Here is a 72,089-nt window from a genome sequence, read left to right as displayed (position 1 = left end):
TATCATGCCACTCCCTTCTGGCTTGAAGAGTTTCTGCTGAGAAATCAGCTGTTAACCTGATGGGAGTTCCCTTGTATGTTATTTGTCATTTTTCCCTTGTTGCTTTTAATAACTTTTCTCTGTCTTTTATTTTTGTCAGTTTGACTACTATATGTCTTGGCATGCTTCTCCTTGGATTTATCCTGCCTGGGACTCTCTGTGCTTCCTAGACTTGGGTAGCTGTTTCCTTTCCCATGTTAGGGAAGTTTTCAACTAGAATCTCTTCCAATATTTTCTCAGGTCCTTTCTCTCTCTCTTCTCCTTCTGGGACCCCTATAATGCAAATGTTGGTGCATTTAACATTGTCCTAGAGGTCTCTTAGGCTGTCTTCAGTTCTTTTCATTCTTTTTTCTTTATTCTTTTCCACATAAGTGAGTATCACCATTCTGTCTTCCAGGTCACTTATTCGCCCTTCTGCCTCAGTTAATCTGCTATTGGTTCCTTCTAGTGTATTGTTCATTTCAGTTATTGTGTTGCATATCTCTCTTTGTTTGCTCTTTAATTCTTCTAGGTCTTTGGTAAACTTTTCAATCTTTGCATCCAGTCTTTTTTCAAAGTCCTGGATCATCTTCACCATCATTAGTCTGAATTCTATTTCTGTAAGCGTGCCTATCTCTTCTTCATTTAGTTGTTTTTCTGGGTTTTTATCCTGTCCCTTCATCTGGTACAAAGTCCTCTGCTTTTTCATTTTCTCTATCTTTCTGTGGCTGTGGTTTTCAGTTCCACAGGATGAAATACTGCTGATACTGCTTGATACTGCTGTCTGCTCTCTTGTGGAGGAAGCTATCTCAAGATTTCATTTTATGGATGAGTAATATTCCATTGTTTATATATATATACACCATATCTTCTTTATCCATTCATCTATTGATGGACAGCTTGGTCGCTTCCGTATCTTGGCCACTTTCAGTCCATGTGTGTCTTTAGATCTGAAGTTAGTCTCTTACAGGCAGAGTATATATGGGTTTTGTTTTTGTGTCCATTCAGCTACTTTATATCTTTTGAGTGAAACATTTAGTCCATTTACATTTAAAGTAATTATTGATAGGCATGTACTTATTGCCATTTTGTTAATTGTTTACTGGTTGTTTTTATACTTCATTTTTGTTTCTTTCTTCTTTTACTCTCTTCCTTTGTGATTTGATGACATCTTTAGTGTTATGTTTGGATTCCATTCTCTTTTTAGTGTATGTATCTATTATAGGTTTTGGTTTGTGGTTACCATGAAATTTATATATAATAACCCATATATATGTGATTAAGTTGATTATTTCTTAAGTTCAAATGCATTCTAATAACCATGCATTTGTACTCCCCCAGCCCCTATATCATGTTTTTGACATCATATTTTACATCTTTTTGTTTTGTGTACCTCAATGACTTATTGTAGCTATAGATGATTTTACTACTTTTGTCTTTTAACATTCCTATTAGCTTTATAATTGGTTTATCTACTAACTTTGCTGTATGCTTGCCTTTACTAATTAGATTTTTCTTTTCATATTTTTTTAAGATTTTTTTTTGATGTGGACCATTTTAAAAATCTTTATTAAATTTGTTACAATATTGCTTCTGTTTCATGTTTTGTTTTTTTGGCTCCAAGGCATGTGGGATCTTAGCTCCCTAACCAGGGATAAAATTTGCACTCCCTGCATTGGAGGGTGAAGTCTTAACCACTGGACTGCCAGGGAGGTCCCTATAATTTTTAATTTCTTGTTGTGGTCTTTTCTTTTCCACTTAGAGTAGGCCCTGTAACATTTCTAGTAAAGCCAGTTTAGTGGTGCTGAATTCTTTTAGTTTTTGCTTGTCTGTACGACTCTTTATTTCTTCTTAAAATCTGAATAATAACCTTGTTTGGTAGAGTGTTCTTGGTTGTAGGTTTTTTCTTTTCATCACTTTGAATACCTTGTGCCACTCCCTTTTGGCCTGCAAAGCTTCTTCTTAAAAGTCAGCTCATCGTCCTATGGAAGCTCCCTTGAACATAACTACTTGCTTTTCTTTTGCTGTTTTTAAGATTTTTTGCTTTCGCTCTAATTTTTGCTATTTTAATTATAATGTGTCTTGGTGTGAACCTCTTTGTGTTCATCTTGTTTGGGACTCTCAGCACTTCCGAGACCTAGATATCTGTTTCCCTTCCCCAGTTAGAAAAGATTTCAGCTATTATTTCTCAGTTTGGGATTATGCCAGCATTGAATCCACTCAGAACTTTAAGAAAAGAAAGGCTTAGACTAACAACAGGAAAGTTTTCTTTCCTGAAAACAAAACAAAACAAAATAAAAAAAAATACTATTTTTAAAAAACAAAATATTTTTTGTTTGAAAATTGATGCATCTATCTGGGCATAATTATAATCAATGACAAGAACAAATCTCAAAGACTAATTAATATATGCTCTAGGAGAAACATAGACATCATGCCCAGTTTCTATAGGAAAATGAGGAATGAATTTAATGAAAAAGATACATAAATGCTGCTGAGGGACAGATGAGGAGTGGTGGAGGAAGGAAGACATTTCCAAAGTTAAAGAGGAAAGAAGATGAGGCTTACCTGATTCAAGAAGAGAAGTGTTGGCTTTCTTTTTGACTGTGTATTGCATTAGTATTGTCAGACATATTTATTAATATGCTGAAGTACTATCAGAGTATGACTGTAAAGCAATATGTCATGTTTCATAAGAAATTGCATGGAAAATATAACTTTAGGATAAGAATCTCTGCATTCATTCAGTCACCATTATTTGTGGTTAGAAGGGAGTTATAAATAAAGTGGAAAGTTAAAAAAATCATAATATTCATTATGGGACCTCTATTTTTTAAAATCAATTTCAGATGTGTTTTCAGTCCCATTCATTCACTGTAACTCTCAAGGAGCATACATTTCTCTTATTTTGAAGAGGAAAATTAGTGTCTGAAAATTTTCTTCTGAGAGCGCATTTCGTGATGATTTTCCCAGTTCCAATGAGGACACATCTGTTTGGATTAAATAACGGTGGCTAACTTGACAATTACTTGTCATTCTGCTGAAATGAAGAACTTCTCTATAAATGGTATGATAAGGTCATGTTTCAGTGAAGACCTTGTTAAACATCCTCATGGGAAACATACATTTTGTGTGAAAAATCAACAGACATCCCCTCAAAATCGTCCTCTGGTCTCATGGAAAGATTGCCATTATGCCAATCCATACATCAGGGCAGGTGAGCACTATCAAACATTCCTACTCATCTGACCTCAAATTTTTGTTGTGGTTTTACTCAGTAGGAGGTAAACCGTGAAAACATGGAGAGACATAAGCTCTTTTGAAACACCCAGCAGAGTTTGAGATGCTGCTTGCTGAACACAACTTTTACATTTAATCTCAAATGTTTGTTTTTTGTATGTGAAGCCCCCACCCTTTCAGTGTTGATTTTGGAAGTCACGTAAATTATTCAGATTTCTCCTTGCTATTTTCAGATGTTCATTTCTGAAGTATTAATGGGGGTGTATTTCCTGTGTGTTTGTCACAGGGGTTTCTGTTTCATCTTCCTTCTTGAACTGAAATATTAGACTATGACCTCCTGTTATCTTCTTGACCAAGTCCTGCATCTCCTCTGCTGAGAATCTCCATGGACCAAAGGGCTTAGATTCCATTTGTGTATGAGCTCTGATAGGAGTTAAAAGAGAAAAATCTCTTTTTATTTGGAGGATGTCCTGTTTAATGCCCCAAAAGACACACATTGTTTCACTGTGACAAAACACACTGGTTTGTGTCAGCTCTGCTGTTAATTGCTTTGAAACAGTGAGATATTCACCAAGTATCTTTCAGCTTTTTCATCTGTAAAATGAGGTTAATTAAACTACGTTTCTGTCAGAATAAGCTTGGTTTTGCTGTACTACCAAACATGCCCCAAATGTCAGTTGCATAAAAGTGCAAAGGTTTTCACCTTGTCCATCATGGATTTGCAGGAGATCTTGGGCTTGGGTAGTCACTTAGGGATTCAGACTTAGTACCTCATCAAATGCTGCCCAAAGCAACCAACACATGCTATTACTATTCAATTTTCAAAACTCTTCCCAAGACCTTGAGTTTATTAAGTACGTTATATGCCTATGCTTTTGATTTGTTTCGGGTAAGGATTTACTAAATGTTTTGCCACGGAATAACCCTGAATGCCATTCTTTATGCCTCCACTAACAATTTCCTTGCCAGTCTACTTGGTTCCTAAACCAATGCTATATATTTTAGTTTGGTGCACTACCCTAATTATATACACTACCTATACACTAATATTATATATGCTAACTACATACACTACCCTAATTATATACGCTAATTTCTTTGTTCATCAGGCTAGCATGGCTCATGATGTGATAGCAAATAACCTCCCCAAGAGTTAATGGCTTAAGGCAACAAAAGATTAATTCTCACTCAGAACACTTTACATTGTGTCAGTTGGCTGTTTACTCATTGCAGCCCCCCAAGGATCCAAGCACAATAAAATGTAGCTACCACATCAAACATTGTTGGTTGCAGCACCAAAGAACAAAGACAACTCTGATGGTCTCACACCAGCAATTAAATACACAGCCTGAGAGCATCACACATTCCTTCTACTCAGAACTCAATAGCAAGAAAAAGTCATATATCTCCACCAAGGTGACCAGAAAATGGCAACTCACAAATATTTGATGAAAAGCACCAATGACTATTACAAGCTATTCCCTTCCAATCATAAAATTACATGATGATATTATTCTTACTATGGTTCAAAGAAATCTTTGGGTGCCAACCCTTGGCCCACAGAGAGAGAGTCATTATTCATGCATAAAACAATTTATCAGTAACACTTAAAGAAATATTCCTGGATCTGTAGAGGCTGTGAGATTTCAGCACCTGTGAATGAAAATATCTAATCATGACTCTAGGAGAAAGTGGACTAACTGTATTTAGCCCACACGTCCCTAGCTACTCCTCTGTGCCTTGGTTTCTCTGGGACAAATGCAGTCAATTCCAGTGAAGGCTGAAATCAAGGCTGGAAAAAGGCGTAGCACTCTCCTCTGGTTTTTGTCCAGTGAGTTAACTGGCATTGACAGCAACGAATTTGTCAGCAACGAATTTGTCAGCAGCCAGTTTTCCACCTACATCCATTTCCAGCAGTTCTGAGGGGATTGCTGAGCCAGCAGTCAAGAACAGAGGTGTCTTTATTTGGTGATGGTGTGAGGTATTTTAAGCACACTGATGTTCAACCTGCAAAACACTGTAGCTTTATTGTGCAAATGTTTCCAAGCCCATATACTGGAGCAAAAGGTGGCTAGTACAGTGGGTAGCCTTTTAAGGATATGCTCCAGTTCTGTCATCCCTTGGTGCTTGCATAGCAAGGGGATGGACATGAGCAGGAAATGAGAGAAAATAAAGGTCACGCTTTCTGGTTAAGTGTGCAAATGGGTTATAATTATGAGACTTCAGGTAAAAAAAGAAAGTTTCTTCCCCAATATGTGGTCCACAAGCCTGAAGACTGAGTAATGCAGATAATCATTTTCAACAGGACAAAGTGTGCCTCCGAGTTTTGAGAAAGGAGTGACTGGACTGTGACAGAAGAGGGCTTGAAGGCTGCTAGCTGTGACCCTTTTTGGGGTCTTCAAGTTCCTGAAGTTAGCAAGCTCCTGACTTGTGATTGTATGTTACAGAAGTTTAGTCTTCTAGAAGATCGAGAGTCATCTTTGACAGCCTGGCTCTGCAGCCTTTTAGCTGTAGGACACGCGGCAACTATTTAATCCCTCTGTGCCTTAGTTTCCTCGTAAATAAATGTGTTACTACACGCAAAGTTAGTCCATCGAAAAGTACCTAAACTTCATTATCTTATGGGTTCAGAAATCATCAGTTTCTGAGGAATGTCCATGGCAATATTACTTCTTTTTTTTTAATAAAAAGGTTTTTTTTTTTCATTGAAGTAGAGTTGGTTTACAATGTTGGGTTAGTTTCTGGTGTACAGCAGAGTAATTCAGTTATACATATGTATACATATTTTTTTCAGATTCTTTTCCATTATGTTTTTATTACAGAATATTGAATCTAGCTCCCTGTGCTATGCAGTAGGACCTTGTTGTTTATTTTATATACAGTAGTTTGTACGTGCTAATCCCAAACTCCTAATTTATCACTCCCCACTCCCTTTCCTTTTTGGTAACCATAAGTTTGTTTTCTATGTTTGTGAGTCTGTTTCTGTTTTATAAATAAGTTCATTTGTATCATACTTTAGATTTCACATATAAGTTATATCATATGATATTGGTCTTTCTCTTTCTGACTTACTTCACTTAGTATGATAATCTATACGTCCACCCATGTTGTTGCAAATGGCATTATTTCATTCTTTTTTATGGCTGAGTAGTATTCCATTGTGTGTGTGTGTATGTGTGTATGTATATGTATGTATATATATACACCACATCTTCTTTATCTGTTTCATCTGATGATGGACATTTAGGTTGCTTCCACGTCCTAGCTATTGTAAATAGTGCTGCAATGAACATTGGGGTGAATGTACTTTAAACAAGTTTATTTTTATGCAAAAATATAAATATAGCATTCTTTTAGTGCACTTAAAGAGAATATTTATCAATTTGACCTTATAAAAAGTACGCATATATAAACTTCTAGTAATATTTTGAGATACTGTAGATAACAGAGAAATTGAGGTCATGTTTTTAAATTAAAAAAATTTATTGAAGTGTAGTTGATTTACAATATTGTGTAAGTTTCAGGTATACAGCACAGCAATTCAGTGTTTCATATATGTATATTTTTCAGATTCTTTTCCCTTATAGGACATTACATAGTATTGAGTATAGTTCCCTGTGCCATACATAACCATCCTTGTTAGTTATTTATTTTACACATAGTAGTGTGTATATGTTAAGCCAGACAGAAAGACAAATATCATACAATGTCGCTTATACATGAAATCTAAAAGAAAAAGAAGGAGAAAAAGATGGCAGCGAAGTAGAGAGACGTGGAGTGCATCCCTCTCCACAGATGCATTGGGAATGCACGGAAGGACGCAGTCATTCCCATAGAGAACCAGCTGAACACCAGCAGACGGCCTCGGGCACCAGAAAGGGCTGCGGGGAGCCCGACATAGCCGGTAGGGAGGCATCTACGAGGGCTCAAAGAGGGTGAAGCGGCGGAGCTGTGGCAGACGGGAGGGAGTGAGAAACATACGGAGGGTCCGCAGCGCAGCTCAGCGTTCCCGGACCCAGACATCGATCCGCGGCTGAACGGAGGGTCCAGGAGCGGGAGCGTGGGAACCGGATAGCTGGTTCAGGGGGAGAAACATTGTTGCCGGTAGGGTGACGGACCGAGAGGACAGGAGGGAGGAGGTCCGCGGAGAGGAGTGCCGGTCCCTGAGAGCTGCCAGGCCATGATGGCGGCTGGAGGCTGCAGGCTCCCGGGCGGGGGGGGAGGAGCCGCGCGCGTAGCCTCTCCCTCTCTTTCCGCGCCTCGGCAACAGGCAGCGGAGAGACGCCCTGCAGGCCACCTAAGGAGCTCAGGGATAACAAGCACCCTCAGGCACTCGGGCGGGGCTAGATTAAAACTCCTTGCAACACCAGCAGCAGGGAGGCTGCCGAGAAAAAAAAAAAAAAAAAAACCAGCATCAAAAAGAAAAAACCCCGAGAGAGGCCGAACTCTAAGACTTTCGGTGTACGCCTGAGCCACCAGCGTCCCGCTGCAACAGGCACCTCCAAGCCTGACTGAAACATCAGTGCGCCACTGCTCACTCCCTCCCAGGAGAAGGAGCCACTATTGTACCCTCTCCCTCCCCACACACCGAGGCTTACAGACGAACAATAAAGGAAACCCAAGGCAAGGAGAAGGACACTTACAGCTGAGACGCTAAGGAAACAGAAATAGTAGTATCAATACCTATTGAACTGGTCCATTCCGGGATCAGTTCTGGATTTTTTTTTTTTTTTTCCTTTTCTTTCTCTCTCTCTCTTTTTTTTTTTTTTTGATTTACTAAATACGATCTTAGCCCTAAGGGATCTACAAGTTTTACAACATAATTTTTTAAGGATATTTTTTATTCTTTTTTTTTTTTTTTTTTTACCTTTTTATATACTTCTATATCTAGCTAAGTTTTTGGTAGTATGGACAAAATATCTTTCATACTTTCCTTTCATCCCTTTCTTTTATATACTTCTATTCCTTTCTTTTTCTTTGCATATTTCCAACCACATTACGCTCTTCTGTTCCCCTTTCTTCCAGCCATTTTAAGTGTATTTTATATTAACACACTTATAAGCAACACTATTGGTCTGCTCAGACTCCTTGCTCTATTCTCCAGATGATGCACTGCCTTGGTATTAATATTAGGTTTTTGTCTTTATCTTAGTTCTTAGTACAGTTGTCTAATTACATTCTGAGAATCTCCATTCCCTCTGGTGGTACTCCAGCTCATTTCTATATTTGATCCTAGCTTACAAAATCTCCCTGGATTGATGTTTGTATGTGTAGGGTGTTATTTGTTGTTTGTTTGCTTTTGCTTTTGTCTCTGATTTGTTCTGTTTCAGTTGTCAATTTCTGCTGGGTTTCTCTTTGAATATCTGATAGCACACTGGGGTTCTGTCAGGTCTTTCTAGAGCCTTATGTACTAACGGATTCAGTAATTGTGTGTCTTATACATGTATGTGTTTCCTAGACAGAATATTCGTTTAATCCAATACTTGGACATTAGTCTGAGGCTTGGACAGTCTTCTATAAACACCTCTATCACCAGGACAAGCAACCCCAAAAGTTTGGACAACCATGAGGAAACAAAGAAACCCCATGCAGGCAAAGGAGCAGGAAAAAAACCCACAAGACCAAATAAATGAGGAGGAAATAGGAAAAATGCCTGAAAAAGAATTTAGAGTCATGATAGTCAAAATGATACAAAATCTCGATAACAAAATAGAGAAAGTACAAGAAACAGTTCATAAGAACTCAGAAAAACAAACAGCAATGGATAACAAAATAACTGAAATTAAAAATACTCTAGATGCTATAACCAGCAGAATGACTGAGGCAGAAGAACGAATAAGTGAGTTGGAAGATAGAATGGGAGAAATAAACACCACAGAGCAGGAAAAAGAAAAAAAAATAAAAAGACTAGAAGACAGCTTCAGAGACCTCAGTGATAACCTTAAACATACCAACATTCGAATTATAGGCATCCCAGAAGAAGAAGAAAACAAGAAAGGGTCTGAGAAAATATTTGAAGAGGTTATAGTGGAAAACTTCCCCAACATGGGAAAGGAAATAATTCACCAAGTCCAAGAAGCACAGAGAGTCCCATACAGAATAAACCCAAGGAGAAATACACCAAGACACATATTAATCAAACTAACGACAATTCAACACAAAGAAAAAATATTAAAAGCAGCAAGAGAAAAGCAACAAACAACATATAAGGGAAAACCCATCAGGATAACAGCTGACCTTTCTACAGAAACTCTGCAGGCCAGAAGGGAATGGCAGGATATACTGAAAGTCCTGAAAGAGAGAAACCTACAGCCAAGAATACTCTACCCAGCAAGAATCTCATTCAGATTTGAGGGAGAAATCCAAAGCTTTCCAGACAAGCAAAAATGAAGAGAATTCAGCACCAACAAACCAGCCTTACAACAAGTGCTAAAGGAACTTCTCTAAGTAGGAAACACAAGGAAAGGAAAACACCTACAAATACAAACCCAAAACAATTAAGAAAATGGTCATTGGAACACACATGTCAATAATCACTTTAAATGTCAATGGATTAAATGCTCCAACCAAAAGACACAGACTGGCTGAATGGATACAAAAACAAGACCCTTCTATATGCTGCCTGCAAGAAACCCACTTCAGACCAAGGGATACATATAGACTGAAAGTGAAGGGTTGGAAAAAGATATTCCATGCAAATGGAAGTCAAAAGAAAGCTGGAGTAGCAATACTCATATCAGACAAATTAGACCTGAAAGTAAAGACTATTAAAAGAGACAAGGAAGGGCACTACATAATGATCAAGGGATCCATTCAAGAAGAACATATCACAATGGTAAATATCTATGCCCCCAATATAGGAGCACCTCAATACATAAGGCAAATGCTAACAGCTATAAAAGGGGACATCGACAGTAACACAATAATAGTGGGAGACTTGAACACCCCACTTACATCAATGGACAGATCATCCAAACAGAAAATAAATAAAGACACACAAGCTTTAAATGACATATTAGAGCATCTTGACTTAATTGATGTTTATAGGACATTCCATCCAAAAACGACAGACTACACTTTCTTCTCAAGTGCACATGGAACATTTTCCAGGATAGATCACATCTTGGGTCACAAATCAAACCTCAGCAAATTCAAGAAAATTGAAATCATATCAAGCATCTTCTCAGACCACAACGCCATGAGACTAGATATCAATTACAGGAAAAAAACTGCAAAAAATACAAACACATGGAGGATAAACAGTTCACTCTTAAACAACCAAGGAATCACTACAGAAATCAAAGAGGAAATCAAAAAATATCTAGAAACAAATGACAACGAAAACACAACAACCCAAAACCTATGGGACGCAGCAAAAGCAGTTCTAAGAGGGAAGTTTATAGCAATACAGTCCTACCTTAAGAAACAAGAAAATGATCGAATAAACAACCTAACCTTGCACCTAAAACAACTAGAGAAAGAAGAACAAAGAAACCCCAAAGGGAGCAGAAGGAAAGAAATCATAAAGATTAGAGCAGAAATAAATGAAAATGAAAGGAAAGAAACCATAAGAAAAATAAATAAAACTAAAAGCTGGTTCTTTGAGAAGATTAACAAAATTGATAAACCATTAGCCAGACTCATCAAGAAAAAAAGGGAGAAGATGCAAATCAACAGAATGAGAAATGAAAAAGGAGAAGTCACAACGGACACCTCAGAAATACAAAACATCATGAGAGACTACTACAAGCAACTATATGCCAATCAATTGGATAACCTGGAAGAAATGGATACATTCTTAGAAAAATACAATCTTCCAAGACTGAACCAGGAAGAAATAGAAACCATGAACAGACCAATCACAAGTACAGAAATTGAGGCAGTGATTAAAAATCTCCCAACACACAAAAGCCCAGGACCAGATGGATTTACAGGCGAATTCTATCAATCATTTCGAGAGGAGTTAACACCTATCCTTCTCAAACTCTTCCAAAATATTGCAGAAGGCGGAGCACTCCCAAACTCATTCTACGAGGCTACCATCACCCTGATACCAAAACCAGGCAAAGATGTCACAAAGAAAGAAAACTACAGACCAATATCACTGATGAATATAGATGCAAAAATCCTCAACAAAATACTAGCTAACAGACTGCAACAGCACATTAAAAAAATCATACACCACGATCAAGTGGGGTTTATCCCTGGGATGCAAGGATTCTTCAATATACGCAAATCAATCAACGTGATACATCATATCAACAAATTGAAGGATAAAAACCATATGATCATTTCAATAGATGCAGAAAAAGCTTTTGACAAAGTTCAACATCCATTTATGATAAAAGCTCTCCAGAAAATGGGCATAGAAGGAAATTACCTCAACATAATAAAAGCCATATATGACAAACCAAAAGCCAACATTGTTCTCAATGGAGAAAAACTGGAAGAATTCCCTCTAAGAACAGGAACAAGACAAGGGTGTCCACTCTCACCACTGTTATTCAACATAGTTTTGGAAGTGTTAGCCACAGCAATCAGAGAAGAAAAAGAAATTAAAGGAATCCAAATTGGAAAAGAAGAAGTAAAATTGTCACTCTTTGCAGATGACATGATATTATATATAGAAAACCCTAAAGACTCTACCAGAAAACTGCTAGCACTCATTGATGAGTTTAGTAAAGTAGCAGGATACAAAATTAATGCACAGAAATCTCTTGCATTCCTATACACTAACAACGGAAGAGCAGAAAGAGAAATTAAGGAAACTTTCCCATTCACCATTGCAACAAAAAGAATAAAATACCTAGGAATAAACCTACCTAAGGAGGCAAAAGATCTGTATGCAGAAAACTTTAAGACATTGATGAAAGAAATCAAAGATGACACAAACAGATGGAGGGACATACCATGTTCCTGGATTGGAAGAATCAACATCGTGAAAATGACTGTACTACCCAAAGCAATGTACAGATTCAATGCAATCCCGATCAAATTACCAATGGCATTTTTCACAGAACTAGAGCAAGAAATCTTACGATTTGTATGGAAACGCAAAAGACCCCGAATAGCCAAAGCCATCTTGAGAAGGAAAAATGGAGTTGGTGGAATCAGGCTTCCTGACTTCAAACTATACTACAAGGCCATAGTGATCAAGACAGTATGGTACTGGCACAAAAATAGAAAGGAAGATCAATGGAATAGAATAGAGAACTCAGAAGTAAGCCCAAACACATATGGGCACCTTATCTTTGACAAAGGAGGCACGAGTATACAATGGACAAAAGACAGCCTCTTCAATAAGTGGTGCTGGGAAGACTGGACAGCAACATGTAAAAGAATGAAATTCGAACACTTCCTAACACCATACACAAAAATAAACTCCAAATGGATTAAAGACCTACATGTAAGGCCAGACACTATCAAACTCCTCGAGGAAAACATAGGCAGAACACTCTTTGACATACATCAAAGCAACATCCTTTTTGACCCACCTCCTAGAATCATGGAAATAAAATCAAGAATAAACGAATGGGACCTCATGAAACTTAAAAGCTTTTGCACAGCAAAAGAAACCATAAACAAGACTAAAAGGCAACCCTCAGAATGGGAAAAAATAATTGCCTATGAAACAACGGACAAAGGATTAACCTCCAAAATATACAAGCAGCTCATGCAGCTTCATACCAAAAAAGCAAATAACCCAATCCACAAATGGGCAGAAGACCTAAATAGACATTTCTCCAAAGAAGACATACAGATGGCCAACAAACACATGAAAAGATGCTCAACATCACTAATCATCAGAGAAATGCAAGTCAAAGCCACAATGAGGTATCACCTCACACCAATCAGAATGGCCATCATCACAAAGTCTGGAAACAACAAATGTTGGAGAGGGTGTGGAGAAAAGGGAACTCTCCTGCACTGTTGGTGGGACTGTAAGTTGGTACAGCCACTATGGAAAACAATTTGGAGGTTCCTTAAAAAACTACAAATAGAACTACCATATGATCCAGTCATCCCACTCCTGGGCATATACCCAAAGAAAACCATAATCCCAAAAGAAACTTGTACCATAATGTTTATTGCAGCACTCTTTACAATAGCCAGGTCATGGAAGCAACCGAAATGCCCATCAACAAATGAATGGATACAGAAGATGTGGCATATATATACAATGGAATATTACTCAGCTATAAAAAGGGATGAGATGGAGCTATATGTAATGAGGTGGATAGAACTACAATCTGTCATTCAGAGTGAAGTAAGTCAGAAAGAGAAGGACAAATATTGTATGCTAACTCACATATACGGAATCTAAAAATGGTACTGATGAACTCAGTGACAAGAACAAGGAAGCAGATACAGAGAATGGACTGGAGAACTCGAGGTATGGGAGGGGGCGGGGGATGAAGGGGAAACTGAGAAGAAGCGAGAGAGTAGCACAGACATATATATACTACCAACTGTAAAATAGTCAGTGGGAAGTTGTTGTATAACAAAGGGAGCCCAACTCAAGGATGGAAGATGCCTTAGAGGACCGGGGCAGGGAGGGTGGGGGGGACTCGAGTGGGGGGTGTCAAGGAAGAGAGGGAATATGGGGATATGTGTATAAAAACAGTTGATTGAACCTGGTGTACCCCCAAAAATAAAAAAATAAAAAATAAAAAAAAAATAAAAAAAATAAAAGAAAAAGAAAAAGACAAATGAACTTATTTCCAAAACAGAAAAAGAGTCGCAGACACAAAAAACAAACTTATGGTTACCTAAGGGAAAGGGGGGTGGGGAAGGGATTAATTAGGATGCTGGGATTAACATATACACACTACTATGTACAGAATACTATTTTTAAACTGTGAGTAAAGAAAAGGTACTTAAAGTGATTAATTAATTTAAAGTTGTTCTAAAGCATTTCCCCTGCTCCTCCAGAGCTTTCTGCAGAAGTTTGATCCAAAATCTCAAAATGCTTCTGTGCCGAAACTCAGAAAGTTTGTTCAGAGAGACTCAAGTTCAGAATTCCCTGTATGTCAGCATATTCTGGAATGTGGAAATCATGTTTGAAATACTTGTCTCAATTTATTCTTCTTAACCCTCTTTGGGAGAGAAGAATTTTCTCTTACAGAAGAGTTGCCCTCAACATTAAAACGACTCCTTATAATAAGTTTTAATCAAAATAAGTTGATGAATCTTGGAGTTGATGAATCAGAGTTTTAAAATTAGTGAAATATTCTTTAAAATCAACTGAACCATGGAGTTAGCAGTATTTTAAAAAATAGTTGACTTTTTTGTCATTGATTGTAGCAGTGGTTAAAAAGTGAATGTTTTCTTTTTCATTAACAATCTTATCCTTTGGCGAAAGGTGTCTCTTTCCATTTTTAAATCAGATTTTAGAATCAAGAAGACTGCTTATTTCTCAAATTCAGGAGATTCCTCTCAGGCCAGAATAGCCATGTTGTATAATAATATGTATGGTATAGCTAAAAGATATTTTGATGAAAAATTTGGGTGAGATTAATAGAATGATAATGAAAATGGAGCCAAGAAATCTTTAAAGCCTTGATAGTAGGACTAAACAGATAAGAAAAAATCAAACGTCCATTCATTCATTCAACGTATATTTATTGAGCACCTACTCTGTTCTGGACTGGAAGTTGTATATGCAAAGATAATAAAGGCAGAGGAGACTCCTGCCCTTGGGACTCTGCATGCTGCTGAGGCAGACGGGCAATAACTCAGTAAACAAAACATGTAAAAACAGATAATGATAAATGCCATAAAATAAATAAATGGTACATTCCAATGAAGAATAACAAAGGGACATTGACTTTCTATAAGGTGGTCCAGGAAGTCCTTTCTAAAGAATAACGTGAAGGCAGAGACCTGGAAAAGACACAAGACTTGGAAAGCAGAGGGAGAAGAGAATTCCAGATAGAAAAAGCAAAGGTCTGGGGCAGAGAATGTGTTGGCATGTGCGGCATACACAGTAAGGTTAGCAATAAGAACCAAGGTATTTGCTGCATGATTCCCTAAAAGTCTCCATGGTTGAGAATTGTTACCCAAGCTGCCTAATGTTCATTGTAGCTTCCATTATTTTTTGAACTAGTTAAATAATAGAATTTAAAAATAGACCAAGTATTGAACTTGGTGTACCCCCCCCAAAAAAAAAAAATAAATAAATAAAATTAAAAAAAAAATAGACCAAGTATTAAAATTTGGTGGCTGAAAGTGGGGAAAGCGGGAAGGTTGCGGGGGAATGAATTGGGAGATTGGAATACCAAACTGTACACTCTAAATATATGCAGTTTATCGTATGTTAACTGTATCTCAATAAAAGTTCTTAAAAAAAAATTTGGTGGCCAAGAGAGAAAATAAACACACAGAAGGCACTAGAACAACATATTTCAGAAATGTATAGAACAAATTACTGAAATGTAAAGAGCAAAAATACTAGAATGTGATTCATCTTAACCTTATTTAGGTAATTGTGTCTGTTGCCAATTTTTAACTGTCTTCCTAAAACAGATCTCACTTTAGTTTCAGGAATGTGCTGTCTCTCCCATATTTAGCTGGGGATGTGTTTACTTTATAATTGGAAGAATTACCCATTCCTAGTTCCGCTGGCTTTAAAGCAGGATTGTTTTCTCCATCTCGAGTGTAGGGCGCTTGTCCAGCTTGACTCCCCAGGGAGTCTTGCAGCGCTATATCGGGAAATCTGATCAAGTGAGCACATTGCTGGGCGTCAGCCCTTCCGTGCTTTCAATGCATCCCCTCACTTACAGAACAGATGCTTAAGATACAGTTTGGAATCTTGACCACCCCCTGTATGTGCTGACCCTTTCTTCAAATATTGAGGAAAGCATTTTGAAAATTGTATCAGGACGGTTTGCTTAATTCCCAAACTAATTCGGGAACTTCCTAAATTGCCTAGTCACCTTTCACCCAGAAACTCTTGGGAAAAAACCTTACAAGATATGGTGATGAAATTTGTTTTTTCAAAGATGCTTTAATTCTTTTGTCCTTTCATGGATCATCTGCCCAAGATGAGCATAGAATTTGAAACAAAACTCTTAGGCAAAGAGGCTACCACTTTTGGGAAAGCATTTGACCTTTCCCTGTGAGCTGCGTGCAGCTCTTACAAGGTGGGACTTGTGTGGTATGCCTGTGAAGGCCAGTGACCAGGCCTGGCGATGGCTTTGGCAGAGCGACTCTTCCTGGGAAAACTGGCTTGTCTTTTCTTAATGAAGAAATTCCAGTAAGTGAAGCTGCAAGTTTCCTGTTTTGGAAGGGTAATATATATTTGGAAAAATTTGGACAAGGGCAAGTATATATATATAAAGCAAAGGTGAATTTAGCCCAGAAAGAAATATCTTCAGAAAACATGGTGGTCATATATCTGACTGACAGATGTGAAACTGATGTGGACTGGGTGGGGTTACTGAAAATTTCCTAGAGGACTTATGGTGAGCTACAATTTGACCTGCCTGCCTTCCAGCTGGTTCCTTCTGACGTGCTTGGTGAGAATTGCTAACAGGGAAAGCACTTACACAAACACAGGTTGTTTTCCTGTGTTCCGTTGTTCGTGATTATGTTTAGCTTCTAATCAGGAAGAGGCTGAATATCTTTAAGAAAGTCTAATAGATTTGTTTATATGTCCCTGTCATCGGGGGATGAAATCTTAGACAAGGTGGCTACAAATTACATAATCAATTTTCCACCAACTTTTTTCTAGCGACTTCCACATCTACTTTATGTTCTAGATTTAGTCTCCTCTTCTGCTTTTCTGTTTTTAGTTCTTCTGTCCAATTATCATGGTGTAGTAGCAAAGGGAGCCTTAAACTTGAAGTCAGAAAACCAGTTGTGTGTGACGTGGAGTGTGTTTCTTAACATCAAACCATCATAATTTCCTAAAATCTATAAAATGAGAATCGCAGCACTTGCCTGTCTCTCAAGGATGCTGCAAGCATCAGGTGGATATGGTTATGAAAGTATTCTGTGGATTGTAAAGGCTTAAACGTGGATTGTTATTTATTTGTCTTATTTTAGCTTGAGGGAAGAGGATTGATTTTAGATTGTTAATTTCTTGGAAGATAGTGGAGATGTAGAAATGAAAGTATCAAAAGAGATTACTATCCTGAGTTCCCTTACCTGTCAGCAGCACAAAGTGTATCTTTAGGAGGATGTGTGCAGAGGAATCACCTAGAAGATCGCATTAAGCGCAGATTCTGATTCAGTAGATCTGGATGGGACCTGAGATCCTGCATTTCTAAAAGCTCTGAGGGGATACGCATATTGCTGGTGCCTAGACTGCATGTTGGGTAGCAATGGATGAAAGAAAATGAAGAAATGGGAGGAGGTAACACAGGTGAGAGGAGTGATGAAGACAGAGCCTTTCTGTCTATCATCCTTGCATCTTGGAACCATATCAGTGAAATGACTTAATGTAATAGTAACATAAGAAATCTTTCTGCTAATACTGTTAAGTGTCTGAACATGGCTTGTTGTTCTTAATTGAGCCTATTTCCTGGGAAGTAAATCTAGCGCAAGAGGTACATAGAGGAAATTGTGGTCTAACCAGGAACATGCCAGCCCTGCTCATGATCTTTTACCTACATGGTAACAAACTCGGAGAATTCAGTTTGTAAAGGAACCAGTCCACATTCTGCCAACTGGGAACTGATCCAGTGGTGATAAGATCATTAGCTCCTGTGACCTTAGCCACATTTAAGGAGTATTCTCTTAGGACCCTAATATGTCTTGATTGGACATTGTGAACTAACATCCTTGTCGTTCACATTTAGAACCAAATGACTTCCTTCTGGCATTTGCACAGTGATTTGGTAGCCTGCCATGATATTCTGCATTGTTCAGAATAATTTTCCATGTTACTAAGGTCAATTCTCCTGATTTATAGCTATTTGTAAAAGTTGACTCTCGAAAGGGGTAGAGAAGTCAAGAAGAAAATAACTTTATAATAAAGGATTCCAAACAAAGAGCAGCTGGTGAAATTCCTGAAATACTGTATTAATTCTATACAAGTATAGGCTATGGTATGTAGCTGTTGCTGAGCCAATTCAAATGCTCAACTGTTGCACTTTTTTTTTTTTTGAGACAAAGTGCTGTCTTGGCTCTGTTGGCTACCAAAATAATCACTCCTGAAAATGTGCTGTTGTGATTTATAGTAAAGATAAACCCCCGTAAATTTTGTGCAGGCACCATTCTTTAAGATTTGCTGCTTACCTAGTCACTCCACTTGGATAACTAGGATTTTGGTCAAAATTGCGTATAGGGAAACATATCGTTAAATATCTACTTATGCCAATAACTGATGGTATCCTTTAGCTTGCTATTTTATATTAAAAAAGAAAATCAGAAACAAACTCACTTTGTGAGTGAATCTCAAGTGTATAGTGAGAACTCTACCCTAGCCTTTTGTTTACTGTAAAGTTTTAAAAATAGGGACTTCCCTGGTGGCACAGTGGTAAAGAATCCGCCTGCCAATGCAGAGGACATGGGTTTGATTCCTGGCCCCAGGGGGGAATCCCACATGCCGTGGAGCAATTAAGCCCGTGCGCCACAAATACTGAGCCTGCGCTATAGGGCCCATAAGCCACAACTACTGAGCCCATGTGCCACAACTACTGAAGCCCACGGGCCTAGAGGCTGTGCTCTGCAACAAGAGAAACCATCGCAATGAGAAGCCTGCGCACCGCAATGCAACGAAGAGTAGCCCCTACTCATCATAACTAGAGAAAAGCCCACACGCAGCAACGAAGACCCAACACAACCAATAAAAAATAAATTTATAAAAATCGTTAATATGGAAAATATAAGAAAAGAAAAATACTCAATAGTTTGGGTCTATCATTCATTTTCTTTTTCCTTTAAAAAGATTCCTGAGGCCCTTAGCTGCATGTGAGATCTGTGCGATGGTGCAGTCTGTATCCAAACTGGTAGCTGTTGCTGACACCCAAATCCATTTCAGGCTCAACGTTAGGCTTTATGGCCCTAGAATGATTACTTCCTCGTACCGGGATTTTTAACATGTGGCAGATTCTCAATCTGTAATTGCTCAAAAGTCTAGTACTGAGTCTTCACCACGTATATTCCATAGCTTTTGCTATCTCTGTTCCTAACTGCACAGAACTGAAAGAGGTTCCCTAAGCCGCCAAAACATTGTGGAATGCAGGCCAACAGTTGATTTCTCCCTGCCATGGCCTCTCCCCTTCAACACTTCATCTGACCCCAGGGGCCAGTGACTTTGCTACCGCTCTGAGTGGGGTGGAAAGAGGAATTTCCAAACTGATCACAAGTTGGAAAACTGCTGTAATATACAACATCTCTGGATAAACCCATTAAACCTCTCCCTTGACCTACCTATGAAGTGCGCTTTTCATGTCATGACCATGATCATGGAGGCTGGAGGCTATGGTGTGAGACCCAGGAGAGGAAATGGGTTATTGTGATCAGTTGTCTGTTTATCATCCAGAGTGAGTAAAAGTTTCCTGTGATATCTGTGAGAATAATCGAATTAGAAGACTAATCAAATTAGACTACGAAAACTTCTCAAAATAAAAAGGTTTTTCTGAAACAGCAATAATTAATATTCATTTGGGGAGAATTAAAACACAAAAAGTATGCTTAAGTCCCACCCACCCCACCCCACCCCCACTTCCATCATCCAGAAATAAACATAGTTAACATTTTCTGTGAGCACTCATACTTTTTTTATATTCTTGGGCAAGTTATTCAGTCTTTCACTTTTCCCTCATTTATAAAATGGGAACAAAAATAGTACCTATTTGCTAGGGTTGTTTTGAGATTTACAGAAATTATGACCTATAAAACATATACCTTGGACTTCCTAGGTGGCGCAGTGGTAAAGAATCTGCCTGCCAATGCAGGGAACATAGGTTCAAGCCCTGCCCTGGGAAGATTCCACATGCCACAGAGCAACTAAGCCCATGTGCCACTACTATTGAGCCTGTGCTCTAGAGCCCATGAGCCACAACTACTGAGCCCATGTGCTGCAACTATTGAAGCCCACGCATGTAGGGCCCGTGCTCCACAACAAGAGAAGCCACTACATTGAGGAGCCCACACACCACAATGAAGAGTAGCCCCCACTCGCAGCAAATAGAGAAAGCCCATGTGCAGCAACGAAGACCCAATGCAGCCAATAAATAAACAAAATAAATAAATAAATTTATAAACAAACAAACATATACCTTAGTGCACGACAATAAACAGTTAATAGACATTTACTAATATGGTCACTATATATACATATTTACAGCTAGTATGTGTATTATTTCCAAAAATGGGATAAAACTATACATGTTATGTTGTCACCTTTCTTCATTCAGTAGTATGTTGAGGTCAACTTTCCATGTTGGTAAATGTAGACCTATGTCTATTATTTTGAAGTGCTGCATAATATTCTATTATACAGATGCACTCAAATGTTTTAAAAATCTGGTTTCTCTTCCTCACTGGCATATCTTTGCAAATTTTCTTAAACTAAGTTCCAAGAAGTGGGAAAATGTCAAATAATACACAATTTTAAAGTAAGCATTTTTAATAACTCAGCTTAAGTTATTTTAAACTCTTTTATAGCTCAACTTAGCTTAAATTGATTAAAAATGCAATTTAATAATCATATTTGGAAATGAGAGAAACCTGGTATGCGGCTGTTTTTGTGGTGGTTGTAAGCACTGACTTTGAGGAAGCTGACCTGACTCACTACTTACTACTTGCATGACCTTGAACAAGGTCTTAACCACTCTGTGCCTCAGCGGTCCCATTGTAAAGCAGGAATTCTTTAAAAGGACCTACTTTATAGGTCATCGTAAGAACAAAGTAAGACTCTGTATACAGTGCACTAAGAATAGTGCCCTAGTTCATAGCAGAAGTTCAACAAATATTATTGAATGTTTTTACATGGGCAAAGTAAAATAGGAAAGGGAATAACTATCTACTGAAATTTCTCTTTATGTAACTTAGGAGCAGTGATAGAAATTTTCACAACTTACCCCCAAATAACTACTAAAAACATCTTAATTCATTTTAAATTATTTTTTTTTCTCTCTCCTTCATTCCATATAGGTTGTTAAATTAACCGACTGAGGTGGTTCTAATGCCTTGGAAGCCCATGTAAGCAAACAAAAAGTTAAGCCTGTAAACACCTTAAGGTTAAGAAATTGGAAGCTAAGGACAACTCATCACAAACAGCCAACTGGGCTTTTTCCAAGAAGGCAAACGCTTAACCTACAGTGAATCAAGTACTTCCCTTGTTTTGCTTTCAGGTCTTCTCTCTAAGCCCCTTTTGGTGGAGGCCTCCTAACCACTTCCGGTTTGGTGCTACCCAATTTGGAATCTACTTTTGCTCAAATAAACTCTTAAAAATTTTTATATGCCTCAGTTTATCTTTTAGCAATGTTAATATAGCATCACTGGAGGAAGTGCTTTGATTTGTTTGGCAATAGGGGCCAAATCTTCTGAGTGCTCAGGACCTGCTCTTTTCACAGTGTTGTGAGTTCTGTCAAGTTATTTGTGCTCTGCTTTAAACTCTAAGGCATGAACAGAAAAACAGAAAGAAACCTTTCCTTTGCTCCAGCTGATGCTTAGCAATAGACATAAAAGAAAATAATATTTTTAAGACACTGAAAAGTGCCAGCTAAACAAACTGACTCTGCATTGTTCTTTACATAGGATTTGTTTTCATTTCTAGAAACTACCCTCTTAATATACTTAGGGTAAGCCTGCAGGTATAAGTTTTAATTAAATTTTTTTTAAAAAATTTAAACTATATCTTCAGCCTTCTTCAGACTCTTTCAGTTAATGTCTTTTACTAATGATGTAGACTATTTAAAAAGAAAAAGCAGAATTTGACTTTTGTATTTAAGTGGCTTCCCAGACCAATATAACTTGGTAAAAACAGAAAAGACCCACACTGAGTGTCATAAGGGTTTCTGCTTTACCGAAAAATGGGAACTATTTGATGTCTTCTTTCACCACAGGAAGATTTCCCTTGTACTTATACAGCCCTGCTCTTGCCAGATCTGTTTGGTTGTGATTGGCGATGAGACTGCCAGCAAAGCAGCATCTTGAAAATCTGGGGCATCCTACTCTGTGATCACAAGCCAGGCAGATAACTCACCTTGCATATTGGGCCCTGCTGAGCCACATGGCAGTCATTACCCAGCAGTTGTAGAGGAAATGTTGTTTAAGTTGTGTTGTGAATGCCCAGGCTATAGAAATGGAATGATACAACCTCTAAGGAGTCTTCTTTGCCCTTCAGGTATAATTCTTAACCAAGGAGAACAGGTGATAGAGCTGAGGACCACTCAACATTCATACATAAGAAGATCATATCAACTACCTTCTTTAGACCTGTCCTCAGAGAACAAGACAAAACTCATGAACATTTTATTTTTTCTTCTCAGTTGACTTCCCTCAACAGGTATCTGTTCTCCCCTTCTCACCCGGCTCCCTGCTCACTGAGTTGTTACTCAAAGGCAGGACCTTTGCCCATTCATCTTTCTTCAGTAGTAATGTTTGTTGAATGAATGACTCCACCCCTTGAAATTAGACTGTGATCTGCTTGTGTAAGATGGTGTCTAACATATTGTTGCTGTTAATGATTACTATGCAGAAAGAATTTTTCTATAACTTTTTCATAATACTCATTGGGATCAAGAAAGCTGAGTGGAGGAAATAATTTAGTATTCTTGTGGCTTATGAAGCTTACTTTCTGAGTAAATACTGCAAATAGTGATAGACCCAATTGAATATTTGATGATATTGCCTTTTTTCAACTTCTTTCTACTTTCCAGAAGTAGATTTTTGTTCCTTTCTGTTCACCTGTGAGTTATTTCAGTGTTTACCTAGGAGTTACTTCAAATACCTTCTCTCTATTTCCCACCTATGAATGACCAGAGAGTCTGGACCCAAAGGAGGCAAAGGTGCTTCAGTTTAGACATTTGCTGGCTGTAGAATGGTCTGACTAAAAGTGATCTTGCACATCTCCCAGCTGACTCAGCAAAACAGATATAAATCAGCAGGAAGACTGAGTGGATTTCTGATGAATCCTGCAGGAATTCTAGACTCAATGAGCTATAAGTACAGTTCCCAAATATTATACACTGAAAGGAATTTTTTTTTCTTATGTGCTTTTCTGACTATTTCCTGTGTCCTTTTCACTCAAATGTTTTTGCACTCACATCAACAATTCAAAAATCTAAAATCAACATAAATTGTCTACATGATAAATACTGACAGTGCAGTTGGAAATGGTATTTCTAATCTCTACTCTATGTTACGAGTGGGAATAAATTTTAATCATGTTACTAACTCATGGACTCCCCTGTCTTTTGTGATTTCTGAACGAGAAAATCCCTTGGCTTTCCTGTGGAATCAGGAATTTAACAGGAAATCTGTTAAGTGAGGTATTTAACTATCTCTGGGTTATGCATGTGACTTACCAGAGAAACAGAGAAGCAGATTTCCTGTTTATAGTTTAACACTCCAGACCTAGCCATTTCAAAAGGAAAAAAAGGAAAGTTAGATGTGACAGCACATTATACTGGCATCTTGTTTTTTGTTGTCTGTAAGATTCCTGGGAAAAGGATTTACCTCGACTCATCTGGGTAAACATCTAACCATCTGTTTATTTTCCAACTCAGCACAGATGGGACCTCTGTGTGCAGGAGATTATGGTCAGAATTGGGCAAAGTGGTACTCAATCATGCATTTATTTACTCAGCAAACGTTTACAAAGCCTCTTCTATGAAACAGACACTGAGGCTTGGAAATTTTTAAACCAAAATATTTTAAATTAAAAATTTCTTCAATTGAGCGCTCAATCTAGAACAGTAGATGTCAATACATTGCTATATTGCAGGGTAACACTGGAGGGAGTTATCAAATTCTCCTCTTTGACACAGGTCAGAGAAGTCAGCGTGGGATTGCTATCTCTTGAACAATAGTAAGGAATCTATTGGATGGGAAATAGGGTGGCATGGGAAAGAAAAAAATATAAAATTGCTATCTCCGTCTACATGGAACTTCTAGAAGTTATTAAAATTGCTGCAAACATTTGCAAACATAATAAGGTTATTTGAATATTAAATAGCCAATTATATTAGATACAATGATCTAAAACTTAGAAATAATTAGGATCTTAGAGATTATACAGATCAGACCCCCTTTTAAATTGGAGAAACTGGGGATGTGCAATGCTAAACGAGTTACACAAGGTCACCCAGCTGTGGAGCAATAGACCAGGATCCAAGCCCATGACTTCAGATGCTGAAGCATCTTTTCTATTCTGTTTCCCATTATTAGTGGAATGTATCGAGTGTAATATATTTGACTTTATTCACTATTTTTTTTAAACAACAAATCATTCAGGAACCTGATAAATAGGAAAGGTTTTATATACAGTTGCTATCTGGAGCACTCTTAACAAAACCAAAAAACCCCCAAAAACCTGTATGCTGAGTATAAGGATTCATATTTATGTGTTTTGTAAGAATAGACATGGTAGTATGTATGAGTTAATGCTTTTCACTTTACAAAGCACTTTCACAGGCATCATATTTTCTCCTCCCATATCAAGTGTGGGGTAGCCATAATTGCTCCCAGTGTACAAATTAGGAAATTGCAAATTAGATTTTATGACCTAATGCCACACATATTCTAAGGAGCAAAGTCAGGGTTTCAGGGTTCAAATCCGTATTTTCCCACTACAGTTGCAGGATTCTTGCTATGATATTCCCATTGTTTCTTGAACATACGAAATACGCAATAAATACCTGCACCTTCCCAGATCAGTCAGGTATTTAGTTAATAGTTGCTGTCATTTAGCAATTTTCTGGAAGCTTTCATGGATACAAAGCAGCTTAGGATGTGATCTTACTTTCAACAGTGTACGATCTGGCTGAAGAAGATGGGAATGAATGAATAAAATAGGTTTTAATTAAAAAAATCAAAATTTGTACCAGCTTTAAGTATAGAAAGTGTTCTTCAGATGCCCAATTACATCAGGGAAATACAAGCCCACTGATGATTTATTTTGTAAATCCTAAAATTGAACTCGATCATCAACTTACTCTACATTAATAACTTATTTAATGCAATTTATATGCATTAATGATGCATTAATAATCTGAAAAAATGCAATTCTAGAAGACAAAGAATAATAGTACTCTAATGCCAAATGCCAGGTTGTGAAAAAAGTCATGTCCATCTTGAATTTCAGCAAGGAAGTCATATTATTCTGTCTTCTTTATGAATGTGAAATTTTAGACTTGTCACAGATCCAGTTTTCAAAACCCTTTAACTGCAGAAACATCCATTCTTTGGTGGTGCTGCGGTATTCACCCATTCACCTTGCACTACTAGACCAATTAAAACTATTGTACAAGTCAGTTACTAAGGGCAGGATTCTATGCTTCCATAGATAGTGCCAACATTCCATTACAGATAACTGGGTCCTGAGAATTCTGCATTCCATCACTGATCTTTTTTTAATAGATAGTAAAATGAGAGAAATGCTATTTCAAAATTTAGTTCTATACTATATTTTTTGAGTAACCTGAGCTTACTTTCTAATTTCTGCTGACAGATGATTTATAATTCGTGAAGGTTTAGCATGATATTATAGTTTGTTTTCCCTGTTGATCCACATTTTCTTATTTTTAAACCTTCACTTTTCCATATGTCATGGATAACTGCCAATTATGTTGCCTCCCGTGGAAATAACAAAGATAAGAAGTAAACACTGGCTTCCCTTACGAAGGACTTGATTACATCTGAGTTGATTTTATAGTAGTATTTTCAATACCTGTTGTTATTTAGGGTCACATTGGGGACATTTGGTACTCCTGACTTTGATGACGTTTTACTCCATTTTAATTGATAACCATGTGAGAGACTACACTAAATGTCTAACTTTTGAAGACTTTGGCACAGTGGTTCTCAAGCTGGCCACACACTGGAATCTCCTGGGGTGTTTTAAGAAAAATACTGATGCCTGGGTTTCACCCATCATCCATTAGATTACGACTCAGTGGATCTGTGGTACAACCTTGGTCTTGGGATGTTTAAAAACTTCCAGATGATTCTAATGTGCAGCTGTATTTAGAGAGGTACCCCTGGTTTAGAAGAAATCATCCTAAAGGGTAAGTAGTAATGTGAAATCACCAGGTAAATCTTTGGTCAAGAATAAGAAATATGATGAACATGAAATTAAGACTCTCACTAGTAAAGTACAAGTACTATGCTACTTCTAGGCAGTAGTATTCTAGTAAGTGTTTAAAACCATCTCCTCAAGAAACAATGCTCTAATTGGTTGTGTTTTGCCTCTTTCCTTAGTTTAAATTTTCCCATCATGGCTGATTTCAACCTACCAATGGTTTAACAACCAGCTTGCCACATTCCTAAAAATCTATCAGATTTCATGAAACAATTTGAGCCAGCTCCAGCACATTGTTGCTGCTAAAAGGATGACTTCCGAGAGAACTGACATCAGAGAAATTATTTACTCTTTGGGGATTAAATGTATTTATTCAGGCCTTGTTTAGGTTAGAGTAGATAACCATCAATTCCCATTTTAAAAAGTTGCTTAGATGAGCAGAGTTATATAGCAATGTTTGTTGGTTTTTCTATGGAGTCATCTTAGTAGGCTTTTTGGTTGCTTTTACTTTTGTGTAAATAATGTTCTTAAAGAAGTTAGTCACTTGGTGCGCAAATCAACATCAACAGCTCTGAGATCCTGTGACGTCCTCATCTATTTGAACATTGTGTGCATTACTAAGGTAAATAATAATAACAAAAGACATTTCTATAATACTCTTCCTGTGCCATGCACTGTTTTAAGCACTTTACATATATTAACTTATTTATTATTCACAACTCCTTGAGGTATGTTCTAGTATTAACCCCATTTTTACAGGTAAAGATACTGTGGATCTGAGAGGTCACGTAACTTGCCCAATGACACACAGCTAGTAAGTAGCAAGTTGGAATTTGAACTAGGCATCTGACTGTTCTTAATCAGCTTATCTCAAAAATAACTAAATAACTAGAGAATCAAAATTATTTTCTGAGACTATTTTTGAATACTACAGAACTCCAGTTTCTTTCTCCCTTCTCTCTTCCGGTTGTTTAAAGATCTTCAAATCTGGCAATATGTATCATCTGCTGAAATAATTTTTTTGTTTTCCTCATTAGCAGTGTAATTCCACTTTTCCTGTTAGGAAAACAAAAGTACCCGTGATTTTTTTATAATGGTGCAATTAGATTTATTGAAGAATACATTTTGTGGTGAGTCATATTACCACAAACCTCTAAAAATAACATCATAGTTTTTAAACTCTCCTTTTTATGAGTTTATGTAGCTGGAGCCAAAAAAATTAAAAAAAAAAAATACACGTCAGTTATGATGTGTCCCAGACGTGTTAATTGAATGCCCAGAGCCAGAGAAGGACCAAGTACAGATTAAAAAAATTTTTGGAAAAAACTTAAAATGTGCATAAAATTTCAAGTGTGTATGTTCATAATGTGTGTCACACACACAATCATACACACAGTTCTTTTTTCTAAATTTTTTTAGAGTAAATTGTATACATTATGACTCTACTCCAAAATAGTTCAGCATATATTTCCCAAGAATAGGGGGATTCTCTTACATAATAACAATAAGCTTCTATCTAACTTACCACCTATGTTCCAATTTGCCGATTAACTGAATACTGTCCTTTGGAGTGTTTACTTTATCTCTAGTGCAGGATCCAGTCTGGGATAACTTACTGCATTTAGTTGTCATATATTTTTAGTATAATTTAATCTGGAACATTTCCACAAAGCCTGTCTTTGTCTTCTGTGACATTGACATTTTTGAAGCATTCAATCAACACCCCCTCCCTCTTTTTAATAGAACATTCCTCATTTGGAATTTGTCTGCTGTTTCCTCATGATTAGATCCAGATAAGGATTCCAGGCCAGAATACTGCATAAGCCATGTTGCTTCCTTCTCAGGGTATCACATTTAAAGGCACATGGTTTTCATCTACCCTCACTGATGAGGTTAATTTTGATTACTCAAACAAGAGATGGTCCAGTTTTTCCACTGAGAGGTAACTAATTTTCCCTTTGTGACTAATAAGCGATCTGTGTGGAGATATTATAAGACCAAACTAATATCCTGTTCCTAATCAAAATTTGCTCTAGCTTTTGCATCCATTGACAATTCTTGCCTGAGCCAATATTGACTATGATGGTTGAAAAATGATAATTTTTCCAATCCTGGCACCTTTTCCATATTTACCAGTCAGCCTATGACATTCTACTGTAAGGAAGACACTTTCTTCTCCTCTCTTTCTCTCTCCCTTTTTCTCTCTCTCTTCCAGTATGCATTCATGGATTCCCCCTTTTCTCCCAATGTTTTATAATTTAGAATTTTTCTCTATCATTTTCTTTTCAAATTCTCCCAGTTTTGGTCAATTGAGAATACCCTCAAGCTGACTCTGATATTTTGGTGACATATCTCTGTCATTTTTTGGAAAACTTCTTAATTTCTGGCATGAAAAGATATTTCAGACTTATATTATACCTACCCTGCTCTCACATCAAAGTCAGCCATTACTCCAAGGAACCATCATTCCTTTCAGTGGAGAGTATGATAGACACCATGATCTGAGCGCTGGGTGTACACATTCCTACTGAGGTGTCTTTGCGTATAAGCTCTTTAGGTAGATGGAGCTAAGAAAAACATGCATGTGTATACACATATCCACACATATGAATTTACATCTATTCCAGTCCATTTGCACACAGTTTCTTTCTTGCCTTCTCTCTGTCATATTTGTATGTTCTTTCTTCCAGAAGGAAAATTCTAGCTCCTAACAACATCAACACATCTCATTTGCTCAATCATGTAATACATCTGAAATAGTTTCATTACTTGAGCAGAGTGGTCCCCTGTTCCTGCCTGTCAAAAATCAGTTGGACCCAGTAATTCCATACCTAGTTAATATTCAAAAGAAAAGGAACTCATATTTCCACGAACAGCCTTATACAAGAATGCTTATAGCAGCTTTATTTGTAAAAGATGAAAACTGGAAATAGCTCAATTATCTTAAGAGAAGAAGGGATAAGTAAACTGTGATATATTCATGCAATGGAATACTACTCAGAAATAAAAAGGAACAAATTACTGCTGCATGCAACAATATGGATGCATTTCAAAAACATTATGCCGACTTTAAAAAGGCAAACAGAAAAGGACACAGACTGTACGATTCCATTTATATGAAGTTTGAGAACAGGCAAAACTCATCTACAGTGATAGAAACTAAATCACCTCTTGCTTTTGTTGGAGCTGGGACAGGGCAGGACATTGACTGGAAAGGAGTGTGAGAAAACATTCTGGGATTAAGGAATTGTGCTATATCTCAGTCAGGATGTGAATTATATAGATGCATGCATTTGTCACAACGGATTGAACTCTGTCTTTAATATCTGTTCATTTCACTGTCTGTAAATTAACCCTCAGTTTTTAAACTGGCTGGAGTAGTAGCTGCCCTTTTTTTAAGCTGAAGCTAGAACTCCTCATTTTAAAACAGCTCCTTCTTCTAGTGTGCCTCACTTCTGATCCTCTAACCCCATTACTCTCCCGGTCCATGAAGGCATTTGAGTTTACTACCCCGATCAATATATTTACTTCCTTTTACTATCCTATTACTTCCTTTTACTATCATTTCAAATATTTAAAATACAACATAAGTTAGACCTTCACAGATAGTTAAATGACATCATTATCCATTCTTTAGGTCTGGCCAATATACATACTTTAATCTTTAATACAGTAAAGAAGTGCATACAAATTGAAAATGTTTAAATAACACTGAAATGTAGATTACTCCTCAGTTTAGGCCTTTGCTTATCTGATATATTAAGACAAAAGCGAAAACAAACAAACTGCAGTGTAGTCAGGCCTTGCCAATGGAAACAGCTGATTTCCAACATCAAATGATCAAATATCACTTCAATGAGGAAACAATTTTCTCAGACCTTCTCATAAATTCTGGTGCAGACCACATCCTTCATCTTACATTCCTTAAAAAAAAAAAAGAGAGAGAAAGAGATTTAATTGAATATCTAAAACTCAAACTAGGGACAGCAAATTTATAATAATAACACTCATTATAAGCAATCTCATAAGATTAAACTAACAAAGAAATCAAGTATCAGTATGTCAGTCTCCAGGAATTTAGAATCATGACCATTGAAATAGGGGAAACAGTTTTAAAGCTGATCTAAGTCACAGCAGAGGTATATATTTTAAGTGGCAAGTTTTTATGCATTATTTGCACAGATTTAAATCTATTAAAACAGTGGTTTTTGAAACTATCTGCACATCTGCATTATCTGGGGAACATTTAAAAATACTGATGGCTCCTCCTTCCCCAAGAGATTTGCATTCAATTGATCTGAATTAGGGCCCTCATATTGGTGTTTACTCCCCATGGAAATCTGCTAGAGATAAGATCCTGTACTAAAGGAAAAAAACTTTCAAAGAACTACATGAATCTATTTATACTTAATGTATGTGTCCATTAGTAAGAACAGGATCTGACTTAAAAAAAATTGTTAGAGGTCATCTCATATAACCTTTGTCATCATTTTTATCTGCCAACTACAAAAGTTCTCCAATGAGCTCAGCTTGAATTGTTGACATGTATTAGTCCAAGGTACTATGAATTCTTAAAAACAAAATGCTTAGATATCTATAAATATTCTACAACTGACCATTTTGGGATGTGCTCTGCTTTTAAAACTTAGACTTGATTTTCACTTTGTGTGTCTAAACTAATGAGGTTTCTCCATACATTTTAAAAATCATTTTTAGGTGTTGTTATTTCTAAAATAACAGATAGGTTTCATCATTTCTAAATTCTTGAGTCTGAACCTGAAGTACCTGTAGATGAATCTTAATAATATGTTTATCATCCAAACATTAACTCTGACTTTATTCGTAGCCATTCTTATCCATTTGTATTCCAAAGAAAAAAGAATGTTTTGAAAATAATAAAACCATTTCCTCTATTGAAATAGCATTATTTCTGTATTTAGAGTAAAATTACTCTTACCACAACCATTTTTCCATCCACCAACTTTCTCTTTATTGTTGTCTCTTTGCCATCCCATTTCTGCACTTGATTCAACGAGCCTCTTGCCAAAGTTACAATGCTCTGCAAAGACAGGTTTACATAACTGACTTGCTTGGACTTTGTAGAATTGACCTATATACACTACCAAATGTAAAATAGATAGCTGATTCGAAGCTGCTGCAGAGCACAGCGAGCTCAACTCAATGCTTTGTGAAGACCTAAAGGGGTGGGATAGGGACGGTGGGAGGGAGGCTCAAGAGGGAGGGGATAAGGGGATATATGTATACATATAGCTGATTCACTTTGTTGTACAGCAGAAAGTGACACAACATTATAAAGAAATTATACTGCAATAAAGACAAAAAAAAAAAAAAGAGAGAGAGAGGAGAAGCAGTTCACTTGGTACTGAATCATTTTCATAACAGATGTTTTATGAAGTACATCCATTTTTAACAGAAGGGAGTGGTCCACCCTTTTGAACTTTAGCAGGAGTAATCTTCTCTCTCAAAGGAGAAGATTGACCAACTTTGAAGAGAAACAATAAAGTTTACCTTTGTTTTTCTATTGTCAGCTGTGGTTTCCTCAAATTCCTGGCCTAGCTTGAAGGAGATCTCTGTATTTTTAAAGGTACTTTCAGTTCTTATTGTTATAATATCCCCTTTCTTACTGATGATCACTCTGGGTTTGGCTAAATTTCCCAGTTTTCTGGTGGCTAATCCCACACCTGAAAATCAAGATAGTGTTAGAATTTTGTTGACCAAGAGAGCATCTACCTAAAGGGACTATGGGTGGCTATATTCTATGCTCAGCTGTGTCTCAGCTGTGTAGGTGGCAGGTAATATTGCTTACTACTAAGGACCTGCTCCCAGGTAATGGGAACACATGTCCATGGACTTGAGTACCTTAAATTTTGTTATTACAAAAGTAATGTCTGCAGATTGTAAAGATAAAAGTGTTTAGCCTAAATATTGCAAGTCATCTACTTTTACCACATCCAATCCCATGCTCCACTAAAAACCACTAATTATAGTTTTGTATGGGTCATTCCAGACATTTTAGTTTGTACCCATAAATGCTGGAGATATATTTTTAAAATGAAACTATGCCATACACATGCTGTTCTATGATTTTTTTCCCCTCCGTAATACATTATGGATAGAGAAAAGAATCCCTCCCGCATCCTTGATAGAAACTCATTTCTGAAATTTTGTTCTAGTCCCTAAATCTATCTGTACCATTACAAATGATCATAGACAAATAACATCATTTTTTTAAAAAATTTCTGCATTTGAAAACAAAGCAAAATTAGACTGAAGTATTATTACCATATTACTTATAGAAATACATGGAAAAATGGAAATGTCAAATGAGAGAGATATATGAAGAAAAATCTAGTTGTATTCTTCCTCAGCTGTAATGTTTGAGCAATAAATTTAACCAATCTTATAGTATGGATCTATTCTCATAAGTTCTCATAGTTTTCCGGCAATGCACCATGATTTTGCTCATTTTATCTAAAAATAGAACCCTTCTTATGAGCTTTCTGAAGGTAAAGTTCAGGTACTTGGTTGAGCGTAGTAACCTGAGGTCACTGGCTTCACTCTCTACTTATCTATACAGCTCTGGAAATTTCCAAAGACTCCTCCCACCTCTTGTGCTCATATCTATGGAACAATCCGTAGAAATAGTAGCAAATAAAGTTAATGTACTAATGATTAGACTTTCCATCTCCATCCACTGCTCCAACTCCAGGAAAGTCTGATGTTAATGTAACTGAGTTTTAATTCACTACCACAACCCACTTCTTTTTCTTTCAGTAACTTTCCTAGGCTGTGAATATCCTGCTTTATGAAGCATTCACTTTTTACAAACTCTTTATCTGCATAGTTATGTAATAACAGACAACCTAGAGGTAGAGAGAGAAAACTTCTGGTTTAGCTAAGCATCGAAATTTTAAATTGAGGTTTTCCATTAACTTTAGCATATTCAACTCTTTTTCTTATGAACACTTTAGTTGTTATAAAACTAACTTTCAGGAAAGCCAGAGCATGGGTTGACTAAGCTTCTAAGATTTCTTTCCTCCAGGTTTTAAACCAAAACCTCATTGATATGAAACTGCCTTTGAAATCAGTGGGCATTCTAATGCATTTAACCTGCTCTTATTTGCATTAAAATCTATAAAAATTGCCACAAACAAAATGCAAATAAATTATCTGATTGACATAATAGAAAATTAATGCCAGAAGAGGATTATACTTCAATCTGTGCAAACTCCCAGACTCCTGGAAAAGGAGCTGGAAGGAAATAGTCACTCATCTTTCTCAAAAAGGATCCTCTAAGTTAGAACAATAAAGAACATTTCTTACCCAGAGCTTTCATGTAATCATCAAAGTTTTCACTGGAGACAAGTTTCCAGGTGCCTAAGAATTTGTTACTCATTGTGATGGATGATAATTCAACACAGTGGTAGGTGAGATTCAAGATACTCAAATGAGAGGCTGAAGCCTCAGAAGATTCTTTTCAAAGATGTCCAAAGCATGTGACTCTCACAGAGACCCAATGGGGAAAAGCAGTGTCAGGACTGGGCAATGAATGGCTCTTCAATCATCCACTGGGACAAAAGAAAACCTCACATAATGTCTCCTTCAGTTTCCAAAAATGTTTATAAAAATCAAAGACACTACTATTTGAACCTGCAAAAAAAATTTGGTCTATCTTACCTTTTTAAGAAGTGCTTGGATCTTTAACCCTTTGGAAAAGAGTCCATAAATTGAGTCCTATACCAAATTAAATTATATGAGCATGAATGAATGAATGAATGTGTGTGTGTGTATGTTTAGGCATCTTGTTCATTCTCAACCCTGAGTCTGCACAATTAAGAATTCTTATTGAAAGAGAAGAAAGAGGAAAAATGTCCATGAGTATTGTGATAACTGCCTCAAATATGTTGTGGGTGAGAAATGCAAGGGAGCAGTGTGAGGAAGTATTCATAGGTAAGGGAGGCTTGGCATAGTTGGCATATTCAAGGCAGGCAGAGTAGGCAGACAATACGGTCAGTCTCTTACAGCAGAGCACAGAAATTGCTTTCATGGGTGAACAAAAAGTAGCACTATAACACGCTTTTTGGCCACAGCAAAGATTTTCATCTTAAAAAAACCTTAGGTCCAAATTAAGCAGGTTCCTGGTAAATACAACAACATTGAGTTTAAGCCCTTTAAAATAAACCTACAGTTTTAGCAAGGATTTTCTATAAAAATAATATTAATATATATTGAGAGCTCAGTAGTCACTGTGCTATGTGCTTAATATGGATTATTTTATTTGATCCTCTCAACAACCCCAAGTGTAAGGCATTATTATTATATCCATTTTACCAATGAGAAAACTGGAGCATGGGGAGGTTAGGTAACTGGCATCCAAAACTTGAATAAAATGAAATAGGATTTGAACCTGGTATTGTTTCTCAGTGCATAGATGTTAGACCATTATCTTACACTGCTTCTGCTATACCATATGTGATGGAGGCCCTGGCCAAGATCAGGCAATAATGACATCACCATGACTGGATAGAGACACTTATTCTCTGCTCAAAAAGCAAGAGAGGTGAAAATCAAGAGATGCGGCATCCAGGTCATATGATACATCAAAGTCCCAGTCTTTGACCAAAGGGAGCAAATATAAAACCACTTCTAATATGTGTTGCTCTTGGGAATACCAAATTGTTGCCATATCCTTTCCTAGCAGGTTTTCCACATTGGCATTAATCCTGGCCTTGAGACAACTGATATTACCAGGTTTTATACATTGACTACACATGCTGGCACTCTTCATAATAATGAAAATAACCCATTATCAATTTACACATAACAGGTAGAAGCACTGACTTCTAGGGCTTAGGTTACCAATGACATAGCTACACCATAACTATTGCAATTATGTGATTAGGGTCCAAACTGGGTCAAAAAATGAGGAACTATACACAGTGGGCCCAGCTGTCATCTTACATTACTTGTGCCTGGATAACTCAAGGTGGGAATGAAATAGTGACTAGAAAATTTCCTCAGCTAACTAGCTAACCTAATCCTAGACTTAAGAGAATATAATTAGAGAGAACACATTGTACTGAGATAGAAGAAACAGCTATGAAAGAAAGGGCTTTTGATTAGTGAATGTGTGGTTTTCTTACCCAAAACACTTAGTAAAAATGAATAATGCTATGACTCGTGTCTTCAAAAATTTAGGTATTCTGCCTAAATCTATGAAGGACTCCCAAACTTTCCTGCTTAAGCTGAGCTCTTCTATCCAGAGGGACTCATTCAGAAGAGCTGTATGAATTTCTAGCAGTCCTTTTTTTGCTCATTGGAATAGCAGTGGAGTCTAAAATATATGTGGACTTCCCTGGTGGCACAGTGGTAAGAGTCCACCTGCCAATGCAGGGCACATGAGTTCAAGCCTAGTCCAGGAAGATCCCACATGCTGCAGAGCAACTAAGCCTGTGTGCCACAGCTACTGAGCCTGAGTGCCACAACTTCTGAAGCCCACGTGCCTAGAGCCCATGCTCCACAAGAAGAGAAGCCACCACAGTGAGACACTCATGCACCGCAGTGAAGAGTAGCCCCCACTCATCACAACTAGAGAAAGCCCATGCACAGCAACGAAGACCCAACACAGACAATAAATAAATAAATAAAGTAAATAAGTAAATAAATAAATAAAAATATATAAACTTTGAGCTATCTGTTGGCAAGGTTTATAACTTTGAAGTAATTTTAGGCAAATAAAATGATTTCATATTTTAAGATTGTCAGCAATGTACTTAACTTCTGGAATTGGCCAAGATGAAATTCTGAGGCCGCATTTGAGTCAAAGGCACAGATCAAAGCAATGAGAGAAGATTCTGGCTTGAGACTTTAAGTCACTCCTAGATAAGAAAGTCATCAATATCCTAGTGAGAAAAGATTGATAATAAACATCAGAACACATTGTAATTAGACATATATATTTAGACTTGAACTAAATATTCGTAAAATGGAAAGAGTCTCTTTACAGTATGGGTTTACCTTTCACTGATTTATTGCCTACAAAAATTCTCAAGATAAAAGAAGCTACTTGAATCATGCACTGAAAAGAACATCCAGAAGTTTAAACAAAATGGATAAGGAAAGCTTGCTCTATATAACGTCATGTAAATATCCCTTACATATTGTCATCAAGCTACATCCAGTTGCATATTTGAAAAAGTATGTAGCACAAGAACAAAGAATTCATGATCCTTCACTTAATGCCAAAGATCTGACTCCATTCCTTTCATTCACTTAACTGCAAAAGTATTGCGAGCCTACTAAGAGCTAAGCACACTTCAAGGTGCTGGTCAAACATCAATGAACAAAAATCCATGCCCTCAAGGAACTTACATTCTCTTCATGTCTTCATAAAGGCTTGAAGCAAGAAGTCTTAACTCTAGAGAGTCTGAAATTATTTGTAAATAGAAATATTGTGATAATAATTGGTGGCAGGAAAATCACATAATATAATAGTAGGAAAAATAACCAATAAAAATGGTTATTTTAAAACATTGAGAAAATGGAAATAAACCTCGAAATTTTCACTTATGATAGATGAGGAAAGCAAGCTAACTTTCCAACTCTGACATCTGAAAAAAAGGACAAAATTTTTTTTAATTCTTCAATATATCAGAGAAAGTAAAATGGCAGAGAAAAATTAAGTGTCTAGGATTGGGGTCAAAGAGGAAAGCCAGAGAAACAGGCCCAATATTTAGAGCTGATGCCCTTCTAGGGATCTATGAATTCTGCAAGAGGCAGAGGCAAAATCCGAGGGACATTTATGACACTGCTTCAGGATTAGGGGAACCTGAACAATGAGGGATAGTCCTGGTTAATCATCATATTTTAGTTTGGGACTTTGAAAGGCTGCAACATAAGAGACAAGATGAACTGGAAATAGATCTGGCTAATATCAATTCCATTCTTAAAATTAGTGTGGTGTGATCTGTGACAGCTAGTGAACCCAGCTACCACTCAGAAACAAACATACATTCTCTCCAAAAGAAGATAATATAACCCTAGGTCTAAATTCATTTCTACAAATTTTCATAACATCACTAATTAAAAATAAATAGAAAAAAAGAGACAGGAAAATATGTTCAAACAGCAAAAGAAATAGCAAACAACAGAAACAGATGTTCAACAGAGCAGATGCTAATAAAATAAAAACAAGCATATTACAGAAAATAGCATCAAAATAAAAAGTTTTTAAAAGACAAATAAAATTGACAAACTCTTATCAAGATGGGTTTAAAAATAGAGAAGACAAAAGTTACTGAATACAGGTATAAAAAAGGGTATATCAATATACTCTATAGTTAATAAAAAGATCATAAGAAAATATTGTGAACTGCTCATGCCAGTAAATTTGAAAAATTTAAAAGAAATTTATAAATTCCTTGGAACACAATTTACCAAAAATGATACAAGAAGAAGCCTGAATATTCCCAAATCTATTAAAATTGAATCTATAAATAAAATTTCTCCCACAGAGATACTCCAGACCTGTAGACTTCACCAATGAATTCTTACAATTACTTAAGGAAAACATAACTCCAATATTACACAAAACCTTCCAGAGAATAGAAAAGGAGCTACTAATTTCCTCCTTGCTTCTAGCAAGGTCTTTGCACATACTATTCTCTTTTCCTGAAATGTTTAATGACTCCCATATGAAGAATCCCTAACTCTCAGCTCAATCATGCTTTCCTACATTTGTGGTGACATCCTTTAGATTCAACTCAATAATCTTTACTAACCTTTTCTAGTATATCCTCATTCTACAGTTACTGAAACTAACAGACATAGAAGGAGAAATTGACAATAATACAGTAATAATAAGGGACTTTTAAATCCCACTTACATCAATAGACAGATCATTCAGATAAAAAATTAATAACATAACAGTGGTCTTAAATAGCACATTAGATCAGTTAGACTTAATAGATAGCTGCAGGACATTACATCCCAAAGCAGCAGAATACACATTTTTTTTTTTCAAGTGCACATGAAATGTTCTCCAGGATAGATCACATGCTAGGCCACAAAGCAAGTCTCAAGAAATTGAAGAGGACAGACATTATATCAAGCATTTTTTCTAACCACTGTGGTATGAAACTCGAAATCAATTCCAGAAATAAGAATAGGAAAAGAACAAGCACGTGGAGACTAAACAACACACTACTAAAAAAACCCCAATAAGTCAATGAAGAAATCAAAGACAAAATCAGAAAATACCTTGAGAGAAGTGAAAATGGAAACACAACACTCCAAAATCTATGGGATGCAGCAAAAGCATTCTAAGAAGGAACTTTATAGTGATACAGTCCTTTCTGAAGTAACAATAAAAATCTCAAATAAACAACCTAAACTCCCACTTAAAGAAAATAGAAAAAGAAGAATAAACAAAGCTGAAAGTCAGAAGAAGGAAGGAAATAATAAAGATCAAAGAAGAAACAAATGAAATAGAGATCAAAAAATAATAGAAAAGATCAATGAAACCAAGAACTGGGTTTTTGAAAAGACAAATAAAATTGATAAACTTTTAGCTAGGCTCACCAAGAAGAAAAGAGAATGGACTCAAATAAACAAAATAAGAAATGAAGGAGGAGAAAAAACAACTGATACCACAGAGATACAAAAAATCATAGGAGAATACTACAGTTATATGTCAACAAATCAGACTATCTGGAAGAAAGAAACAAATTTTTAGAAACATACAACCTGCCAAGACTGAATCAAGAAGAAATAGACAATCTGAGCAAACCAATCACTAGTAGTAAAATTAAACATGTGATTAAAAAAAAATTCCCAGCAAACAAAAGTCTAGGACCAGACAGCTTCCAGGTGGATACTACCAAGCATATAAAGAAGAATTAATACCTGTCCTTCTCAAACTATTCTAAAAAGTTGAAGAGGAGGGAACATTCCTAAATTCATTCTTCAAGGCCCCCATTAGCCTAATACCAAAACCAGACAAATACTGCAAAAAAAGAAAATTACAGGCCAATATTTTTGATGAGTATGCATGCAAAAATCCTCAACAAAATATTAACAAACTGAATTAAATAATATATAAAAAGGATCATACATCATGATTAAGTTTGATTTATTCTAAGGGTGCAAGGATGGTTCACTATTCACAATTCAATTAATGTGATACACCACATTAACAAAAAGAAGGATAAAAATCACACATTCATCTTGATAGGTAGAGAAAAAGCATTTGACAAAATACGATATCCATTCATGATCTAAAAAAAAACCTCTCAAAGTGGGTATAGAGGGAACACATCTCAACATAATAACTCCATTTTATAACAAGCCCATAGCCAATATCATAATCAATGATGAAAAGCTAAAAGTCTTTTTCCTCTAAATTCAGAAACAGGACAATGATGCCCACTCTTGCTACCCTTATTTAACATGGTATTGGAAGTCCCAGCCACAACAATCAGACCAGAAAAAGAAATAAAAGGCATCCAAATGGGAAGGAAAGAAGTAAAACTGTCACTATAAATATATATATATATAGACTGTCACTATATATATATATATATATATATATATATATATATATATATATTCACCTTAAAATATTCACCCCCAAACTATTAGAGCTAATAAATGAACTCAAAAAAGTTGTAGGATATGACTAATATACAGAAATACGTGGCATTTCTATACACTAATAATGAACTATCACAAAGAGAGCTAAAATATCCCATTTAAAATCACATCAAAAACAATAAAATACCTAGGAATAAATGTAACCAAGGAGGTGAAAACCTATACTCTTAAGATTATAAATCATTGGTGAAGGAAATTGAAGATGATACAAAGAAGTGGAATGGTATCCCATGATCTTGGATTGGAAGAATTAATATTGTTTAAATGCCATACTACCCAAAGCAATCTACAGATTTAATGCAATCCCTATCAAAACACCCATGACATTTTTCACAGAACTAGAACAATTTAAATTAATATGAGACAAAAAAAGACCCCAAACTGTCAAAGCAGTCTTAAGAAAAAAAGAACAAAGCTGGAGGTATCACCCTCCCAGACTTCAGACTGTACTACAAAGTTATGGTAATCAAAACAGCATTGTACTGGCACAAAAACAGACACATAGATCAATGGAACAGAAGTAAGAGCTCAGAAATAAACTCACACACCTACAGTCAGTTAATCTATGACAATGAGGTAAGAATATACAATAGGTAAAAGACAGCCCCTTCAACAAGTGGTGCTAGGAAAACTGGGCAGCTACATGTAAAATGATGAGATTAGAAAATTACCTCACATATACAAAAATAAACTCAAAATGGATTAAAGATCTAAATATAAGACTCAAAATTATAAAACTAGAAGAGAACATAGGCAGAACACTCTCTGACATAAATCGTAGCAATGTTCTTTTGAATCTGTCTCCTAAGGCAAAAGAAGTAGAAGCAAAGGCAAACAAATGGGACCTAATGAAACTTAAAAGCTTTTCCACAGCAAAGGAAACCATCGGACAAATCAAAAAGACAACCTACAGAATGGGAGAAAATATTTGCAGATCATATAACTGACAGGTAGTTAATATCCAAAACATATGAACAACTCATACAACAAAGAAAAAAAAAAAAAAACCCAATCAAAAAATGGGCAGAATACCTGAAAAGATTTTTCCAGAGAAGACATACAGATGGCTAACAAGCACATGAAAGTATGTTCGATTGAGGGTCAAGATGGCGGAGTAGGAGGATGTGCGCTCACTTCCTCTTGCAAGAGCATCAGAATTACAGCTAACTGCTGAACAATCATCAACAGAAAGACACTGGAACTCACCAAAAAAGACACCCCACATCCAGAGACAAAGGAGAAGCCACAATGACATGGTAGGAGGGGGTCAATTGTGTTAAAATTAAATCCCATAAATGCTGGGTGGGTGACTCACAAACTGGAGGACAGTTATACCCCAGAAGCCTACCCACTAAAGTAAGGGTTCTGAGCCCCACATCAGGCTTCCCAACCTGGGAGTCCAGCAACAGGAGGAGGAATCCCCAGAGAATCAAACTTTGAAAGCCAGCAGGACTTGATTGCAGGACCCCTACAGGACTGGGGGAAACAGAGACTCCACTCTTGGAGGGCACACAAAAAAGTGTGCTCACCAGGACCCAGGGGGAAGGAGCAGTGACTCCATAGGAGACTGAACCAGATCTACCTGCTTGTGTTGGAGGGTTGCCTGCAGAGGTGGGGGGCAGCTGTGGCTCACTGAGGACACAGGGACACTGGCAGCAGGGTTTCTGGGAAGTACTCATTGGCATGAGCCCTCCCAGAGTCCACCATTAGCCCCACTAAAGAGCCTGTAAACTCCAGTGCTAGGTAGCCTCAGGCCAAATAACCAACAAGGTAGGAACACAGCCCCACTCATTGTCAGACAAGCAGATTAAAGTTTTACTGAGCTCCACCCACCAAATCAGATTAAAGTCTTACTGAGCTCCGTCCACCCAGCCCTACCTACCATCAGTTTTTCCCATCAGAAAGCACCCAGAAACCTCCTAGATAGCTTCCTCCACAAGACGGCAGACAGCAGTATCAAGCAGTATCAGCAGTATTTTGTCTTGTGGAACTGAAAACCACAGCCACAGAAAGATAGGGAAAATTAAAAAGCAGAGGACTTTGTACCAGATAAAGGGACAGGATAAAAACCCAGAAAAACAACTAAATGAAGAAGAGACAGGTACCCTTACAGAAAAATAATTCAGACTAATGATGGTGAAGATGATCCACGACTTTGAAAAAAGCCTGGATGCAAAGATTGAAAAGTTTACCAAAGACCTAGAAGAATTAAAGAGCAAACAGACAGAGATATGCAACACAATAACTAGAAGGAACCAATAGCAGATTAACTGAGGCAGAAGGGCAAATAAGTGACCTGGAAGACAGAATGGTGATAATCACTGATGTGGAAAAGAATAAAAAAGAAAGAATGAAAAGAACTGAAGACAGCCTAAGAGACCTCTGGGACAATGTTAAACACACAAACATTCACATTATAGGGGTCCCAGAAGGAGAAGAGAGAGAGAAAGGACCTGAGAAAATATTGGAAGAGATTCTAGTTGAAAACTTCCCTAACATGGGAAAGGAAATAGCTACCCAAGTCCAGGAAGCACAGAGAGTCCCAGACAGGATAAACCCAAGGAGAAACACGCCAAGACATATAGTAGTCAAACTGACAAAATTTAAATACAGAGAAAAGTTATTAAAAGCAACAAGGGAAAAATGACAGATAACAGACAAGGGAACCCCCATCAGGTTAACAGCTGATTTCTCAGCAGAAACTCTGCAAGCCAGAAGGGAGTGGCATGATATATTTGAAGTGATGAAAGGGAAGAACCTACAACCAAGAAAACTCTACCCAGCAAGGATCTCATTCAGATTTGATGGAGAAATCAAAAGCTTTACTGACAAGCAACAGCTAAGAGAATTCAGCACCACCAAACCAGCCCTACAACAAATGCTAAAGGAACTTCTCTAAGCAGGAAACTTAAGAAAAGGACCTACAAAAACAAAAACAAAACAATTAAGAAAATGGTAATAGGAACATACATATCAATAATTACCTTGAATGTAAATGGACTGAATGCACCAACCAAAAGACACAGACTGGCTGAATGAATACAGAAACAAGGCCCATATATATGCTGTCTCCAAGAGACACACTTCAGACCTAGGGACACATACAGAAGGAAAGTGAGGGGATGGAAAAAGATATTCCATGCAAATGGAAATCAAAAGAAAGCTGGAGTAGCAATACTCATATCAGACAAAATAGACTTTATTTTTTTTTCTTTTCTTTTTTTGGACAGACAAAATAGACTTTAAAATAAAAAACATTACAAGAGACAAGAAAGGACGTTACATAAAGATCAAGGGATCCATCCAAGAAGAGGAGATAACAATTATAAATATATAAGCACCCAATATAGGAGCACCTCAATACATAAGGCAAATGCTAACAACTATGAAAGAGGAGATGCAAGGCAGAAATAGAGACACAGATGTAGAGAACACACATATGGACACCAAGTGGGGAAAGCGGGGAGGGTTGGGGTGGAATGAATTGGGAGATTGGGATACCAAATTGTACACTTTAAATATATGCTGTTTATTGTCTGTTAACTGTATCTTAATAAAAGTTCTTAAAAAAAAAGTATGCTCAATGTTGTTAATTATTAGAGAAATGCAAATCAAAACCACAATGAGCTATCACCTCACAACTGTCAGAATGGTTATGATCAAAATGAACACAAACAACAAGTGTTGGAGAGGATATGGGAGAAAGGGAACACTTGTACAGTCTTGGTGGGAATGTAAATTGGTGCAGCCACTGTGGAAAACAGTATGGAGTTTCCTCAAAAAACTAAAAGTAGAACTACCATATGATCCAGTAATTCAACTCCTGTGTACATATTTTGGGAAAAACAAAAATACTAATTCAAAAAGATACATGAACCCCAATGTTCATAGAAGCGTTATTTACAATAGCCAAGGTATGGAAGCAACTCAAGTTTCCAGTAATAGACATATGGATGAAGAAAATGTGGTATACATATACACAATGGAAATTTCTCGGCCATAGAAAAGAATTAGATTCTGCCATTTGAAGCAATGTGGATACACCTAGAGAATATCATGGTAAGCGAAATGTCAGGTAGAAAAACAGATACTGTATGATATCACTATGTAGAATCTAAAAAATAATATAAATGAATATACACAACAAAATAGAAACACACTTGCAGATACAGAAAACAAACCAGTGGTTACAAGTGGGGAGGGGGAAGCAAGTAGGGCTATGGGATTAAGAGATACAAACTACTTTGTATAAAGTAGATAAGCAACAAGGATATATTATTTAGCACAAGGAAGTATAGCCATTGTCTTGTAATAACTTTTAATGGCGTATAGTCTGTAAAAATACTGAATCATTATGCTGTACACCTGAAACTAATATAATATTGTAAATCAACTATACTTCAATAAAAAAATAAATAACCACTCCCATAGGGTTAATCCTTAACTCTCAGCTCAGTCATTCTTTTCTACCTTTGGAGTGACATCCTTTAGATTTCAATTCAATCATCTTTCCTATCCTTTTCTAATATATCCTCATTTAACAGTTACTGCAACTAATTAATTATGTTAATTAATTTTTCATTAATTTTGGACATTATTTCATTAATATGTATGTCGTACTGAAGTCTTGATTCCATGTGCATGGGCAGAATATGTGATTTCATTCATGTGATATTCCAAGTACCTAACACAATGCATGTATATAGTAGGTAATCATTTGTTTACTGACTGAATGAAGAAAATGCAAATTTTCTACTTATGAGGGTTTTTCTTTGCATTGAGTCATACACACAATGTGAAAGCATCTAAAATTTGTGCTTATAATCAATAATATGATTTTCCTAAATTTCCTCTTTCCTCCTCTCCCCTTCCTTTCCTTCCTTCCCTTTTTCATACACTCTGGAGAGGTGGAAAGAGCAAGACTAAGTGTAAAACTTAGTTGTAGCACCCATTCCTTCATTTAGTCATTCCTCCGGTCAGTGGTAAAAGTAGGCAGTTCTTTCCATATCCAGGATGACATGATCTTATTACAACACTAGGAAAGTGCATGTAAAACAATTCCAAGATTCATTGTACATATTCTCACCTGCATGCATGCAGATAATTGCTTGACATGAATTTATCGAACAGTAGGAGCACTGGAAATAACCTGGTGAGTGAAACAGCGACAATTCCTGCCCTTATACTCCAGTTAGGAAGACATGAGTTAAACAGGCATTCAGAGACATTTTAGAATATCCAATTATTATTTTTCATCATTTGCAGATGGAGACAATGAATGACATTAAGGAGCCAATGAACCATTTCTATGTAGGAAGACACCTTTTGTAATTTCTTAGACACCAGATACCCTGAGACCAAAGGTCTTATTTAGCTTGAGAACTCACCCACCAGGGCATTTGGTGACCCTCCAGACATTTGACAGAAGGTGACAATGGCAATTCAGGCTTGACAGCTTCCTTTTTCATGTTTCAAATAAGTGTTTTTCTCTCATCTTAAAAATGCTAAGATTAAAGTTGCTTTCTTAATGAAAACCGTTTCTTGGAGCTTTCTCAGTCACCAGTGGGTATTTGATCTTTTAGTTACTATGGTGACAGTTGCATGATGCTGCCCAAAGGAAGTTAATAGCTTTTCTTTTGCTGAGTGGCAATAAATAGAGGGAAGAGGTAGTTTGTGATTCCTCCAAACAGTACGACTAGCTTTGTTTTTACAAGACTTGAACATACATGGCGTTTTTTTCCAAAGACTGGTCTAAGATTTCACATCATTATTCCTAATAGAACACCTGAGAACTGGTTGCTTATTCACTGGGGAGGCAACCGAAGACAGAATTTCTACATTTCAGTGTTTTTCTCTAGTCATTACAGTATATACTGAGTTGGTCACAGTTTTTTCTCTTCCATTGGCATTTCCTCTTAGAGAGAAAGCAATATTAACAGCATTAAAATAGATCATACTTTTCAGGCATTAGCACAAACAGCCGCAGGAAACAGTTTTCAGCACCTGGCCATCTGCTCCCTTATAGCCTATGAGAGAAAGGAATCCCTCAAAAATAACTCACTTGCAAAGCATAGTGAAAAGTGTGTGGGTGTGTGTATATATATGTGTGTAGCTTTATTTCATAAGAAACAGATGTTCATTGGCTCTTTAATGTAAACTCACAAAAATTCAGATGATTTTCTAATCATGTGTTATCCAGGTTGCCTACTTTATTTCCCAGATTCTGTTTTACAAAATTTTTCAATAATTGAGATGGTATACAGGTTTTGATAGAAAACGTGTTTTACACCCACACACACACATATATGTGTGTGTGTATCTAGTGTGTGTATGTATATACATATATATACATGCACACACATGTGTGAACATATATTTCAGGTTAGGTAAAGTTAGATCAGAGAATCAATTCATGTTTAAACTGTATGACACCTCCTGTTCTGTCATGGGGCTGGTGGTAAGATAGTCCCTCCCCACGCTGTCCCTCTGCAAAAATTACACAGGATCTAGATACTAAACTTCAAAGTGGACAGACTGTATTTTCCTATAAATACTTTAAATAGAAATCTTAAGAACCCATAACCTGAGGATTAGGTTATGTCCTGGTTTCTTCATCCTAAGTGTCCATCTATTTTCTGTTACTATCTTTGAAATAGTCAGTTGTCTCTTCATGACTATGAAAGCATGTCCTTTTACGTTTGTTGCACTTTTGTGCAAAAATATGAAACTTAAATATACCAAGAATGTTCAAAACAAATTACTTTTGTCAGTGGTTTACTAAATAGTATTGGGTAGCGAAAAAAGAAATCTTGTGAGTTATTCTTTGATAATAGTATTAATTGTGGTTTTAGTGTGGTTGATCTTGGGATAGTTAATACTTTCGTACAAACTTCAGTGTGGATTTAAAATACAATAGTTTATTACTGTTATTCAGTCTCAAAATATTCAAAAATAAATATGTATTTTCCTTTATTGTTTATAAAATCCACGCTCATTTCCTTTACTTCAAACCCTTTCGAAAAGTGAATAAATATTGGTTTTTTATTGCTTAACAATGAAAAGTGTCATTATTATCTTTTTTTTAATATAAATCCAGTACAACTTGACAAATACAACATGTTATTTACTTACAAATAGATATAGCTTTTTTTTCAAGATTTTTTTTTTTTTTGATATGGAGCATTCCTAAACTGAACCCGCTAGAACATCGCGTCTGCTCTATGCCTTGGTCCCTTGGCCCGAAGGCATGTGGGATCCCAGCTTCCCAACCAGGGACTGAACCTGCACCTGCTGCATTGGAAGGTGAAGTCCCAACCACTGAACCACCAGGGAAGTCCCAGATAATGACTTTTGAAGGCAAGTCAGGTATACCAAGAGACTTATCATGTGAATGTCCTTAGTAAAGATTAATAATTCTAAGTATAAATGTTAATTAATTTTTTTCTTACAGAAATTTTGGCATGATTAGACTGAGGATAAAAATAAAAGCAATAGGGTTTCCAGATGCCTCTGCTACTTGAAACATCAAAAGGCAGTTGTGAACGCCATCTCTACCTCGTTGCTGTTTGCCATCACCTAACACAGTATTGAACAAACAGTGATCACTGAATAAGAACTTGCTGAATGAGTGATTTCCTCAGGAGTAGCGTGTTTGAGTCTACCTACTAAAGACTCTACATCCGGATTTTATTTCTCATTGAGGCTGTTTGTACTTTAGCTGTGACATTTGTGAGAAGAGAAATGTCTTGAAAATTCAGAACTATATTCTTTTTAAAATTTTGCCTCCGTAAAGCCAAAGATGTAAATGGCTAATTGCCTAGTGCTTTTTAGGAGAATACCCTCCTCCTAATGGTTGTGGAAAACACTTCAACCCTTGATCTGAGTTATTGCTAAAGTGCTGTCATCTGCAGCCCCGTTGCCAAGACCATCCTCTGGTGAAGGAGACATTGGCTTCTGCACCCCTCTGTGCATAGGATGCTACCTTGGGGGTTGAAAGCCTCTTTGACTTCTGGAGAACAAGCACAGGTACATTTTGTACACACTTGAGTCCTTTAGGAAGCACAGAGACAAATCATGGGAGGATGACTGTCATTGCCTGCCTCTGACAGTTGAGTGGCTACTGCCAAACCCATCACTTCAAGTGCACAGCTGTAAGCTCAAAGGTCTTCAGGGTTTAGTATGATAGCCTAGTTCCTTTCCTTGGGCAAGAATTTAGTTATTGTCCCAACCCCATGCTCAGTCCTTTTGTACATTACTCTTTAATTTCACCCTTACTAAGGTGACATACCTCCCAGTTTGCCTAGGACAGTCCCAGTGTATGCTTGTTGCCCAGGTGTAATTGTTGAAAGTGCCCCTTTCCACTTTTCACTTCTCACCCAGTTTAGATGACAAATTAGCACATATTAAACACTACCCTCAGGAGTTATTTTTGACCAACTACTATCTGGTTTTAAGTTTAAGTTGCAACATGAGATTTACATAATTCTTCCTCTTTTTCCTTTTCCTCCTCCCACTGCTACAAATGCTCTCAATTTTAAAATTTTACCTATGTTACTCTGTTTTGCTCTAAGCTCTGAGAGTAGTTTCTAGCAACAGTACTTGGTGAAACTAGTAAGGGACTTTGTGTAGCTCTAACAATTATATTCCTACTAGGCATTTAGAAATTCAGGAGTGGCGTTTAATAAAATATCATTCTGCAAAGACTAAGTTTAAGAAATGATGACAGATGCGCTAGCCTGATTATTTTAAATGAGTTTATGGAAAAGTAAGATAATGATTGTTTTAAATGTTCTTCTATAATAATTCAAGCAGACTGTATAATGTCCAGACTCTATTTTATAATATCTTTGTCTCTCTCTCTCTTTCTCTCATCTATCTATCATCTCTCTATCTATCTACCTATCATCATCTATCTATCTATCATCTATCTATCTATCTATCTACCTACCTACCTATCTATCTATCATCTATCATCCATCTATTATCTATCATCTATCATCTATCTATCTATTATCTATTTATCTATCTATCACCTATCAACTATCCTCTATCACCTATCATCTATCTATCATCCACCTACCTTATGTACTTTAAGCAGGGCTAGCCTTCTACAAAAATACAAAACAGCAAAATTGTTTTTCAACATCTTGCTGCCCAAAGTCGCTTCCAGTGATTATAATGTATCTCCCTTTGAAATCACATGAATTTCAACAGAGCACACTTTAACAGAATGCATTAACGTAAATGAATGGGTCCTGGAGGAAATTCAATGACTGCAGAAGTCAGGTGTGCAAAGAATAAAGGGCACTCACAATCACACCAGAGACAAGTAGTTTCTTGTCTCACCAGTTTATCAGATGGTCCCTAAACCTCAAGATTACACAGTTCCAAAACAGTGCTTAATTTGGTTTTATTGAGCAAATTTATGTTGAGCAATTTTTTAATCACTGGCCCTAAGGCACATCTTCTTGAAGTCTCAGTTTCCTGTTAGTGGACAAGTTTTCACTGATGCATGCAATTTTTTCATATCTTTTCATAGATTCCAGTGCTGACAATATTGTTCATAATATATTCCTACAAGCAAAGAGGTATCTATTTTAGAGTTAGTATATGACAAGTTAAATTTGCTCTGTCCCTCTTTCCCCAGGTCCTCTATTTGAGATACAAGACAATTGAGTAATTTGAAAGGCATGCCTCAAATAGGAGCATCTAAAAATATTAAATTTAGAGAAAACTCACCACTACCATTTTTCCATCTATAATTTTTCTTTTAATTGTTGTCTCTTTGTCAAGCCATTTTTGGACATGAATCATTGAGCCACCATCTAATGTTATGATGCTCTATAAATGCAGAAAGGAATCAGTCAGAAATAACAACTCACTACATTCTAATCTACACAAAACTAGATATCTACTTTTAACCTTCAATTTTGAAATTCTTTTCTCCAAAATTCTTGTATCAGTTCTTGTCCTAATTTAATACCATCACACTAGGGAAGTCTCAAGAGATTATTAAAGTAATGCTCTTTTCCTCCAGGTAAGCAATTCCTAAATTATTTGTGAAAAATTGTTCTATATGCCCTTTTATACAATGACAAAGAGAGATCAGAGAAACAGTGAAAACATGTTGAGTTTTTGGGCTCTGAATCATTTGCAAAAGAAATGACTTTAGAGATGTAATTAATCAAATTAGAATAAACCATGCCTAACCACATTTTAGAGTGTTCCTGATTGTGGACCAGAAAGACTTAGTTCTTACCTTCACTTTCCAGTTATCTACTGTGGTTTCATCAAATTCTTCCCCCAGCTTGAAGGAGATCTCAGTGTTCTTGAAAGAACTTTCTGTTTTGATGTTAACCTTATCCCTGTTGGTACTAATAGTGATTTGTGGCTTTGCCAACCCTGCAAGGTTCTGGACTGCAACACTCACTCCTGTAGAAATGAATGAGAAGAGAACCCAATAAGCGGAGGAAACAACACACCTTCTTAAGAAGTTTAGGAAGAAGTGCTAACAATCATTTTGGAAAGCAATTTAAAGATGCTCAACATCACTAATCATTAGAGAAATGCAAATCAAAGCCACAAAGAGATATCACCTCACACCAGTCAGAATGGCCATCATCAAAAAATCTAGGACTAATAAATGCTGGAGAGGATGTGGAGAAAAGGGAACGCTCCTGCACTGTTGGTGGGAATGTAATGTGATACAGCCACTATGGAGAACAGTATGGAGATTCCTCAAAAACTTAAAAATAGACCTATCATATGACCCAGCAATCCCACTACTGGGCATATACCCTGAGAAAACCGTAATTTAAAAATATACATGCACCCCAATGTCCATTGCAGCACTATTTACAATAGCCAGGACATGAAAGAAACCTAAATGCCCATCAACAGATGAATAGATAAAGATGTGGCATATATATACAATGGAATATTACTCAGCCATAAAGAGGAATGAAACTGAGTTATTTGTAGTGAGGTGGATGGACCTAGAATCTGTTATACAGAGTAAAGTAAGTCAGAAAAAGAAAAACAAATATTGTATGCTAACACATATATATGGAATCTAAAAAAATGGTACTGATGAACTCAGTGGCAGGGGAAGAATAAAGACACAGATGTAGAAAACAGACTTGAAGACATAGGGAGGTGGGGAAGGAGAAGCTGGGACAAAGTGAGAGAGTAGCATTGACATATATACACTACCAAATGTAAAATAGATGGCTAGTGGGAAGCAACTGCATAACACAGGGAGATCAACTCAATGATTGGTGATGACCTAGAGGGGTGAGATGGGGGGGGTGGGAGGGAGGTTCAAGAGGGAGGGGATATGGGGATATATGTATAAATACAGCTGATTCACTTTGTTGTACAGCAGAGACTGGCACAACAGTGTAAAGCAATTATACTCCAATAAAGATCTAGAAAAAAAAAATAAAAAGAATGCATCCTTCCCCCTTTGAAATTTTGGATAATATGCCATATTTTCTTCAATGCTCTCTGTGACAGATGGATGGAGACAAACCTCCCAATCAGAAGATACATCTAGTAATTACAGTTGACATTTGGAAAGCTAAATTCACTGTTTGAGACAATTGTGCTTCATCTAAAATCTTTGAGACTCTTACACTTCATCTAAAATGTATATTTGTATGGTGTCTTTCAGTCGTATGCTTGGGCTTTACCTCATCAAGTGTTTCAACAACAGTGCAGGGGGTGTTATTATCCTCATTTTAGAGATGAGTACACCAAGTCCCAGAGAGGTAGAGAGGCTTATTTTAGGTGATGTCTGGTAATTAGCGGAGCTGAAATTTAAACACAGGTTTCCTAATTGTCGAAAAATCTTAGCACAATTTTTTCTTAAAAAAAATGCAATTTTCAAAGTATCTAATCTACTGTAAAAGAATATGGCTTACGAAGTCCAAGCTTCTCTCTTATTTGCAGATAACATTCAGATCTGGCCGAGTAAAGAGGAGGTAGGCAAATTGGACAATTTGGCTGACAGCCTGGCCCTGCTGTTCAGGTTGGGGACTGTCCGTTGTTTGACTCCTGCACGAGGTGGGCAGAAGGGCTGACTTCCATCTCTTAGTATCAATATAGAACCCAATCTCACATTCGTATTGTGGGTGGACGGGATGCCTCTGACTACAGAAAATCAGTGTTAGACATGCATCACAGAAGAGTGAGGAGTGAGGAGGTTAAAGCCTGGGTTCCAACTTTGCCACTTGTTAGCTTGGCCACATTATTTCCCTTTTCTCAAAACTTCAGCCTTCTCAATAGTAAAATGTGAATAATTATAGTGCTCACCTCATGGGTGTGTTGCAGATTAAATGATAGGACTTAGCATGGTATTGGCACACAGTAGGTACTCAGCTGCTCTTCCCTCTTGCACTCTGCTTAAGACCAGCTGCCAGTCAAAACATGGCTGCTTTTGCCATAAGCCCCAAGTTTCTTAGATGCCCTCAAATTTATTTATTTATTATTTAAAAAAAATGTTTTAAACTGAAAACAGGTGAGTCTATGAATCCGTGAAGAGATAGGGAAACATGTTTTTTTTTTTTTAATTTCTTCCTGTGAGAGTTTATACTAAAGAAAAAGAAACTAATGTTACATTATGAGCACATTGACTTCTTCTTATGTATTGATCATTTCAACACATTTTTTTTAAAAAGATTAAAAAATGTTTTGACCTTAGTTTATTATTATAAGGGAGGTTTCTCTTAATTAAATGTTTAAAATTAATTAAATGTTAAACAATTACTATTCTTCTTGCATTAGCAGAGAATGGTTTAGTTATTATAGATCTGAACCATTATAAATGATGTTTATTCAACTTAAGAACTAAAGTATGCATAGGGTTTGTACGTCTGAGGAAATATCTAGTGGTAAGAAATTCCATGAGTAAAAATGTTCTATTTCTCCAATAAAACATTTGAAACTCTTCAAAATAATGTTAATAAAAACCTCCCATATGCATCAGAACTCTAAAAATTAACCAAGAAATTTTGTTTGTTGCTATTACTCTTTTGAAGTTACAACTTAAAGCAAACCTTGAAACCAATTTAGTTGATAAATTTAATCATGAATAGGTATTACTCTCTATAATGTGGAGCTGGGAAAAGCTATTTAAGGAAATGACCAAGCTAAAATAAACTCTATCATAGGGGTAGGGTGAAGTATTTTCTAAAAGGATAAATAATTTAAATATATAGATAATAACTAGAAGGAAGTATCTGTGAGCCTAGTATTCCAAAAAGACATAATTATTACTGGTAATAAAAAAGTAAAAGTAGACACATAAACTTTGTTAACCTCATCTGAGTATACCCTAGAATCATGAATGAACGCGAGACTGTAGCAAAAGTCATTGTAAAGTACAAACCCAACCACATCACAAAACGCATTGCCAGTTTCCAAATCTTGTAATGGTATTTCTCACCCAATTGTTTCATGTATTCATCAAAGTTTTCACTGGAGACCATCTTCCAGGTTCCCAAGAAGGGCTCAATCATAATGGAAAGCTTGCTGAGAAGAGGCGCTCACAACCAAAAGCCAAAGAAACTTAGGAAATACACTGCTTCTAGGGTCTTAATTTAAAAGGCATCTTCATCATGTGACTTTTCTGAAAGAGCCAATGGGCAGCAAAGATTCCAGGTACTGGCATTGACTCATTTTATTCACCTCCAAATAAACAAACAGAAAATTAACATGATAAGTTGAATATATCAATGATTATAGCTTCTAGCAAACAGATTTATAACCTAAGAGTCACTTGATGAAGATTAATTGTGGAATGGAGACAATTTTCAATAGAGAGCAGCACTTTGTACTACGAAGGCGGAATCAGCTCTGAAGGAATATCCCAACAAATGCCTAATGAACACCTGCCTGAGGTGTTTTCCCACCTGCTATAAGGACATCCTTGCTTGGTCTACCTCAGCTGTTTTTTATTTGGACAAGTCACATTTCCTGAGTATCCTCTTTATTAAAATAATATCTGCCCCTCCCTTCCTTGCAGGGTTGATGAATTTATAGTACTTAGTGTAACTGAAATGTCTGCAGTTTTTGGAGTGAGGTGTAGGGTATTATTAATATTATCATTGTTGTTAATAAGAGATTAAGAGTAATTGTGGACTGGGAAGAAAAGTAACAATTATCATTGATGGTGTTTTGTAATTTAAACCCTAAAAGGGAGGTGGAAAATTCATACGCTTAGAAAATTCATCTTTTAGGCTTACAAAGAAATCTTGATATTAAAACATACCACTTGAAATTGTGAGGGGAAATTTTAGGGAGAAATATGGTATTTTGATATCCACATTCTAAAAGAAAAAGGCAGCAGGTAATTTAAATATCTGTGCAATTACTCCTGAAATCATCTTCTGTAACCCAGGTAACAGAAGTGAACTTTGCAGGTGAAGCCTTTACTAGGAAGGATTGGATTCAGAGGCTGTAGGTTTATATCACAGCTTTGAATTCCAATTGTTTTAAAGAAGGCTGGAAAATTAGAGTGCCAGCCACCAGAAGAAGAAATTCATACTATTATCTGCTTGTGTCAAATATTCCTTTAAGTCAAAGAAATCTTCATTCAAACCAAAAGGTTGTTTTGGCACCACGAAGTTATATCTTAAGTGGGATAAAAAATTTCTTGTGATGAAAACATATAAAGAAGATGTTTATAATGCAATATATTTATAGGTGAAATAGTTATTGAAATATTTGGAGGGCAAAACAGGGGAAGCAAAAAGAGTCAGTTTCAGGAAGCTGAGAGCTGGGCTGAAATAAGTGCCTTAGCAGTTGAAAGCATCCTCAGAGGTGATGCTCAAATAAAGAACAAGTGACTAGATCTTGCTTTATGGTTCTAGATATGTATGTATTCTGCTTGAAAGATGGCAGACACACAAGTCTGTGCACGTTTGTCAGTGGGGTAGTGTGACAAAAGTCTCCCCTTAGTCCAACCATTTTTGTTCCAATTATTCTGCCATTGGTTGATTCAGAAATCAATCCTGTGGCCCACGAGGCAAAAGAGAAAGTCAAATTTCTGGCTTCTATAAAATTCCCTCACCCTTAAGAGAGAGCCAGAGGGACAGCTCCCTCCTTGACAACATTTGCTTTCTCTTATGACGTTTAGAACTGCTGCATCCATTATGTTACCAACTCAAAGAACAGGCCAAAACTGAGAATGGAAGAGAAAGGGCAAGCACTCAAGACCACTTTATTTCTGGAATCTTTATTAGGAGAATTAATAAATTCTGTTATTATGTAAATAATTTCATGTCTGAGTTTTTGTTCTTTGCAGCTTAAAACTTCATAATTGATATGCCTTTGTAAATAACTCCACCTGAATTTAGACTCTTAAAACCACGTCCACGTACCATGCACAGCATCTCCCAGCTGTCCAGATCCAACTCAAATATCACCTCCTCTGTGAAACTGGTTCAGAGCTGGTTGATCCCTATTATGTGAGACAATTATATTTTAATAGAGGTATACTTGGGAACTTTTCTCATGGTATTGCAATACGTCATCCTGCAGATGTCCCTGATCTCTTTTATGAGTACATCAAGCAAAGAAAATATTTATGATTCACTTCTGAATCCTTAAGACAGTGCCTAGTATATTGCAGGTGCTCAGTAAATGTTTTATGAATAAATGACAAAAGGAATAAACTGTGTTTATTTTATTTTAACTGACAGTTTCCCTCATCACTGATCTTAATCTTTCTAACAGCAACGAAAGACAAAGTTTTAATACATTGTTTTCTCCTGATCTGCTCATGTGACAGGCCTCTCATTATGGTCATCAGATGGTACAGGGACTCTCAGACTCTCTTCATCTTTGCTCAGTGTTTTAACGTTACCATACATGTCTCCCTTCTCAATCAAGAAAGTTCTCTCCTAGTCCTTCCACTACCACCACTAGCCTTTGGCACCTTTGTTTGATTTTTTTTTTTTTTTGTAAAGCACCATTTCCTCCAGGAAAAAAAATTAAAATTAAAATGTACTTAATTGTTAATCCTAGCAAAGGAACTAGAATACAGTAATCTGTTATAGAATAGTTATGCATCTTATTTTCATGACAGTTTAAATACTTATTTCTCTATTATCTCATTTTTCTATGCTTCTCCAGTATCTCATTTTCTACATTAACTTTCTTCCTTGTGACATTTTAGATATTAAATACTTTTAAATGTTTTAATTTTGAGATGCTACACTCTCCATTGGTGAGGGATACTGGTGAAGTTAAATATGTACTAGAAGCTACAAAAGTATTCAGAAATATGCCTGCTAATTTACTGCTGTATTTAAAATATCTTAGCTGGGGCCACACTAGATATTTTTCTAATTTTTTATTGTGGAAGAATACACATAACATAGAATTAATTATCTTAATTACTAAGTGCACACTTCAGTGGCATTAAATATGTTCATATTGTCGTGCAACCATCACCAAAATCCATCTCCAGAACTCTTTTCATCTTGCAAAAATGAAACCCTACCCATTAAACAGTAACTCCCCATTCTCCCCTCCCCCACCTCCTGGCAACCACCATTCTATATTCTACCTCCATGAGTTTTACTACTCTAAGTACTTCGTGTAAGTGGATTCATGCAGTATTTGTTTTTGCATGTATGTGACTGGCTTAGTTCACTTAGCATAATGTCCTCAATGTTCATCTGTGTTGTAGCGAATCTGAGAATTTTCTTCCTTTTTAACACAATAATATTGTATTGGATAAGCAAAATGTGGTATTTACATTTTACTTATACATTCATCCTTTGATGGACATTTGGATTGCTTTCACATTTTAGCAATAAATGAATAATGCTGCTTTGAACATGGGTATACGTATATATCTTTGAGACCCTGTTTTCAATTCTTTTGGGTATATACCCAGAAGTAGAGTTGCTGGATTACATGGTGATTCTGTTTTTAATTTTTGGAGAAACTGTCCTACTGTTTTCCACAGCCGCCGTACCATTTTACCTTCCCACCAACATTGCACAATTGTTCCAATTTCTCCACATCCTCACCAACAGGTTATTTTCTTATAGTGTCCATCTTAATGGGTGTGAGGTGGTATCCCGTTGTAATTTTGATTTGTATAATCACTAATAATTAGCAATGTTGAACATCCTTTCTTGTGCTTATTGACCACTTATATATCTTCTTTAGAGAAATGTCTATTCAAGACATTCACCCATTTTTGAATCAAATTGTTTTTTTGTTGTCGTCGTTGTTGAGTTTTAAGTGCTCCCTGTATATTCTGGGTATTAATACCTTACCAGAAATATAATTTGCAAATATTTTCTCCCCTTCTGTGAGTCATCTTATTACTCTATTGATAATGTCTTCTGCTGCACAGAATTTTTAATTTTCTTGGAATCAAATTCGCCTACTTTTTCTTTTGTTGACTGTGCCTTTGGTGTTATATTCAAGAAATCATTGCCAAGTCCAATGTTGTGAAGCTTTTGCCTTACATTTTTTTCTAAGAGTTTTAAGTTTTAGGTCTTACATTTGGGTCGTGGATCCATTTGAGTTAACTTTTGCATACGGTGTTAAGGCTTTATCTTCAATCTTTTGCATGTGGATACCCAGTTTTCCTAGCACCATTTGTTGAAAAGACTGTATTTTATCCACTAAATGGTCTTGGCACACTTGTTGAAAATCATTTGGCTATATATGCAAGAGTTTATTTCTGGGCTCTCTATTCTATTCCATTTGTCTATATGTTGGACTTTTTTTTTTACACTTAAACATTTATTTAAACTTCTAACATATGTCGAATGTTTTTAGAACCTGTTCATATGGTATAATAGTTTTGTTCTAAAGGTCTGGTGAAAGAAACACACATTTTTGGTAAGTGTTTAAAGGAGTATAATAGAATAGCATGGGAGCTAGTTAGAACTAATGGAATCTGGAAAAGTTCCCCAGAGGAGGTGATATTATGAGTTTCAAAAGATGACTAAACATTAGAAAATAAAGGAATATGAGGGGGTAGTGAGTGGAGAGGGCAGACCAGAGGGAGAGATCAACATGTACAAAAGCATGGAAACATGAAAAAACATGAATCTTGGAGGGAAGAGGTAGTCTGATGGATTGCATGGAATAGAAATATTAGGCTGGAGATGGAAGTCAGGGCCAATCTTAGAGGGCATGGATTTCAACCATGTGGATATTAATCATGCCTATGTAATAAAAATGCAAGATAGTAAAGTTGGAGTAAGCTTCCTGTGTTGGCAAAATGGTATATGTATTGTCATACAATGATGCTGTTAGGATGTTGGAATTCTGAGAACAGCTGAAACTTCACATTTAGAATCCTTCTGTACTCTGCCCTATGCCTCTTTTCTTTCAGCTGGTTCTAATTTGCATCCTTTTTTAGGTAATAAAAGTAACTATGTGTACCATAGGTTTCAATGAGTTCTATGAGTTTCATAGTGAATTTTCAAAACTGAGGATGATTTTGGAAAACTCCCAAACTTGCAGTTGGTGGCAGAAATGAGGCTGATCTTGCATGGGCTTTTCCCTCTAACTTCATAGTTGTACCCTAATTTCTTGCTTTCGGGGGTCAGAAGCTGTGGGCTGACTTGTCAGTCTGGAATACTGTACCGTTAAACTTGCAGTTTGGTTAACTCTGGGTAGAGGCTGTAATAAAAGCTCTGGTTAGAGACATAAAAACTTTAACTAGTGCTGAGACAGTAGGGATGGAGAAAAGGGAATGGATAAAAGACATTTTAAGGATGGAAGCAACAAGATTTGGTAACTGATTAGGTGTGTGATTATGTAGGGATATGGCTTAGAGTGTAAAGGGGAAGGAACATGAGTTCTGTTATTCAGAATTCGACTCACTAACTTTTGAACATGCTCTTGTCTCTTCCAGTAGAAAACAAAACACATTAAAAACCTTCCCTTGAAACCACATCACCTCCCACCAAACTGGCCTGTGTCTCTGCTTTATAACGTAGCCTCTCTGTAATATGTCAGTCTTTATGCCAGTACCACACTGTTTTGATTATAGTAGCTTTGTAGTAAGATATGATATCAGGAAGTGTGAATTCTCAAACTTTGTTCTTCTTTTTCAGAAATGTCGTGTCTCTTCAGAGTCCCTTGAGATTCCATACAAATTTTAGAATGGACTTTTCTATTTCTGCAAGAAACATCATTGGACTTTTGATAGGGATTCCATTAAATCTACAGATCCCATATTAATAGATTCTCCCAATCTATAAATATGGAATGTCTTTCCATTTATCTATGTTTTTAAAATTTCTTTTATAGTTTTCATTGTACATATCTTCCACTTCCTTGGTTAAATTAATTCTTAAGTATTTCATTTTTTTATGAATTTATTTATTTATTATTTTATTGGCTGTGTTGGGTCTATTTTTTTTTTTTTTGCTGCATGTGGGCTTTCTTCTTAGTTGCGGTGAGTGGGGGCTACTCTTTGTTGCAGTGCGCGGGCTCCTCATTGCCGTGGCTTCTCTTGTTGCGCAGCACGGGCTCTAGGTGCATGGGCTTCAGTAGTTGCAGCACATGGGCTCAATAGTTGTGGCTCAAGGGCTCTAAAGTGCAGGCTCAATAGTTGTGGCACACAGGCTTAGTTGCTCCTTGGCATGTGGGATCTTCCTGGAGCAGGGATCAAACCTGTGTCCCCTGCATTGGCAGGTGGATTCTCAAACACTGCGCCACCTAGGAAGCCCAGAATTTCATTTTTTTTGATGCTGTAAATGAAACTTTCTTAATTTACTTTTCGAATTGTTCATTGTTAATGTATAGAAATGCAACTGATTTTTGACTAGTAAATCCACCATCAGGTCTTTCTCAGGGACAATTTCTGTTAGTTTAATTTTTTCTTTGAATGGGCCAAACTCTCCTGTTTCCTTCTATGTCTTGTGATTGTTTTGCCATTGAAAACTGGAAATTTGAATTTAATAATGTGGTAACTCTGGAAATTAAATTTTCCTTCTCCAGAGTTTGCTGCTTTTTGTTTCTGTTTTCTGATTGCTGTAGTCTGGATCTGTGCCAAGGACCAGCCTAAGGTACAAACTGAAGGTCTTCGCATGTCTTTTCTGAGCCTGTGCCTTCCCCTTGGCATGCAAATGACTTTCTAATATCCTCTGTATATGAAATTGCTTTTGAACTAAAGCCATAACTAGTCTTTTGTTATGGTTCCTCAAAGAGGGAAAAGAAAAAAATGAAGGGAAGGGGAAACTGCTGGCTTTTTAAATTTCCTGGAAATCACTTCAGTTGGGGGGGAGGGAGGGATTGCAACAATGGGAGGAAGTAAAACAATAGTGACAACAACCTCTTTGTCTGCACTTCAGTGATCAGAAGCAGCAAGCAGTGATTAGAACATATATTCCTGACATTTGGAGAACAAGATCTTCATTGACCACCTTCTCTCATGCAAGGTGTGTGCAAGCTCCTCCAGTAATATATGCACAGCTGTCAGCAAAGGAGCTGAAGTGTGGAGGATGGGTAGTGGATACTGTGCTTAAGAGCTGAAATACACTGGATTTAACCACATTTACTCTCTAACCCTTTCCCTGGAAGATGTAAGCATTTGATAGACTCCTGAGTTCCAAAATACATGAGACAGATTCTGCCAGTCCAATTAGTTTCTTGATAGGGAGACAGATTTCTAGTGCATCATACTCTGCTGTCTTCCCAGAATCATCTCCCCACACAGTTTTTATAAAATATATTAAGGTTTTTATTTTCACATGGAATTGATGCTCCTTCTCTGTTACATTCCTTACTGTATTTATCAATAGATTTCGATTGTCAATTTTATAGAGATGTAGTAGTTAACGTTCATAATTTCTGGTTTTGGTTTTTTGGGGGTGGTGATTACTTTTAATTTTTATATCATTTCAAAGCTGCAGAACATTTGCAAGAACAGCACAACTCTTTTCCACTATGTCTTTGCTCAGATTCTCTAATTGTCAACATTCTAACACATTTGGCCTCCTTTACATATATACAGGTGTACATATATACATATATATATATATACCTTTTTTTAATAATTTAGGAATAAGTTGCAGAAATGTTGCCCCACTACTCTCCAAATAAAAATCTTACCTAAGTTGCCACAGAATATCCATCGAAATCAGGAAATTAACACCAATAACAATATCATTGTTAAATCCATACTCCACTCACACCTTAGCAATCGTCACAACAGTGTTTCCTGCTGCTACAAGAAAAAAACATATTTTTCCTTTTTTCCTTCTGGTCCATGAAACTATCTATGATCATGCATTGCATTCAACTGTCATGTATCTTTTATCTCTTTCAAATGGAAACATATCTTTAGCTTTTCCTGATCTTTCATGATTTTGACATGTTTAAAACACATAGTCTGGCTACTGTATACAATAATCCTCAGCTGATGTAAGATGATGTTTCTTCACGATTCATTTGAGGTTATGCATTTTGGGCAAGAATACTATAGCAATGGTGCTGTGTTCTCATTGTGTCGTATCAGAACACATATGATGCTCACTTACACAATTACTGATGATGTTAACTTTTACTACTTGGTTAAGATGGTATTTGCCAAGTCATTCCACTATAAAATTAATTAATAAGCAACTAATTTTAATAAGCACTTAGTTAATTTTACAGTTATCTGTCATGGCCCAGCTCAAATACAATCTCTGTATTGAAAACCTTCCTGGGACTTCCCTGGTGGCACAGTGGTTAAAAATCCGCCTGCCAATGCAGGAGACACGAGTTCCATCCCTGGTCCGGGAAGATCCCACAAGCCTGTATGTCACAACTACTGAGCCTGTGCTCTAGAGCCTGTGCTCCACAGCAAGAGAAGCCACCTCAATGAGAATGCTGTGCACTGCAATGAAGAGTAGCCCCTGTTCACTGCAACTAGAGAAAACCCAAGCACAGCCACAAAGACCCAACACAGCCAAAAGTAAATAAATAAATAAATAAATTAAAAAACAAACAAGAAAACATAAATCCTGATTTAAAAAAAAAAGAAAAAGAAAAAAAAGAAAAACTTCCTGACTTCTCTAGCACATACTAACTACTCTGCTTGCCCCTGGTTTCCTTCCAGTCCATAGAATATACCACACAATTTATCATATAATTCATGTCCTCCCCTATTGTGTCTTCATTCATTCCACAAAAATTTATTGAGCGATTACCATATTTCAGGCACTGTGCTAAATGCTAGGTATATACATGTGTTCTGAGGCTATGTCAATCAGGTGATGGAAAAGATGAGAAATCAGAATGTGGTAATATCATGTTATAGTAAGAACACACACATTTTTTTTTCTGTGGTCATGGAGAGAAAGTGTTTAACTCTTCTAAGATTTAAGGAGTGAGGGGTGCAGGAGGAGTAACAACTACCAAAACAATTTTCCCAGGAGATGTGATGATGTTCAAGCTATTTTTCTAGTACATTGAGGACATGAACATGAGCTGTTACTCCTTCTGTGTTCCAGACCACATCCAGCACAGGGAAAAGCATTCGCTCATTCAAGAAATGTCTATTAAGCTCTGAATCACCTGTTTTACTGTGCCAGGTATAGCTACAAATATGACACAATCCTTGCCTTTGAGATGCTTTCAATAACTGATTTTTTTCCTGTTGCCTAGCATTTTCTGGCTGTTTGGCTACATATAAACCATTTTAATGTATTGTGAACTGAGATTGGACTGGTGTATGAATGGATGGATGGATCCATAATTGGATATAAAGTCAAAATTGTGTTTTCCACATCTACTGAGCAGAGCGATGTCCATTGATAAGATATCCAAGTGCTATGTCTCACTCCCTAACCCAGAAATTCCCTGTACCCATAGACTCTGGTTAGAAGTGCTATAACCACTTTGCTCAAAAGTCAAACCTCAATACTAAAAAATCAGCACCCAAAGGCCATCTTGGAGGCTTACATATTTCGAGTTAAGAATCCACATTCTCAAGACTTCCCTGACTGTCCAGTGGCTAAGACTCCACAGTTCCAAAGCAGTTGGTGTGGGTTCTATCCCTGGACAAGGAACCAAGATCCCACCTACCACATGACCAAAAAAAAAAAAAAGAAAGAAAGAAGAAAAATTTATGGTCAAATTTTCTTCTCTGCAGCAAAACACCTGATGAATAATTTTTGCCAGTGCCTCTCAAACTCTTGAGTAATTCTCATGTCCAAGTAATAACCCAACCCCTTTCCCTCACACTCAAGAGAGCAAATAAGGGAGCAGGTTTATAAAAAAAAATGTTTTGTAGGATACTATTGAATTCAAGTAATTTATTTTTAAAATAAAATAATTCATAAACTTTGGGTGCTTATTATTGGTAATAACTTATCATGACATAGCACACAATGGTTCAAGTCACAATAATAACTTGGACAAAAATCACTCTTCTAAGCAAGAGGCTAGGTCAGCTGCCCAAAGTTGATGCATAACTTTCAAATAAAAATTGAAATCAGTAATGCTTTGAGTTTTGGATGAAATATTTTTAAACCAGAAATTGTAGCTCAATGATAGTAGTGGTGAGAATTGGAGAAAAGAAGGGTTATGCTGGCACATTATTTCATCTGATTCTTACTGTTTCCAGAGAAGGAGTGAGTGGCTTTTTTTTAATATACATGCTTCAAAATATAGATGGACTCTATGCCCACACCTCTCTTTCTGAGAAATATCTGTTTGGTCCTGTTTCTCTTCCTTTAAGAGTAGAATCTCCTCTATACCTCTATGTGTATTGGTAGAAGCAATATCAGTGAAAAACTATGTGAGATTCAAGGAGGTCCCAGGAAGAGGCATCTAGAAAGATGGCAGAGTAGATGGATATGCCCTCATTCTCTCCTGCAAGAGCACTGGAATCACAACTAATTGCTGAACAATCATTGACAGGAAGACACTGAAACTCACCAAACACATCCAGAGACAAAGGAGAAGCTGCAGTGAGATGGTAAGAGGGGTGCAATCATGATAAAATCAAATCCCATAACCACTGGGTGGGTGACTCACAAATTAGAGAACAATTATGCCATAGAAGCCCACCCACTGGAGTGAGAGCTCTGAACCCCATGTTAGGCTTCCCAACCTGGGAGTCTGCAATGGGAGGAAGAACTCCCAGAGAATCAGACTTTGAAGGCCAGTGGGATTTGATTGCTGGACTTCCACAGGACTTGGAAAAACAGAGATGCCACTCTTGGAAGGCACACAAAAAGTAGTGTGCACACCAGGACCTGGAGGAAGGAGCAGTGACCCTGCAGGAGACTGAATCAGACCTACCCACCTGTGTTGGAGGGTTGCCTGCAGAGGTGGGGGGTGGCTATGATTCACTGCAGGGACCAGGATGCTGGCAGTGGGGGTTGTGGGAAGTGCTTATTGGCATGAGCCCTCCCAGAGTCCACCATTAGCCCCACAAAAGAGCCTGTAAGCTCCAGTTCTGGGTCGCCTCAGGCCAAACAGTCAACAGGGTGAGAACACTGCCTCATCCATCAGCAGACAAGTGGATTAAAGTTTTACAGAGCTCTGCCCACCAGAGCAACACCAGCCCTACCCATCACCAGTCCCACCCATCAGGAAGTGTGCACAAGCTTCTTAGCCTCATCTACCAGAGGGCAGACAGCAGTATCAAGAAGAACTATACTCCTGCAACCTGAAAACTAAAACCACAGCCACAGAATGATAGAAAAAATGAAAAGGTAAAGGACTTTTCACCAGATGAAGGCAAAAGGTAAAACCCCAGAAAAACAATTAAATGAAGTGGAGATAAGCAACCTTCCAGAAAAATAATTCAGAACAATGATAGTGAAGATGATCCCGGACTTTGAAAAAAACACTGGAGGTAAAGATCAAAAAGATGCAAGAAAAGTTTAACAAAGACCTAGAAGAATTAAAGAACAAACAAACAGAGATAAGCAATAAAATAACTGAAATGAAAAATACACTAGAAGGAACCAATAGCAGAATAACTGAGGCAGAAAAATGGATAAGTGACTTGGAAGACAGAATGGTGGCAATCATTGCCACAAAAGAGAAGAAAGAAAAAGGAATGAAAAGAACTGAAGACAGCCTAAGAGACCCCTGGGACAATGTTAAATGCACCAACATTCGTATTATACTGGTCCCAGAAAGAGAAGAGAGAGAAAGGACCCGAGAAAATATTGGAAGAGATTATAGTTGAAAACTTCCCTAACATGGGAAAGGAAATAGCCACCCAAGTCCAGGAAGCGCAGAGAGTCCCAGGCAGGATAAACCCAAGGAGAAACATGCTGAGACACATAGTAATCAAATTGATCAAAGTTAAAGACATAGAAAAATTATTAAAAGCAACAAGGGAAAAATGACAAATAACATACAAGGGAACTGCCGTAAGGTTAACAGATGATTTTTCAGCAGAAACTGCAAGCTAGAAGGGAGTGGCATGATATATTTAAAGTGACGAAAGGGTAGAACCTACAACCAAGAATACTCTACAGAAATAGGATCTCATTCAGATTTGACACAGAAATCATAAGCTTTACAACAAACAAAAGCTAAGAGAATCCAGCACCACCAAACCAACACTACAGCAAATGCTAAAGGATCTTCTCTAAGTGGGAAACACAAGAGAAGAAAAGGACCTACAAAAACAAAAACAAAACAATTAAGAAAATGGTAATAGGAACATACATATTGATAATTACTTTGACTGTAAATGGACTAAATGCTTCAACCAAAAGACACAGACTGGCTGAATGGGTACAAAATCAAGACCCATGTATGTGCTGTCTACAAGAGATGCTTTTCAGACCTAGGGACACATACAGATGGAAAGTGAGGGGTTGGAAAAAGATATTCCATGCAAATTGAAATCAAAAGAAAACTGAAGTATCAATACTCATATCAGATAAAATAACTTTTAAAATAAAGAATGCTTCAAGAAACAAGAAAGGACACTACCTAATGATCCACGGATCAATTCATGAAGAACATTTAACAGTTGTAAATATATATGCATCCAAAATAGGAGCACCTCAATATATAAGGCAAATGCTAACGACTATAAAAGAGAAAATTGACAGTAACACAATAATAGTGGGGGACTTTCACATCCCACTTACACCAATGGACAGATCATCCAGACAGAAAATTAATAAGGAAACACAGCTTTAAATGACACAGTAGACCAGATAAATTTAATTGATATTTATAGGACATTCCATCCCAAAACAGCAGATTATGCTTTCTTTGCAAGGGCACATGGAACATTCCCCAGGATAGATTACATTTTGGGTCACAAATCAAGCCTTGGTAAATTTAAGAAAATTGAAATCGTATCATGTATCTTTTCCAACCACAACACTACGAGATTAGAAATCAATTACAGGAAAAAAACTGTAAAAAACACAAATACAGGGAGGCTAAACAATACACTACTAAATAACCAAGAGATCACTGAAGAAATCAAAGAGGAAATCAAAAAATATCTAGAAACAAATAACAATGAAAACACAAGGATCCAAAACCTATGGGATGCAGCAAAAGCAGTTCTAAGAGGGAGTTTATAGCAACACAATCCTACCTCAAGAAACAAGAAAAGTCCCAAATAAACAATCTAACCTTACACCTAAAGAAACTAGAGAAAGAACAAACAAAACCCAAAGTTAGTAGAAGGAAAGAAATCATAAAGATTAGAGCAGAAATAAATGAAATAAAAACAAAGAAAACAATAGCAAAGATCAATAAAACTAAAAGCTGGTTCTTTGAGAAAATAAAAAAAAATTGATAAACCTTTAGCAAGACTCATCAAGAAAAAGAGGGAGAGGACTCAAATCAGTAAAATTAGAAATGAAACAGAAGTTACAACAGACAATGCAGAAATAAAAATCATCATAAGAGACTATTACAAGCAATTATATGCCAATAAAATGGACAACCTGGATGAAATGGACAGATTCTTAGAAAGGTATAACCTCCCAAAACTGAATCAGGAAAAAATAGAAAATATGAACAGACCAATCACAAGTACTGAAATTGAAACTGTGATTAAAAATCTTCCAACAAATACAAGTCCAGGACCAGATGGCTTCACAGGTGAATTCTATCAAACATTTGAAGAAGAGATAACACCCATTCTTCTCAAACTCTTCCAAAAAATTGCAGAGGAAGGAATAGTCCCAAACTCATTCTATGAGGTCACCATCACCCTGATACCAAAACCAGACAAAGATACTATAAAAAAAGAAAATTACAGACAAATATCACTGATGAATTTAGATGCAAAAATCCTCAACAAAATATTAGCAAACAGAATCCAACAGCACATTAAAAGGATCATACAACATGATCAAGTGGGATTTATCGCAGGGATGCAAGGATTCTTCAATATATGCAAATCAATCAATGTGATACATCATACAAATGAACTGAAGAAGAAAAAACATGATCATCTCAATAGATGCAGAAAAAGCTTTTGAAGAAATTCAACATCCATTTATGATAATGACTCTCCAGAAGGTGGGCATAGAGGGAAACTACCTCAACATAATAAAGGCCATATATGACAAGCCCACAGCAAACATCATTCTCAATGGTGAAAAACTGAAAGCATTCCATCTAAGATCAGGAACAAGACAAGGATGTCCACTCTTGCCACTACTATTCAACATAGTTTTGGAAGTCCTTGCCACAGCAATCAGAGAAGAAAAAGAAATAAAAGGAATCCAAATTGGACAAGAAGTCAAACTGTCACTGTTTGCAGATGACATGATACTATATATAGAAAATCCTAAAGATGCCACCAGAAAACTACTTGAACTAATCCGTGAATTTGGTAAAGTTGCAGGATACAAAATTAACACACATAAATCTCTTGCACTCCTATACACTAACGAAAGATCAGAAAGAGAAATTAAGGAAACAATACCATTCACCATTGCAACAAAAGGAATAAAATAACAAGGAATAAACCTAACTAAGGAGGAAAAAGACCTATACTAAGAAAACTGTAAGACACTGATGAAAGAAATCAAAGATGACACAAACTGATGGAGAGATATACCATGTTCTTGGATTGGAAGAATTAACATTGTGAAAATGACTATACTACCCAAAGCAATCTACAGATTCAATGCAATCCCTATCAAATTACCAATGGCATTTTTCACAGAACTAGAACAAAATTTCCTAAAATTTGTATGGAGAGACAAAAGACCCAGAACAGCCAAAACAATCTTGAGGGAAAAAAACGGAGTTGGTGGAATCAGGCTTCCTGACTTCAAACTATACTACAAAGCTACAGTAATCAAGACAATATGGTACTGACACAAACACAGAAATATAGATCAATGGAACAGGATAGAAAGCCCAGAGATAAACTATGGTCACCTAATCTATGACAAAGGAGGCAAGGATATACAATGTAGAAAAGACAGCCTCTTCAATAAGTGGTGCTGGGAAAAATGGATAGCTACATGTAAAAGAATGAAATTAGCTCACACCCTAACACCATACACAAAAATAAACTCAAAATGGATTAAAGACCTAAATGTAAGGCTAGACACTATAAAATTCCTAGAGGAAAATATAGGAAGATCACTCTTTGACATAAATCACAGCAAGATCTTTTTTGACCCACTTCCTAGAGTAATGGAAATAAAAACAAAAGTAAATAAGTGGGACCTAATGAAACTTAAAAGCTTTTGTACAACAAAGAAAACTATAAATATGATGAAAGACAACCCTCAGAATGGGAGAAAATATTTGCAAACAAATTAACAGACAAAGGATTAATCTCCAAAGTATATAAACAGCTCATGCAGCTCAGTATCAAACGAACAAACAAACAAACAAACAACCCAATAAAAAAATGGGCAGAAGACCTAAATAGGCATTTCTCCAAAGAAGACATGCAGATGGCCAAGAGGCACATGAAAAACTGCTCAACATCACTAATTATTAGAGAAATGCAAATCAAAACTACAATGAGGTATCACCTCACACCAGTTTGAAAGGGAATCATCAGAAAATCTACAAACAATACATGCTGGAGAGGGTGTGGAGAAAGGGGAACCCTCTTGCATTGTTGGTGGGAATGTAAATTGATACAATCACTATGGAGAATAGTGTGGAGATTCCTTGAAAAACTGAAAATAGAATTCCCATATGACCCAGCAATCCCACTACTGGGCATATATACAGAAAACCATAATTTAAAAAGACACATGCACCCCAATGTTCATTGCAGCACTATTTACAATAGGCAGGTCATGGAAGCAACCTAAATGTCCTCCAACAGATGAATGGATAAAGAAGATGTGGTACATATGTACAATGGAATATTACTCAGCCATAAAAAGGAACGAAATTGGGACATTTGTAGAGACATGGATGGACCTAGAGACTGTCATCCAGAGTGAAGTAAGTCAGAAAGAGAAAAACAAGTGTCACACATTAAAGCATATATGCGGAATCTAGAAAATTGGTATAAGTTAACCGATTTGTAAGGTAGAAATAGAGACACAGATGTAGAGAAAAAACATGTGGACACCAAGGGGGGAAATGAGAGTCCCAGGGGATGACTTGGTTGGGGGAGGGGTGGAAGAACTGGAAAAATGCGACTTAACCTCACTCATTCTTTAAAACTGATTCTTATGACTCTCTCTTGTAATCTTGATTAACAACTAGGGTGGGGGTTACCTGGGACGTCACAGATCACTGAGTAACAAAATTCTTTGTTCTGTTGAATATCATGAATGTTTCTAAAGAAACAATCAGTCCTAACAATCAACCCTAATACTCAATCCTAAGGTGAGGACTGTAATTAACTTTGCTCTGAAGGTATATAGCTTGCTCCTGTGAGACCACTTCTTGGGTCTCTCCACCTCCTCTGGTGTCTGTGCCAGAAGCTGTTTGCATTCTCTTCCTAATAAACTGCTACCTTACTACTCTAACCTCAGCTACGGCTTATTATTGATCCCGAGAAGAAATTCTTTTCCTTTGGAGATCCCGAATCCACTCCCTAGACAGATTCTACGGCAAACAGAAGGGTGGGGGGAGTGTTGAGGTGGGATGAATTGGGAGATTGAGATTGCCATATATACATTACTAATAAGAAAAAAAAATCAGATTGTACACTTTAAATATATGCAGTTTATTGTATGTCAATTATATCTCAATGAAAGTTCCTAAAAAAACAAAACAAAACAAAACAAAGAGACCCCAAGAAGGATAAATCGAAGAACTGACCTTGAAGATATGTTTTGTTTCTGCAGCCTTAGTTTTATGGTGAAAATAGAGAAAACAAGAGATTGACTTATCCAGCAAATTTACATTGGACTAGATGCTTCCACATCAACTGCAAAATAAGAATTAAACTTGAATAATACATTTTGAAAAATAATTAAATTCACAAATACACATATATAGAAGGGGTGCCTAAAACAACTTTGTAGAGGATTAGCACAGAGGCACCTTTAAAGTATGGGGAAGGCTTAGGAAGAAGGAAGGGGAGAGTTCTAGACAGGAAAGGGCAGACTAATTCACACACACCAAAAAAAAAAAAAAAAAACCGCCTAAAAACAAAATATCAGAGGCAAGAAAGAGTATGAAAAAATTTTGGTATAATTGAAACAGACTGTGAAGAGAACAAGAGCAACGATAAAACTAGAAAGTTAGATAAGAAAAGACAGCTGGAAGCCGGGTAGCTGCTGACGTCTGCGGCCGGGACGTTGTGCGCGGTCGGGCCAGACGCTGCGACCGGCTGGGACCGGTGCGCGGGCAGAGAAGTTTCCTGGGGAATCGTCAACGGCGACCTTTGCCAAGTTGTAGCATCCAGGCGGGGTCGCGGGGCTGTGGAGGCGGGGAGCCGGGGTGGCTGCGGGCCCGGCTGGGGCCCTCGCCCTCCCCCTCCTCTCCCCCCACCCCTCTCCCATCATCTTCCCCCTCCTCTCCCCTCGTCTTCCCCCTCCTCTCCCCTCCCCTCTTCTACCCCATCCCCTTCCATCCCCTCCCCCTCCTCTCCTCTCCCCCATCCCCTCCCCTCCTCTTCTCCATCCCATCCTCTCCTCTCCTCCATTCCCTTCTGTGCCCCGCGCTCACGTACTCCTGACCAGGGATCGATAATTCCCCAGCAGTGTTGCTAGGAGAAAAGATGGCGGCGAAGTAGAGAGACGTGGAGTGCATCCCTCTCCACAGATGCATTGGGAATGCACAGAAGGACGCAGTAATTCCCACAGAGAACCAGCTGAACACCAGCAGACGGCCTCGGACACCAGAAAAGGCTGCGGGGAGTCCGACATAGCCGGTAGGGAGGCATCTACGAGGGCTCAAAGAGGGTGAAACGGCGGAGCTGTGGCAGACTGGAGGGAGTGAGAAACATACGGAGGGTCCGCAGCGCAGCTCAGCGTTCCCGGACCCAGACATCGATCCGTGGCTGAATGGAGGGTCCAGGAACGGGAGCGTGGGAACCGGAGAGCTGGTTCAGGGTGAGAAACATTGTTGCTGGTAGGGTGACGGACCGAGAGGACAGGAGGGAGGAGGTCCGCGGAGAGGAGTGCCCATCCCTGAGAGCTGCCCGGCCATGATGGTGGCTGGAGGCTGCAGGCTCCCAGGCGGGGGGGGGGAGGAGCCGCGCATAGCCTCTCCCTCTCTTTCGGCGCCTCTGCAACAGGCAGTGGAGAGACGCCCTGCGGGCCACCTAAGGCGCTCAGGGATAACAAGCACCCTCAGGCACTTGGGCAGGGCTAGATTAAAACTCCTTGCAACGCCAGCAGCAGGGAGGCTGCTGAGAGGAAAAAAAAAAAAAAAAAACAGCACCAAAAAGAAAAAACCCCGAGAGAGGCCCAACTCTAAGACTTTCTGTGGACGCCTGAGCCACCAGCGCCCTCTGCAACAGGCACCTCCAAGCCTGACTGAAACAACAGTGCGCCACTGCTCACTCACTCCCAGGAGAAGGAGCCACTATTGTACCCTCTCCCTCCCCACACTCCGAGGC

The 72,089-nt window shown here is 37.2% G+C and overlaps 2 protein-coding genes across 2 annotated transcripts; both read right to left on the bottom strand.

Moving 5' to 3' along the window:
• Positions 1–29,333: 29,333 nt before the first annotated feature.
• Positions 29,334–33,909, bottom strand: LOC130854007 (myelin P2 protein). Its single transcript, XM_057736576.1, has 4 exons — positions 33,800–33,909; positions 31,985–32,157; positions 31,413–31,514; positions 29,334–30,378 (listed from the first exon to the last, which is right to left on the bottom strand). Exons 1-4 carry the CDS (start codon positions 33,870–33,872, stop codon positions 30,328–30,330), a joined length of 399 nt encoding a protein of 132 aa, XP_057592559.1. The 5' UTR covers positions 33,873–33,909; the 3' UTR covers positions 29,334–30,327.
• A 15,614-nt stretch (positions 33,910–49,523) lies between these two features.
• On the bottom strand, positions 49,524–53,661 carry FABP9 (fatty acid binding protein 9). Its single transcript, XM_057736578.1, has 4 exons — positions 53,571–53,661; positions 50,385–50,557; positions 49,865–49,966; positions 49,524–49,699 (listed from the first exon to the last, which is right to left on the bottom strand). Exons 1-4 carry the CDS (start codon positions 53,641–53,643, stop codon positions 49,649–49,651), a joined length of 399 nt encoding a protein of 132 aa, XP_057592561.1. The 5' UTR covers positions 53,644–53,661; the 3' UTR covers positions 49,524–49,648.
• Positions 53,662–72,089: the final 18,428 nt, after the last annotated feature.

This window comes from Hippopotamus amphibius, chromosome 5 (genome assembly GCF_030028045.1).
Source record: "Hippopotamus amphibius kiboko isolate mHipAmp2 chromosome 5, mHipAmp2.hap2, whole genome shotgun sequence".
Lineage (NCBI taxonomy): Eukaryota > Metazoa > Chordata > Mammalia > Artiodactyla > Hippopotamidae > Hippopotamus > Hippopotamus amphibius.
This window is presented reverse-complemented; position numbering and strand designations above follow the sequence as displayed.

Bases quoted from the DNA above. Each gene is read 5' to 3' on its own strand.
- LOC130854007 (XM_057736576.1), bottom strand. From the start codon at position 33,872: ATGAGTAACAAATTCTTAGGCACCTGGAAACTTGTCTCCAGTGAAAAC. The intron at 32,158-33,799 runs GTAAGAAATGTT...CTTGATTTTCAG, and splicing joins TGATTACATGAAAGCTCTGG to GTGTGGGATTAGCCACCAGA. The intron at 30,379-31,412 runs GTAAGAGTAATT...TTTTTTTTTAAG, and splicing joins TGGATGGAAAAATGGTTGTG to GAATGTAAGATGAAGGATGT.
- FABP9 (XM_057736578.1), bottom strand. From the start codon at position 53,643: ATGATTGAGCCCTTCTTGGGAACCTGGAAGATGGTCTCCAGTGAAAAC. The intron at 49,967-50,384 runs GTAAGAACTAAG...CTGCATTTATAG, and splicing joins TAGATAACTGGAAAGTGAAG to AGCATCATAACATTAGATGG. The intron at 49,700-49,864 runs GTGAGTTTTCTC...CTTTGCTTGTAG, and splicing joins TAGATGGAAAAATGGTAGTG to GAATATATTATGAACAATAT.